The following is a 72,089-nucleotide window of genomic DNA, read 5'->3' on the forward strand; positions in this document are numbered from 1 at the left end:
CAAGGCTTTTCATTTTCACCCCTCCCAGATGACCTTCATGAAGCTCATTTAGCACTCTCTCCCTTAACTTGGGTGGAATCATCACTTTGGATCCACACATCACTGTCCCCTGGCATACTGACAGCTGTTCTCTTCTGGATGAGAATGCTGGCAACAGTGAGTCGCCATGTGTTGGCCATCCCCTCACCGTCAAATCATATAGCCGAGACAGCGTCGGTTCATTGCGGGTCTCCATCTCTATATCGCGTTCGTTACTGGCAATCATTCAATTATTGACGAATAAAATATCTCGATAGAGTCCACTGCTGGTGCTTCCTCCACAGTAGGCAGTGGCAAGCATGATAGCCCATCAGCGTTTCCATGCTGTTTCATGCCATTATATTCTATTTCATATTGATTTGCCCCTAGAAACAAGGACCATCTTTGTAACCATTGTGCAGTCATGACCGGAACGCCCTTCTTTGGATTAAAGATGGAGACAAGTGGTTGGTGGTCAGTCAGCAAGGTGAACTTCTGCCCATGCAGATAGTGGTTGAATTTTTTTACTCCCCATACTAGGCTGAGTGCCTCCCTGTCAATCTGGGCATAGTTGTGCTCGGCTGAGGTTAGTGACCGAGACGCAAAGGATACTGGCCTCTCCAACCTGTCTGGGAATTTGTATGACAGCACCGCTCCAATACCATAGGGTGATGCATCACATGCCAAACGAATTGGTAGTGCTGGGTTGAAATGGGCCAACACCTATTTTGATGTGATCAATTCTTTGCACTTCTGGAAAGCTCATTTACGTTCGTCATTCCACTTCCATGGTACCCCTGTTTGTAGTAGGGTGTTCAGTGGGTGTAATACCGTAGACAAATTTGGTAAGAACTTGTGGTAGTAGTTTACCAGCCCGAGGAACGACCTCAGTTGTGACACATTTTCTGGTGCTGGAGCCTTGACTACTGCCTCAATCTTTTCAGGGGACTTATGTAACCCCACTTCATCGATAACGTGGCCACAATACAAGATCTGTTTCTGGAAAAACTCGCACTTGTGGTGATTAGCTCGTAGCCCATATTACTTTAATCTGGTGAGCACCTTCTCCAAGTTGGCGAGGTGATCACTGTCATTTTCGCCCGTGACCAGGATGTCGTCCAAATAACACTGGGTCCCTGGAATCACTTGCAGGACTTGATCCATCGCCCTTTGCCAATTAGCCGGAGCCGATGCTACCCCGAACACCAGCTGGTTGTATTGGTAGAGACCTTTATGAGTGTTGATCGTGAGGTATTGTTTCGAGGCTTCTTCTACCTCCATTTGCAAGTACGCCTGGGCTAGATCAATTTTGTTGAAGCGTTTACCTCCAGATAGCGAGGCGAAAATATCCTCAATTCGTGGAAGTGGATATTGTACCGTGTGAAGGACTGGGTTCACTGTCACCTTAAAATCCCCACAGATGCAGACCTTCTTTGGTTCCCCAGGCGTATTACTCAACGACCTCTTCATTACAGGAACGATGGGTGTAGCCCACTCGCTCCAGTCTACTTTGAACAGTACTCCTGAACGTTCCAACCCTTCCAGCTCTGCTTCGATGGCTGGTCTGATCGCATAAGGCACTGGTCTGGCCTTAAGAAACTTTGGGCTTGCATTTTCCTCTATTTTAATCGTTGCTGTTATGCCTTTTAGTGTTCCGAGTCCCTCCTGGAACACTTCTTTTGCGTCAGTCAGCATTTTGACAGTCGTCCAGGTGTGACGTCGTCATCCTTTTTGGCCTCAACCTTCAGTGCCTGTATGGAATGCCAATTTAATTGTATCTTCCGGATCCATTCACATCCTAGCAGTGGTGGTCCTCCATCTGGCAATACATATAAGTCCATTTTAGGTATTTCCTGGCCTTTGTATATCACTTTCACCCTTATTTTTCCTTTGGGGTAGAATTTTTGCCCCGTGTACGTCTTCAAGACAATCTCTGTAGCTTTCAAGGGTATATGTGAAAATAGCCGCTTGGAGTCCCTTTGGTTTATGACTGTTAGGGCTGATCCTGTGTCCAATTGCATTTTCACTTGGACTCCGTCTATCTTGAGTGTAACCCAGATAGTCTGGTGATCCTCCATTTTGATTACCTTATGTAGTTTCAGACAACCCAGCTCCTTGCTTCCGGAGTTTGTATCACTTTTCTGTTCGTCTGAACTACTGTCCATCACCTTATGTACCTTTTTGTACTTCTCCTGTGGAGATTTCTTGCTGTTGGTTTTCTTCCCAGACCTGCAGACTCTTGCTATGTGTCCTGCTTTTCCACACTGTCTGCACACTTGGTCCTTGAACCAACAATCCTTCTGGTTTTGTGTTGTTCTGCTGCAGCGATAACACTTCCCTGTTCCATAGGACATTTCATTGGTGCCATATTCTTGCAGTCTCCGTTGTATCTCTGCAGCGCCCCTTGCGGCTGCTTCGTGTGATACTGCCATGCTGAAAGCCTTGTCCAGCGTAAGATCCTTTTCTGATAGAAGCCGTTTCTGGGTTCCTTCACTTTGAAGCCCACACACAAACTTATCCCTTAACATATCTGCTAGTCCCACTCCAAACTGGCAGTGTTTCAATAGCTTGCGCAGTTCCGTTAAGTACTCAGCATTGCTTTTGTCTTTATGTTGGTTCCTTTTATGGAACTTAAATATTTCTGCTATCAGCAGCGGTGTGGGGTTTAAGTGGTCCTGTAGGATTTCTACTATGCTTTCGAAATTCTAATTCACGGGCTTCTCTGGGGTCATTAGGTTTCGCAGTAACTCATAAGTTTTTGCACCCATGGAATTTAACAAAACCAGTGCTTTCTTAGCATCTGGCACTTCATTCACCCTGCAGTACACCTCAATACGTTCCACATATGTCGCCCAGTCTTCGACTTCATTGTCGAACGTAGAGATACTGCCACTCTTCGGCATCCCTGGGTGTGATTTAACTGTCAAAAATAGCGTCTCCCGCACTCTCCCGTCTTCTCCGCTGGCACAAAATGGTGTCTCCCGCGCTTTCCTTTCTTCACGCGCTCGCCCTTCTTCTCCGCTGCGGCTTCCAAAAATGGCGTCTCCCGCACTCTTCCTTCTTCTCCGCGGCTCAATGGCGTCTCCCGTGCTCTCCCTTCTTCTCCCCATGGACACTGTTCAGCCCTTGAGCCCTGGCTGTGCTCTGCGCATTTTTTTCTTTTTCTGTGCGCCTTTCCCGTTTCCGCCGCTCGGTCCTGAACCCGGCTGCTGCTTTACCTTCTCGCTCTCTGTCTTGTTTTTCCTCGACGCCGCTCGGTTTTCAACCCCCGGCTGCACCCTGTGTGCTTCACCCTCTCTCTTACCCCGTCGACGCTGCTCGGCTTTCCCTCTGCCGTCGGTCGGCTCCAGCCGCCGCTGTCCGGGAAGGGTCTGCGCTGTACCTGTCATCAGTCTGTTGCTGATCGTCCTGGCTGGGGAACCAAGCCCGGCATTCCACAGCCTCCCCTGCGATGTTCACTCTCTACTGAACGACTGGGCGGTTGCTCGTGGTCGACGCCCGTGCTTCTGGCCTCGACTTTCTTCCACCGCCCTCCCGGAGCGAATCCTCGAAGGGAAATATAGAGTTGCAGGTAGATTCAAATCGACACTCATCGCCACTGTTAGATCCGTGATTCTGAGAGTATGATGTTTTTCAATAACCACACGGATGCTGTAACTTAACAATCAACAGGTGTTTACTGGAGTAGGGTAGTCTCAAGACTGGGGGTAGAGAGGCATGCTCAAGGTTTATATACAGGTGTGGTCACTGCCGGTACTACAGTAAAGAGGAACTGTAAAAGTAGTTCTCTCTTATAGGTACATACACTAAAGATGGGCTTCATTTGAAGCAGGCTGGGAACAATGTCCTGGCAAATAGAATAACTCGGGCTGCAAATAGGGTGTGATACTAAATAGTGGGGGGGAGGGATATGCTCAGCGGTAATGATAATCAGAGTGTGACAGGAAGGGACAGATTGTGTACAGATAAGAGTGCATCAGAGAGAGGGGTCAGAGTAGGGAAAAATGATAAAAAGACAAAATTAATAGCTCTATTTCTGAACGCATGCAGCATTCATAATAAGATAGATGAGTTGATAGCACAAATAGAAATAAATGGATATGATCTGGTAGCCATTACAGAGACGTGGTTGCAAGGTGACCAATGCTGGGAACTGACTATTCAGGGGTATTTGCCATTTCGTAAGGATAGGCAGAAAGGAAAAAGAGGCGGTGTAGCTCTGTTAATAAGGGATGAGATCAGTGCAGTAATGAGAAATGATATTGGCTTAGAAGATCAAGACATTGAATCAGTTTGGGTGGAGATAAGAAATAATAAGGGTAAGAAGTCACTGGTGAGAAAGCTAGGTCTCAAACTAATGTCCTGAACTTAAACAAAGGTAATTACAAAGGTATGAAGGCAGACTTGGTTAAAGTGGACTGGGAAAATATATTACAGGGTAAGACTGTAGAAAAGCAGTGGCAAACATTTAAGGAGATATTTCATAACTCTCAGTAAAGATATATTCCAGAGAGAAAGAAAAACTCTAAGAGAAGAATGAACCATCCGTGGCTAACTAAGGAAGTAAAGAATGGTAGCAAATTGAAAACAAAAAGCATACAATATTGCAAAGAATAGTGGAAGGCCAGAGGATTGGGAAATATTTAAAAACCAGCAAAGGACGACTAAAAAATGATAAAGAGAGAGAAGACAGCTTATGAGAGTAAGCTAGCAAGAAATAGAAAAACAGACAGTAAGAGCTTCTATATGTATATAAAAAGGAAGAGAGTGGCTAAAATAAACGTTGGTCCCCTAGAGGAAGAGTCTGGGGAATTAATAATGGGAAACAGGGAAATGGCGGAGACTTTGAACAAATATTTTGTATCAGTCTTCATGGTAGAAGACACTAAAAGCATCCCAATAATGGATAATCAATATCACTAGAGAGAACGTGCTAGGCAATCTAATGGGACTAAAGGTGGACAAGTCCCCTGGACCTGATGGCCTGCATCCTAGAGTCGTAAAAGAGGTGGCTGCAGAGATAGTGGATGTATTGGTTGGAATCTACCAAAATTCCCTGGATTCTGGAGAGGTCCCAGCGGACTGGAAAACCGCAAATGTAACGTCCCTATTTAAGAAAGGAAGGAGACAGAAATCAGGCAACTATCGACCAGTTAGCCTAACATCTGTCACTGGGAAAATGCTGGAGTCCATCATTAAGGAAGTGGTAGCAGGACATTTAGAAAATAATAGTATAGTCAAGCAGAGTCAGCATGGTTTTATGAAAGGGAAATCATGTTTGACAAATTTGCTGGAGTTCTTTGAGGATGTAACAAGTAGGGTGGATAAAGGGGAACCAGTAGATGTCATGTATTTGGATTTCCAGAAGGCATTCAATAAGGTGCCACATGAAAGTTTACTACACAAGATAAGAGCTCACGGGGTTGGGGGTAATATATTACCATGGATAGAGAATTGGCCAACTAAAAGAAAACAGAGAGTTGAGATAAATGTGTCATTTTCAGGTTGGCAAACTGTAACTGTGCCGCAGAGATCAGTGCTAGGGCCTCAACTATTTACAATCTATATTAATGACTTGGATGAAGGGACCGAGTGTAATGTAGCCAAATATGCTGATGATACAAAGAGGTGTGAAAGCAAATTGTGTGGAGGACACAAAGAATCTCCAAAGGGATATACAGGAAACTTTTTGGTATCCGGCACCGACGGGACCGGCATGTTGCCGGTTGATCAAAAATTCCGGATGACGGAGAGGGTTATTTACCAAGGCTATTTTTAACAAAGAAAAATAAAATTCAAGAAATGTGCAGTATACAGTAATTGGGTACTCACCTACAGAATGTTGTGTTAAATGGATGGTGGAAGATGCTTGATTAAGTACAGTACTGCTAGTTGAGGGTAATACAATGCAATGACTACCAGCAGCATGGGAGACACACAGTACACCTGTAAAATGGCAGATCAGAAGAGACTACCGGCAGCGCGGGAGAGTCATACTCCTGTTACAGGGGTATTGAGGTGTTCCGACTTCCGACAGCGCCAAGAAGCCAAGTAGTGGTAGTTTGGAGAACTACCCCTGTTAAGTCTGTGTGTTATAGTGAGAATTACTACACAGACCACAAGAGTAAATTCAACAGGTCTTTACTGGTTGGAGGTCGGACTATACTGAATACAATATTATTACACTGTGCTTATATACCGGTGTGGTCACCACCGGTATTACGTATACAGCAGCCAAAGAAAGTAGTACCTTTCTTAAGGTGGACCAGGCTTAAGTTCTCTTAAGGTGGAACAGGTTACATACACCACAATCCTCCCTTTTTAGCTTAACAGTCATATCCCCAAATAAACATAACATATATACATATATAACTTCAAGTATAACAGTTCAAAGGTTCAGTCTCTCAGGAGGCTTTCTGATTCGGCTTGGATAACGCCTTTCAGTGGTCTCTGATTCTTGTTGTTGAGGTGCCTCCTCCAGTTGGTTGACAATGTATTGGGTGTCATCATCATCAAATACATTCTCGGCCGAGGTAGATGCTTCAGGTTCATGAACGTCTTCCACAGCTGTCTCTGTCACAACCATGGGTTCGACCCTTGCTCTCGACTCTACCAGTTGATCCGCATGACGCCTTATCACATTATGACCAATATCTACGGTGTACATCAGAGGTCCTTGTCTGGCCCGGATTGTTCCGGACTGCCATTTTTTGTTTCCATAGCCCCTTGCCATCACTGGTTGTCCTACGTCGAAATTTTGAGTGGTCTTACTGTTAATATGCCGAAACTGTTTGTTTTCCACTTCCCTCCACACATTTGGTTTTAACAAGTCCAACTTGGACTGCAACCTCCTGTTATAAAACATCATAGCAGGACTTTGGTTAGTCACGGCATGATCGGCGTTTCTATATGACATCAGGAACTTATCGACCTTGTGTTGCAGTGGAATCTGATCATCATTCATGGCCTTAATAACCTTTTTGAATGTCTGGACAAATCTTTCAGCCAACCCGTTTGTCGCCGGATGATATGGGGCAGAGGTATAATGTTTAACTCCATTCTTCTTTAAGAATTGTTGGAATTCTTCCGATACAAACTGTGGCCCGTTGTCCGAACAGATCTGTTCTGGCAATCCATTCCTTGCGAATATTGTTCTTAACACCGCAATTGTCTTTTCTGAAGTAGTGGTATTCATCTTGATGACTTCTGGCCATTTGGAATGTGCGTCCACCGCGATTAGGAACATGGAGTCCATGAATGGACCAGCAAAGTCAATGTGTACGCGTTGCCATGGGGCTGAAGGCCATTCCCATGGGTGTAGTGGTGCTATCGGAGGTGCATTTTGCACTTTTTGACAGCCAGCGCAGCTTTTCGTTAACTCCTCAATCTGTTGGTCAATACCCAGCCACCATACGTAAGCCCTAGCAAGACTTTTCATTTTAACTCCCCCCAGATGACCTTCATGTAGTTCTTTTAAAACTCTTTCCCTTAACTTGGGAGGGATAATCACTCTTGTCCCGTACATCAAAGTACCATGGCAGATGGACAGCTGGTCTCGCCTTGCCGAGAATGCCAGTAACAGAGGATCACCCCGTGTTGGCCATCCTTTCACTGTCACCTCATGGACTCTGGACAGTGTCGGGTCGTTCCTGGTTTCTCTTTCAATACTTGCGTTGGTGACAGGTAAACACTCGATAATGGTCGAATGAAATAACTCAACAGGGTCAACTTTCGTCGTGTCTTCATCTTCAGGTAGTGGCAGGCGCGACAGGCCATCAGCATTGCCATGCTGTTTCGTACCTTTGAATTCTATCTGATATTGATGTGCCCCTAAGAAAAGAGACCATCTCTGGAGATGCTGTGCTGTCATCACCGAAACACCCTTCTTAGGGTTAAAAATGGACACCAACGGTTGATGGTCCGTCAGAAGTGTGAATTTTTGGCCCTGTAGGTAATGATTAAACTTCTTCACTCCCCATACAAGGCTAAGGGCCTCCCTATCGATCTGCGCATAGTTGCGCTCAGCGGAGGTCAATGATCTGGATGCAAACGCGACTGGCCTTTCCGTGCCATTTGGCAATTTATGTGAGAGTACTGCCCCAATACCATATGGAGAAGCATCACAAGCCAACCGAATAGGCAGTGTCGGGTTGAAGTGAGCCAACACTTCCTCTGAGGTGATCAATTCTTTGCTTTTGCGAAATGCCTTCTTACAGTTTTTGCCCCAGTCCCATGGGACTCCCTTTCTGTAAAAGAGCGTTCAATGGATGCAGCACCGTGGATAGATTTGGCAGAAATTTATGGTAATAGTTAATTAATCCTAGAAACGACCTCAACTGAGAGACATTCTCCGGAGCGGGAGCCTTTACAACTGCCGCTATCTTGTCAGGAGACTTATGAAGCCCCTCCCGGTCAATGACATGACCACAGTACGAGATCCGCTTCTGGAAGAACTCACATTTCTGCCGATTTACTCTAAGTCCATACACTTTCAGTCTGTTGAGCACCAGTTCCAAGTTAGCGAGATGCTGTTCATCACCATCACCTGTGATCAGAATGTCGTCCAGGTAACATTGTGTGCCTGGAATTCCCTGTAATGCCTGCTCCATGGCCCTCTGCCAAATTACTGGAGCCGATGCCACTCCAAAAACCAGCCTATTGTACCGGTACAACCCTCGATGCGTGTTGATCGTGAGGTATTGGCGTGACTCTTCTTCAACCTCCATCTGCAAATACGCCTGCGCCAGGTCTATCTTGGTGAAGTGTTTCCCGCCAGACAGTGAAGCGAAAATATCCTCAATCCGTGGAAGCGGATACTGCACCATGTGAAGCACCGGATTAACGGTGATTTTGAAATCTCCACAGATGCGAACCTTCCCTGGATCTCCTGGCTTGTTGTTCGCAGGACGTTTCATAACGGGAACAATGGGCATAGCCCACTCACTCCAATCTACTTTAGACAGTACACCTGAACGTTCTAGTGCTTCCAGCTCCGCTTCAACCGCAGGTCGTATTGCATAGGGTACCGGTCTGGCTTTACAAAATTTTGGTTGTGCATGTTCATCAATCTTGATGTTCGCCGTAATTCCTCTCAGTGTTCCCAGTCCCGGCTGGAACACCTCTTTAGCCTCATCCAATATTCTGGACAATCGTTTAGGTTTGACAGCTGTTTCCCCGGAATCTACCGTTAGTGCTTTCAAGGAGTGCCAGTCCATATTCATTTTCCTAATCCACTCCCGTCCTAGTAGTGGTGGTGTGCTGCCTCTCCCTCTAACTTAACCTCACTGTATGTATTTAACTTACTTATATATGTATAACCTACCTGTTGGGGCCGTTGCCCCTTTAACTTACCTTTTAGGGCCATTGCCCCTTTAAGACGCGCCTTAGCGTGCTGACATCACGTCACGTACAACGTAGCGTGCTGACGTCACGGCACGTACGACGTGACGTGCGTGAGGCGGCTGCCGGCCCGACTCGGCCTTCCAGAAAGGCTGCCGGCACAGCCCGGCCTAGCGTCTTTGGCCGCATCTACCAGCCGCCGGGAGCGACGCGATCTTCCGCTCCCGCGGCAAGCATCGGCTCAGCCTGGCCTCCAGCTCCCGCTCCCGACTTCGGCCTCCACGGCCAGAAACGCGACCACGCGCATCACGTGACGCCCCAAGCGCGGACAACGCTACCGAGCGTGATGAGGTCATCACGCTCCCCACAGGACTGCTACGTAGTCCTCGTGGAGTCCTCGCTGGGACACAGACCTACACCACGGTGCTCCTACAGCAGCACAGGCTCCGGGCAGTTGTATTGTCCCCATGCTTGAGTCTTGGAAATTGTTTGTCTGTAAGTATTTTAGAATGCTATGGATGATTAATGTGCACTGTATGTTGTAGAAAATGTTTAGTTGTAACTTTTCTCTGCCTAGCTGATTAACTAGTAGCTGTATTTTCATACACTATGTACAGGGCTAATTTAAAGAGAATGCCTCCCAGTTTACTAAATGTACTGTGTTGCTCAGGCGTACCTAAATCTGTGTATACATATCAGTTATGCGCCTGTATACTAATGTGTGCTTCCATTTCTGTGTTGTATTTCAGTTTTACAATTAGAATCGTTCAGTAAAGTGTTACAAGAAAAGTCAAGCCTTGTGATTTTATTGGAAGATATCGAGTTGTTCGCTATCTGTCTAGCTCTGCATAGAATCGCGTTGCGAGGGCAGAACAGTAAAAAGACAACAGCACAGCGGGCTCAAGCGCAGGAAGATACCACTCAGCTACCATGAGTCTACGCTCAGGAAAACAATATACCCTAGAGGACGTCGACCAGTCAAGCGAGAAGCATGAGCCTCTCCTAGCAAACGATGCCAAGTCACAGCCCTCTAAAGTATCCCCTAGGTCATCTCGGCGGTCCAGCAGACCGTCGTCATCGACAGCTTCTGCAGCCGCCAAAGCACGTGCCAAGGCAAAAGCTGCCCAGGCTCAATTGTCCTTCGCTGAAAAAGAAGCTGACCTTATGAAGCAGAGAGCCGACCTCGAAGCTAGTATGATGAAGCAGAAAGCTGACCTTATGAAGCAGAGAGCCGACCTCGACGCTAATGTGATGAAGCAGAGAGCTGACCTCGACGCTAGTGTGATGAAGCAGACAGCACAGTCCTCTAAAGTATCCACTAGATCATCTCGGCAGTCCAGCAGACCGTCGTCATCGACAGCTTCTGCAGCCACCAAAGCACGTGCCAAGGCAAAAGCTGCCCAGGCTCAATTGGCCCTTGCTGAAAAAGAAGCTAGGGTTATGAAGCAGAGAGCTGACCTCGCTGCCAGTCTCCACATTCTCCAAAGCCAGAGAGCTGCCGCTGCCGCTAAAGCTAAAGCCGCAGCTTATGAAGAAGGTGAGGAGAACGAAGGCGGGGAGCCCAGCCAGGAAACATATGTTCTGGGACAGCCCCTCAGTCCAGTGCAACGTACAAGTGAGTGTGTCCAACAACACTCCAAATTGTTCTCCAAGGAAACATCCAACTATCTCAACGCAGAACCAGCTACTCAACACAGTAGCAAACAGCCTGTTTTTGGAGACACTGAGCTCAAAGGAGAAGAAACAAGCAAGACTTACCTACAGAGACCTCCACAGCACTCGGCCAATCCAGCCAAGCAGTCCTCACCTGAGCCACAGGGTACACAGGACCTCGCTGGGTGCCTTATCCGCCGAGAGTTGTTGAGTTCGGGCCTTCTGGAGTTAGATGGCCGTCCTGAAAGTTGTTGGCCATGGAAAGAGTCCAACCCGAGACTACACAAGGTAGCATCGAACAGTGGACTGGTGATGGAAGCCTTCCCTGCAGAGGACCGTGCCAAGGATCTGAAGGATTTGCACCTTGGAGTGGATCCTCCCCCCCTTCAACGGAGCCTGGGGCTCTCCTGGAACCTGGAAACAGACAGCGTCACATTCCTGGTGTCCCGTGAAGAAAGGCCATTCACACGGAGAGACATCCTGTCCACAGTCAACAGTTTGTACGACCCTTTGGGGTTCGTAGCTCCCATAACAATGCAAGGAAAAGCATTAGTACGGGAACTCTCATCGGATCAGAGTGAGTGGGATGCTCCACTCCTCCCAGAAAAAGAAGCAAAATGGAACCTACAGTTGATCAGAGACAAGATTGACATCGATGTGGGCGCCGTCAAGTTCTTCACGGACAGCAAGATTGTACTTGGTTACATCCACAACTCCACAAGAAGGTTTTACGTGTATGTTTCCAACCGGGTGACTCGTATCAGACGATCCACTCACCCTGACCAGTGGTGCTATGTCTCCACAGACCTGAACCCTGCAGACCATGCTACCAGGTCTATACCAGCAGCACACCTACAGCAAAGCAGTTGGTTCTCGGGCCCCTCTTTCCTGTCTAATGTCAACACAGAGGAGACTCCTGAGTCCAATCCCTTCACCCTTGTGGAGCCTGAAGCTGATACTGAGATTCGGCCTGAAGTTACGACCCTGGTCACCAAAGCCTCAGAATCTCAGTTGGGCTCACAAAGCTTCGAGCGATTCTCAAGCTGGAGAACACTCTGCCGAACCACAGCCCGACTCATTCATGTAGCAGCATCCTTCAAGGGGAATTCGGACAACATAGAACGCAAAGGATGGAAATGTTCTAAAGAAGTATCCAGCACAAGTGAGCCTTCACAAGCCAAAGGTGTGATCATTCGCTCTGTCCAGCATGATGTCTTCAAGGAGGAATTCAAATGTCTTGTAGAGGGACAGACATTCCCCAAGCAAAGAGGAGAGTATTTGTCCACCCTACAGAGCCGTAGGAAATGGACAGAAGACAAGCCAAACGTCAAAGTGAGAGACGTTGTCTTGCTGAAAGACAGCCAAGCACGCAGAAATGAATGGCCAGTGGGCCTGGTTGTCAAAACTCTGCCGACCAGGGACAAGAGGGTCCGCAAGGTGGAGGTGAAGATTGTCAAGGAGGGGCCTATCAAAGTGTTTCTGAGGCCAGTCTCAGAGATCCTCCTTTCTGAAGTAACCTAGAGAACGAACTCTGAGTATGTTGCAGCCAAAGGACGTTTTCTTCAGGTTTATTTTGTATCTGTAGTGGTACAATGGAATTGTACCAAGCGGGGAGTGTGCTGCCTCTCCCTCTAACTTAACCTCACTGTATGTATTTAACTTACTTATATATGTATAACCTACCTGTTGGGGCCGTTGCCCCTTTAACTTACCTTTTAGGGCCATTGCCCCTTTAAGACGCGCCTTAGCGTGCTGACGTCACGTCACGTACAACGTAGCGTGCTGACGTCACGGCACGTACGACGTGACGTGCGTGAGACGGCTGCCGGCCCGACTCGGCCTTCCAGAAAGGCTGCCGGCACAGCCCGGCCTAGCGTCTTTGGCCGCATCTACCAGCCGCCGGGAGCGACGCGATCTTCCGCTCCCGCGGCAAGCATCGGCTCAGCCTGGCCTCCAGCTCCCGCTCCCGACTTCGGCCTCCACGGCCAGAAACGCGACCACGCGCATCACGTGACGCCCCAAGCGCGGACAACGCTACCGAGCGTGATGAGGTCATCACGCTCCCCACAGGACTGCTACGTAGTCCTCGTGGAGTCCTCGCTGGGACACAGACCTACACCACGGTGCTCCTACAGCAGCACAGGCTCCGGGCAGTTGTATTGTCCCCATGCTTGAGTCTTGGAAATTGTTTGTCTGTAAGTATTTTAGAATGCTATGGATGATTAATGTGCACTGTATGTTGTAGAAAATGTTTAGTTGTAACTTTTCTCTGCCTAGCTGATTAACTAGTAGCTGTATTTTCATACACTATGTACAGGGCTAATTTAAAGAGAATGCCTCCCAGTTTACTAAATGTACTGTGTTGCTCAGGCGTACCTAAATCTGTGTATACATATCAGTTATGCGCCTGTATACTAATGTGTGCTTCCATTTCTGTGTTGTATTTCAGTTTTACAATTAGAATCGTTCAGTAAAGTGTTACAAGAAAAGTCAAGCCTTGTGATTTTATTGGAAGATATCGAGTTGTTCGCTATCTGTCTAGCTCTGCATAGAATCGCGTTGCGAGGGCAGAACAGGTGGACCTCCTTCAGGTAGCACATATAAGTCCATTACTTGGCTTCCTTCGCCCTTGTGGACCACTTCTACCTCTATTTTTCCGATGGGGTACACTCTTTGCCCCGTGTACGTTTTCAATATAATCTCCGTATCCTGTAAGGGAATATGTTGGAATAACCTTCTGTAATTTTTCTTATTCATGACCGTCAATGCCGATTCAGTGTCCAATTCCATTTTTACTTGGACTCCTGCTATCTTAAGAGTGACCCAAATTGTCTGGAGGTCTGTATCCTTACCAACGTTGTGTATTCTTAAGCTATCCAGTTCATTACTGCTAGCGTCTGAATCTGACTTCTGTTCGGTCAAACTGTTCTTTGTCACCTTGTGTACCTTTGCATATTTTCCTTGCGGTGACTTTTTGTTGCTGGTCTTCTTTCCTGACCGGCATACTTTAGCTATGTGGCCAAGCCTGCCACACGTTCTGCATTCTTGGTTTTTAAACCAACACTGGTTCTGATCGTGCGTTGTCTTTCCACAACGATAACATTTGACAGAACTCAAACCCAATTTGTTTGTACCGAGTTCTGGTGGCCGTAGCTGCATTACTGCCGTGCCTCTCGCTGCGGCCTCGTGTGCTGCTGCCATAGTGACCGCCTTCTCGAGAGACAGCTCATTCTCCTCGAGCAGTCGCCTTTGTGTATCCTGTTTAAATAAACCACACACAAATCTATCTCGAAGTGCCTCTGTCAGTCCCGTTCCAAACTGGCAATATTTTGCTAGCTTACGTAATTCCATCAAATATTCAGCATTGCTTTCATTTTGCAGCTGCCTTCTATCGTAAAATTTCAATCGTTCCGCTAGCATCAGCGGCGTGGGGTTAAGATGATTTTTTAGGACAGTAACAATCTGTTTGAACGTCTTATCCGCCGGTTCATCTGGTGATAACAGGTGTTTCAATTGCCCGTATGTCTTCGCACCCATTAAGTTTAGTAATGTTAGTGCTTTATCTGCCTCAGGAATTTTATTTGCCTTACAATAGTTTTGTATGCGTTCTACATACATAGCCCAGTCTTCTATATCACTGTCGAAGGCATTAATGTTCCCATGTTTAGGCATCGTAGCAATTTATCGTATTTTTAATGTTATCACAGAATCACAGAAACCTCACAGTGCAGATAGAGGCCATTTCGGCCCACCGAGCCTGCACCGACAGATATCCCACCCCCGATCCCCGTAACCCCTACACCAACACATATCCCACCCTATCCCCGTAACCCCACGTATTTAATCCCCCTAACACTAAGGGTCAATTTTATCATAGCCAATCAACCTAACCTGCACATCTTTGGACTGTGGGAGGAAACCGGAGCACCCGGAGGAAACCCACGCAAACACGGGGAGAATGTGCAAACTCCACACAGACAGTCACCCGAGGCCAGATTCGAACCCGGGTCCCTGGAGCTGTGAGGCAACAGTGCTAACCACTATGCCACCGTGCTGCCCTTATCTAAGATGGCGGCTTCCCGCTCTTACCGTCATCCTCTGCCCACAAAATGACGGTTTTCCCGCGCTTGGCGGTCTTCACCCGTCCCCCGATGCTGTCTCCGCTTCACCGCGGCTCTCGCGCCTTCAGTTTCCCCAGACGCTGCGCCTTTAGCCCGAATGCGGCCCTTATCTCCGGTCGCGATCGATGTCCCGCGCTGCGCCTCTCGCTCGAAAGCGGCCCGGCCCTTATCTCTGGTTGCGATCGACCTCACCACCCTTATTCCTCCATCTTCCCAGCCCCGTCTGTACAGCCAACGCGGTTGACTTTCTGTCGCATCGCTGCCCGGCTTACCCACCACGAGGTAGTAGAAGAAGCTGACAGTCGCTGATGGAGGCTTCGAGGTCAGGATGTCTTCTGCACTCCGGTTGCTCGATGCCTGCTGCTCAACGTGTCTTCCCGTAGGTGATGAGGGTGGAAACCTCTCTTCGACGTCCTGTCTGTGGACGAAGTCGCCGTGGAAATTACTGCAGCAGGGTAAGAATCGGACTCGTCACCACTGTTAAGTCTGTGTGTTATAGCGAGAATTACTACACAGACCACAAGAGTAAATTCAACAGGTCTTTACTGGTTGGAGGTCGGACTATACTGAATACAATATTATTACACTGTGCTTATATACCGGTGTGGTCACCACCGGTATTACGTATACAGCAGCCAAAGAAAGTAGTACCTTTCTTAAGGTGGACCAGGCTTAAGCTCTCTTAAGGTGGAACAGGTTACATACACCACAACCCCCACTGAATGACTCGGCCACTGCGGGAAACTCGGACTCGGACTCAGCAACATTGCCGGTTATTGAGGTGCTGTTTTCAGAGTGAGAATTTTGCCGGTTAATACATAATTCCGGATATTTATGTGCCGTTTAAACGAGAGTTTCCTGTAGATAGGCTAAGTGAGTGGGCAGGAATCTGGGAGATGGAGTATAATGTCGGAAAATGCGAGATTATCCACCTTGGTAGGAAAAATAAAAAAGCAAATTATTATTTAAATGGGGAGAGATTACCAAATGCTGAAGTACAGAGGGATCTGGGGGTCCTTGTACATGAATCACATAAAGTTAACATGCAGGTGATATACCTATCAATTCATTCCATGAAAAGCGACGAGTTAAGATTGTAACTATAGGTTTTTATTGGCTAAATAACAGAGCCCAGCCTCGTGGGTGATCGGTTCCAACAAGGAGGAATACCAGCCAGTCGATCACCTTTATACCTGGGCAAGCAGGCGGAGCCATGGGCGGAGTCAGCTGAGGTCAGCCCAGGTATAACAGCGTGGCAAGAGGTAACCTTGTGTAGTGATACAACAGTGTAAACAGTGATAACCATAGTGTAACGATATAAACAGTGATAACCATAGTGTAACGATAGTGAACGATAACAGTGGTTTACCACATTCACCCCTTGCTTAAATTTGAGTCCGGCGGGGTGAAGTGTACTACCAGTTCTGGTATGTCAGTCTATCCGGAGGCCTCATAAGCCTTTCTGATCGGCGCAGCTGCGGCGGCGGAGGTGCAGTATTCGAAGTTAAGGCTGGTGTCTGCGTGGTCGGCAAAGGCTCATGGGGTTCCGGCATGCCGTCTACCGGGGCTGTATTTGGGGGAGTGGTGGGGGGTAACGGTGGTGTCTCAGGGGTGCCCGAGGGTGCGAGGTCTCGCAAGGAGACTGTGCCCTCCCGCCCGTCTGGGTATGCCACATAGGCGTACTGGGGGTTGGCGTGCAGGAGGTCCACCCTCTCGACCAGGGGGTCCATTTTATGGGTCCTCACGTGCTTCCGCAGCAGGACGGGCCACGGAGAAGTCAGCCATGTTGGTAGCGAAGTTCCCGTAGTCGACCTCCTGGGGAAAACAAACATTTGCTCATGGGGGGTGACGTTAATGGCAGTGCAAAGCAGTGACCAGATGGAATGCAGCGCTGCCGGGAGGACTTCCTGCCAGCGAGAGGTTGGGAGGCCCTTAGACTTTAAGGCTAAGAGAACGGCCTTCCAGACTGTCGCGTTCTCTCTTTCTACCTGGCCGTTCCCTCGGGGGTTGTAGCTGGTGGTCCTGCTTGCAGCAATACCTCTCGCTAGTAGGAACTGGTGAAGTTCCTCGCTCATGAAGGATGAGCCCCGGTCACTATGTATATAGTTCGGGAACACGAACAAGGCGAAGAGGTCGTTCAGGCATTTGATGACCGTGGTACTGGTCATGTCTGGGCAGGGGAAGGCAAAGGGGAAACGGGAGTACTCGTCAATAATGTTGAGGAAGTACACATTACGGTCAGAGGACGGGAGGGGCCCCTTAAAATCGATGCTCAAGCGCTCGAAGGGGCGGGTGGCCTTGATCAGGCTTGCTCTGTCCGGCCTATAGAAATGCGGTTTGCATTCGGCACAGGTTTGGCAGTTCCTGGTCATGGTCCTGACCTCCTCGATGGAGTAGGGCAGGTTGCGGGCCTTAATGAAGTGGTAAAGTCTGGTGACCCCGGGGTGGCAGAGGTCGTTGTGGAGGGTCTGCAGTCTATCAACTTGCGCGTTGGCGCATGTACTTCGTGATAGAGCATCTGGGGGTTCGTTCAGTTTACCAGGCTGGTACAAGATATCGTAATCGTAGGTGGAGAGCTCAATTCTCCACCTCAAGATCTTGTCGTTCTTGATTTTGCCCCTCAGCTTGTTATTAAACATAAAAGCGACCGAATGCTGGTCGGTGAGGAGGGTAAATCGTTTGCCTGCCAGGTAATGCCTCCAGCGTCGTACTGCCTCCACGATCGCCTGGGCCTCCTTCTCGACAGAAGAGTGTCGGATCTCAGGGCCCTGGAGGGTCCTTGAGAAGAAGGCCACAGGTCTCCCTGCCTGGTTAAGGGTTGCAGCTAGGGCAAAGTCGGATGCATCGCTCTCCACTTGGAAAGGGATAGACTCATCCACCGCGTGCATTGTGGCCTTAGCAATGTCTCCTTTTATGAGGGAGAAGGCTGCGCATGCTTCTGCTGTCAGGGGGAAGGAGGTGGACTTCATGAGGGGTCTGGCTTTGTCCACATAATTGGGCACCCATTGGGCATAGTAAGCGAAGAGCCCCAGGGTTCTCTTCAGTGCCTTTTGACAGAGGGGAAGGGGAAGCTCCATGAGGGGGTGCATTCTTTCGGGGTCGGGGCCGATGACTCCGTTCTCTACTACGCAGCCGAGGATGGCAAGGCGCGGGGTGTTAAACACACATTTCTCCTTATTGTAGGTGAGATTCAGCCGTTGGGCCGTACGGAGGAATTTCTCCAGATTAACATCATGGTCCTGCTGGTCGTGGCCGCAGATGGTGACGTTATCTAGATAAGGGAACATGGCATGCAGCGCGTTCTGGTCAACCATCCAGTCCATCTCCCTTTGGAAGACCGAAACCCCGTTGGTGACGCCGAAGGGAACCCTAAGGAAGTGGTAGAGGCGGCCATTCACCTCGAAGGCGGTATACTGGCGGTCCTCAGGGCGGATAGGGAGTTGGTGATAGGCAGACTTAAGGTCGATGGTAGAGAATACCCGGTACTGTGCAATCTGATTGACCATATCAGATATGCGGGGAAGTGGGTATGCGTCCAGCTGGGTGTACCGGTTTATGGTTTGGCTGTAGTCGATGACTAGGCAGTGTTTATCGCCGGTCTTAACGACTACGACCTGGGCACGCCAGGGGCTGTTGCTCCTCTCGATGATGCCCTCCATCAGGAGTCGCTGCACCTCGGAGCTAATAAAAGCTCTGTCCCCGGCGCTGTACCGCCTGCTCTTGGTAGCGACGGGTTTACAGTCGCGGGTGAGGTTAGCGAACAAGGAGGGGGGCGGGACTTTGAGAGTGGAGAGGCTGCAGGTGGTATGCGGCGGGCGGTTTAAAACCTGCTGGTTGTAGACTGTGAGTGGGGGGAGGGGTCCACCGTATGCCAGGGTGACACTTTGGAGGTGGCATTGGAAATCCAGCCCTAGTAGGATGGCAGCGCAGAGCTGGGGCAGGACGAGAAGTTTAAAGTTTTTATATTCCGTGCCCCTAACCGACAGGGTCACCACACAGTAGCCGCTGGCGTCAGTTGAATGTGACTTCGACGCCATCGAGATCCGCTGGCGCGTTGGCCGGACAGTGAGGGAGTAGTAGCTCACCGTGTCTGGGTGAATAAAACTCTCCGTGCTTCCGCTGTCGAACAGGCAGGTCGTGGCATGGCCGTTTACTCCGATGTCCATCATAGACTTGGACAGATGATGCGGGAGGGCTTGGTCAAGCGTGACGGAGGCCAGTGTATGGCTGAGCGAGCTGCTGTAGTCTGCGGGCGGGGCGGTGGTCGGGTCTGGAGACAAGGTGGCGGTCGAGTGCGGTGAACAAAATGGCGGCGCCCACGAAGTTGAACAAAATGGCGGAGAAGATGGCCGCCCCCACAACTCACATGAGGCGATGCTGGCATCTGTTGCCTTGATTAAAGATGGCCGCCCCCACAACTCGCATGAGGCACTGCTGGCGTCAGTGGGTTTCCCCCTGCAGGCCTTCGCGAAGTGGCCTTTCTTTTGGCAGTCGGAGCAGGTCGCGTTCCTTGCAGGGCAGCGCGCCCTCGGGTGTTTCGCCTGGCCACAGAAGAAGCAGCAGGCGGCCCGATCGCGGGGCTCCGCTGCCGCAGCCGGTCCCGGGGGTGGCGGTCCCGATCGATTCCGGGACACCGACGCTGTGGTAGGTCCCAGGGGCGGCGGTGCGAGGGGTATTGCGGCCGGAGTTGGGCCCGAGTCCCAGGGTCGCGCAGCACTGTACCTGGAGTACGCCTCGAGGTCCTGATGGGCCACTTCCAAGGAGCGAGCGAGGATAGCAGCTGTTTTCAGGTCGAGGTCCTTTGATTCCAGCAGTCTTTGCCGTGAGTAGTCTGACCGAAGGCCTTTCACGAAGGCATTATGGATATTTCCATCGGTATGTTCTGCAGCTGTTACGGCTTTAAAGTCACAGTCCCTGCCGAGTATTTGTAGCGCCCATAAGAAATCATCAACCGACTTTCCTGGCTGTTGCGAGCGGGATCTTAGGAGATGTCTGGCATACATAGAATTTACAGGGCTCCGGTACTGCTCTTTCAGCAGGTTGAGGGCGTCCTCGTATGTAGCAAGGTCCCGGATGAATGCAAATACTTTAGGGCTCACCTGGGCGGTCAGAACTCTTAGTTTGGATCCCGGAGGCACGCCGGATTCTCCCAGGTAGGATTCGAAACAGCTCAGCCAGTGTTCGAAGTCGAGGACTGAGTTCGCTGCCTGTGGGTTTAGATCCAGGTACGGCGGTCGGAGGGCTCGCAGCCAGGCCGGCTGCTGTGGCTGTTGTAGCTGGCCGTTTGGCTGGTCGTTTGGCTGCTCCGATCCACTCATTTCAAAATTTAGCCAATAAAATTGATATACCTATCAATTCATTCCATGAAAAGCGACGAGTTAAGATTGTAACTATAGGTTTTTATTGGCTAAATAACAGAGCCCACCCTCGTGGGTGATCGGTTCCAACAAGGAGGAATACCAGCCAGTCGATCACCTTTATACCTGGGCAAGCAGGCGGAGCCATGGGCGGAGTCAGCTGAGGTCAGCCCAGGTATAACAGCGTGGCAAGAGGTAACCTTGTGTAGTGATACAACAGTGTAAACAGTGATAACCATAGTGTAACGATATAAACAGTGATAACCATAGTGTAACGATAGTGAACGATAACAGTGGTTTACCACAGCAGGTACAGCAAGTAATTAGTAAGGCAAATGGAGTGTTGGCCTTTATTGCAAAGGGACTGGAATATAAAAGTAAGAAAGTCCTGTTACAACTGTACAGGGCGTTGGTGAGACCACACCTGGAGTACTGCATACAGTTTTTGTCTCCTTATTCAAGGATAAACTTGCATTGGAGGCAGTTCAGAGAAGGTTCACGAGGTTGATTCCGGAGATGAAAGGGTTGTCTTATGAAGAAAGATTGATCTGCAAAACACGTAGGCCCCGATTTTCGGGCAGCTGTCGGGCGGCTTTTCATGCGGCCGTGGTCCAAAAATCGTGGAAAAAGCAGGTCGTGACCCCCCGCCTGATTCCCCGCCCCGTCCGACTTTAGGAATGCCGTTTCCACGCGCCCCGCTTCAGTCCCGCCCGCCGCTGGCGGGACTGCTTGTCGGAGCACTAATCACCAATGATCACCTTGTTAAGGACGATTTTCCCGTGCCGTTGCAACTTTGGGGCTTTCCCCACCTGAAACCCGCCTGCGGGGAACCCCGCCGATGAGAGCTGGCATGAAAACAGCTGGCTTGCTTGCTTGCAGCAGGTCGCTGAGGGCTGAAGAGATTTAAAGAGGCAGCATTTGCAGGCTGCAGGACCTTGTTGATCAAGGCTTGGGGGAACTATTTGAAGCCTTAGGAGCAGCTGCAGAAAGTTGGAGCCTCACACACTTCTTCAGTGTGAGCTCCTGAGAAGCCCCTCTCACCACCCTAACTCAGGACCTCCTCAACCGAGGCATCTGCTAGAAGCATGGGAGGCCTTTGGCACCTTCCCTTCTTGGCATTAGAGGATTTCCAACAGCAGAGGTGGCAGTAGGAGAACCAGGAACAGCAGGATGATTACCAGGAGCACCAGGCTGCTGCTCACGCCAGAAGGGGCCAGCGCTTGGAAGTGGCTTGAGAGCACCTTGCTGCGCTTTAGGAGGCCAGTGGGACCCGTTTCTGCACTGGCAGTCCTACTCAGAAGGACTTCCATGAAGATCTGGTTTCTCTGTTCAACAGATGGCCAACGCCCCTCAAGAGATTTCATTCTCTTATGAGCACTCACCATGTTTTCCGTACCCTGGCGAGTTATCTCCTCCATGGAGGTTGCCAACTTTTCCATGGTGCTGCGTTCATGCACCAATGACTCCACAAAGGCTCTGCTCATGGTCGCTATGGACTCCTCCATTCGCTCCACACTCGCAGCGACCCTGGAGACAAAACCTGCCAGAGACTCCTGCATCTGTGCATGGAGATCCATCACCTCTTCTCTTGCGGTTGGACCCAGAGGCAGAGGGTTGAGATGCAGCGCAGCTGAGCTGAGCTGGCAGAGCCCTGCGCCCTCCGACGAGGACTCTCCACTGCTGTCCCTGTCTCCAGAATCTGCTGAGGCTCACTTGTCAGCTGTGAAACACCAGGTGACAACACTACTCTATGTCCCGAAGGTCCCCCCGAGGTGTGAGTGTCTGCGCTGGTGCTGGGTGCACTTACTTCTACTGACGTTGCGCCCTCAGAGGTTGGAGCTTCCTCTGAGGAGTCTGGCTGCACAGCCTCTTCCTCCTCCACAGTGAGGACGGGGGCTCTGGATGGTACTGTGGGGGAGTAAAGGAAGGAGTTACAGGTGTAATGCCAAGGTTCCTCTGGTGACTCCCAGCGAGTTGGCATCTGCTGACACCTGCATCCATGCAGCATTGGTCTCAGTGGGAGGCCTCTTCCTCCCTGACCTAGGGAAGAGGACCTCCCTGTGGGCCCTAACCCCATCCAATAATGTCTGCAGTGAAGCCTCGTCGAATTTGAAGGCAGCTCGGGGTCTGGCACTGTCCACAGCTGCTGCAGGCTCCTCTGCCATCCTGTATGGTTCATTTGGAAGCATTCAGAGGATGCAGTGCTTGCCATGGACCTTGAAAGCACCACGAATGATGACATCATACTGTGGGGATTTCTGACTCGATTTAGACAATTAGCAAGGCTTCCCACATGCTGGGAATTAATTGGCCAATTGAGGGAAAATTGCGTGGGGCTGGCTGACACTTTTTTATGTGTGTCAGAAACCCCACATTCGGGGAAATCCGACCATTCCCCACACAAGCCGAAAATCGGGGCCGTAGAGTGCATATAAATGTCCATGTTGATTTTAGGATTGAGTTAGTTTACCATGGTCATGGATCATTGGTAAAAACCTTTAACAAAAGGAGATTGTTTCAGGAATATTTGCAAATCAATTGTTAATTAATCTTGCTCTTCGTGGCACATCTACTTACCCATAATGCACTTTGTCTAAGGTCTATACAAGCATTCAGGTTATATAGAGTAAAAAGGGCTGAATTTAACTTTCAGTGGTGGCAGTTTATACGGCCCGCCTGATTTTCCTTTCCAGTAAAGTCAATGTTATATAAGGGGTGCCCGTTCCATTAGCATAAGGTCCTGCACAAGCTGCTTCGAGCAGCACCCAAGAAAGCAAGGGCACCCCACCAATACAAGCACAGGGGCTTTGTGGCTTTGACGAAGGCACACTAGGGACATTCAGCATTCCATTCAGTGGGCACAAGGGTAATTCTGCATGCTCTCTGATTTTCATTTTATTTTTATTAACTCATTTTTGGTCACTTACACTTTCTGGTTTATCCTATATGATTTTCTATTTTTCCAATTTATTCAGCTAAATCTTGCCCTTAAGCCATGGAAGCCTGTAGATTGTATTTAGAACAAAAAAGATCATATTATGCTACAGAGCAGAGACTATTGGGTCCAATTAGTTCCCAACCAGTCATTTTTAAATTGAAGCAAAAAGATGTAATAAACTTATAACCAGAGAAAAAAAATGTCGGTCCCCACCAAATTGCATGAGAATTATTGCATTAAGATTTCTATAGGAACAAAAATTGGAGCTAACTCTATCTTGTATTGACAAAATCTAACTGAGTTCTGACCCAGACAATTCAAAGCCTTTGTATTGTTTAATAATTTCCTGTTAATACAGAATCATAGAATCATAGAATCTTACGGCACAGAAGGGGGCCATTCGGCCTGCCGTGCCAGTGTCGGATCTTTGAAAGAGCTGTCTAACTTAGTCCCGCATCCCAGTTTCTAAATCCTAAAATTAGTTCTCTTCAAGTACATGTCCAATTACCATTTTAAAGTTCCAATGGAACCTGATTCCCCCACAATTTCATGTAGTGCGTTCCAGATCATAACAACCTACTGTGTGAAATAATTTCTCCTCATTTGCAGTCTAGTTCTTTTACAAATTACTTTAAACCTATGACCTCTGGTTAACCAACCCACTTGCCAAAGGCAAGCTACTTGCTCTATCAAAACCCCTCATAATTTTGAATACCTCTATTCAGTTTCCCCTTAACTTTCTCTGCTCTAATGAGAACAATCCCAGCTTCTCCAAACTCTCCACATAACTGAAGTCCCTCATTCCTGGTATCATCCTGGTAAAGCTCCTCTGTATCCTCTCCAATGTCTTGAACATCCCTCCTAATATGTGGTGTCCAGAATTGTACACAATACTCCAGCTGAGACCTAATCAGTGATTTTCAAAGTTTTATTTTTATTCACCTATGGGATGTGGGCGTCGCTGGCAAGGCCAGCATTTATTGCCCATCCCTAATTGCCCTTGAGAAGGTGGTGGTGAGCCGCCTTCTTGAACCGCTGCAGTCCGTGTGGTGAAGGTACTCCCACAGTGCTGTTAGGGAGGGAGTTCCAGGATTTTGACCCAGTGATGATGAAGGGTCGGCGATATACTTCTAAGTCAGGATGGTGTGTGACTTGGAGGGGAACTTGGAGGTGGTGGTGTTCCCATGCGCCTGCTGCCCTTGTCCTTCTAGGTGGAAGAGGTCGCGGGTTTTGGAGATGCTGTCAAAGAATCCTTGGCGAGTTGCTGCAGTGCATCTTGTAGAAGGTGCACATTGCAGCCACGGTACGCCGGTGGTGGAGGGAGTGAAGGTTTAAGGTGGTGGATGGGGTGCCAATCAAACGGGCTGCTTTGCCGTGGATGGTGTCAAGCTTCTTGAGTGTTGTTGCAGCTGCACTCATCCAGGCAAGTGGAGAGTACCATTACACTCCTTACTTGTGCCTTGTAGATGGTGGAAAGGATTTGGGGAGTCAGGAGGTGAGACACTCACCGCAGAATACTTAGCGTCTCACCAGCTCTTGTTGCCACAGTATTTATGTGGCTGGTCCAGTTAAGTTTCTGGTCAATGGTGATGCCCAGGATGTTGATGGTTGGGGATTCGGTGATGGTAATGCCTTGAATGTCAAGGGGAGGTTGTTAGACTCTCGCTTGTTGGAGATAGTCATAATGTGCCTGGCACTTCTGTGATGTGAATGTTACCTGCCATTTCTCAGGACAAGCCTGAACATCATCCGGGTCTTGTTGCATGCGGGCATGGACTGCTTCATTATCTGAAGAGTTGTGAATGGCATTGAACACTGTGCAGTCGTCAGGGAACACCCCCATTTCTGACCTTATGTTGGAGGGAAGGTCATTGATGAAGAAGATGAAGATGGTTGGGCCTAGGACACTGCCCTGAGCAACTCCTGCAGCCATGTCCTGGGGCTGTGATGATTGACATTTAACCACCAAAACCATCTTCCTTTGTGATAGGTATGACTCAAACCAGTGGAGAGTTGTCCCCCCGAATCCCATTGACTTCAGTTTTACTAGGGCTCCTTGATGCCACACTCGGCCAAATGCTGCCTTGATGTCAAGGGCATTTACTCTCCCCTCACCTCTGTAATTCAGCTCCTTTGTCCATGTTTGGACCAAGGCTGTAATGACGTCAGGACCGGAGTGGTCTTGGTGGAACCCAAACTGGGCATCAGTGAGCAGGTTATTGGTGAGCAAGTGCCGTTTGACAGCACTGTCAATGACACCTTCCATCAATTTGCTGATGATTGAGAGTAGACTGATGGGGCGTTAATTGGCTTGGTTGAATTTGTCCTGCTTTTTGTGAATGGTACATACCTGGGCAGTTTTCCACATTGTCGGATAGATGCCAGTGTTGTAGCTGAATGGAACAGCTTGGCTAGAGGCACGGCTAGTTCTGGAGCACAAGTCTTCAGCACGATAGCCGGGATGTTGTCGGGGCCCATAGCCTTTGCTGTATCCAGTGCGCTCAGCCGTTTCTTGATATCACGTGGAGTGAATCGAATTGGCTGAAGACGGTTTCTGTGATGGTGGGGACCTCGGGAGTAGGCTGATTTGGATCATCCACTCGGCACTTTTAGCTGAAGATGGTTGCAAACGCTTCAGCCTTGTTTCTTGCACTCAGGTTCTGGGCTCCACCATCATTGAGGATGGGGATAATCATGGAGCCTCCTCCTCCCGTTAGTTGTGTAATGGTCCACCACCATTCACGACTGGATGTGGCAGAACTTTGATCTGATCTGTTGATTGTGGGATCGCTTAGCCCTCTCTACAGCATGCTACTTCCACTTTTTAGCATGCAGGTAGTCCTGTGTGTTGCAGCTTCCCCAGGTTGGCACCTCATTTTTAGATACACCTGGTGCAGCTCCCGGCATGCTCTTCTACACTCCTTATTGAATCAGGGTTGGTCCCCTGGCTTGGTGGTAATACTAGAGTGAGGTATATGCCGAGCCATGAGGTTACAGATTGTGGTGGAATACAATTCTGCTGCTGCTGATGTCCCACAGCACCTCATGGATGGCCAGTTTTGAGCTGCTAGACCTGTTCTGAATTTATCCCATTTAGCACGTTGGCAGTGCCACACAACACGATGGTGTCCTCAGTGTGAAGACGGGACTTCTTCTCCACAATGACTGTGCGGTGGTCACTGCTACCAATGCTGTCATGGACAGATGCATCTCTGACAGGTAGATTGGTAAGGACGACGTCAAGTAGGTTTTTCCCTCGTGTTGGTTCTCTCACCACACTGGCAGTTGTGTCCTTCAGGACTCGGCCAGCAGTGGTGCTACCGAGCCACTCTTGGTGAGGTCATTGGTGTCCCCCACACAGAGTACATTCTGTGCCCTTGCTACTCTCAGTGCTTCTTCAAAGTGATGTTCAACATAGAGGAGTACTGATTCATCAGCTGAGGAAGGTTGGTAGGCAGCAATCAGCAGGAAGTTTCCTTGCCCATGCTTGACCTGAAGCCATGAGACTTAATGGGGTCCAGAGTCAATATTGAGTACTCCCAGGGCCACTCCTTCCTGACTGTATACCACTGTGCCACCATCCCTGGGTATGTCCTGTCCCACTGGTGATGGAGGAGTTTGGGACATTGGCTGAAATGTATGATTCTGTGAGTATGAATATGTCAGGCTGTTGCTTGACTAGTCTGTGGGACAGCTCTCCCAATTTTGGCACAAGTCCCCAAATGTTGGTGAGGAGGATTTTGCAGGGTTGACTACGGTGGGTGTGCCGTTGCCGTGCCCGTAGCCAGTGCTGAAGTCGATGCTGGGTGGTCCATCCGGTTTCATTCTTATATTTTGTAGCATTCAGTTACAACTGAGTGACTTGCTAAGCCATTTAAGAGGGCAGTTAAGAGTCAACCACAGGTAAGGACAGCAGATTTCCCTTCCCTAAAGAAGATTAGTGAACCAGATGGGTTTTTACGACAATCCAATAGTGTCATGGTTACCATTACTGCTTTTTATTAGCCGATTTATTTAATTAACTGAATTTAAATTCCCCAGCTGCCGTGGTGGGATTTAAACTCACATCTCTGGATCATTAGTCCAGACCTCTGGATTACTAGCCCAGTGACATTACCACTATGTTACCATTCCCCTAGGTTTGAGCACAATTTCCTTGTTTTGGTACTCAATGCTCCTATTTACAAAGCCAAGTATCCCATAAAACTGCCTTATTAACTTGCCCTGCTATGATATCTTGTGACACAGCATATATATAAAACAGCACAACATGCCTTCCAGTAAGAACTGCATTGCATATGGCTTAATTATTAGATACATCAGTAGTCCTCCAGGCGGCTCTATTATATTTCTCCCTACTTATTGAAAAAGTTAATCATAGCAAATAATCATTGTACATGACTTGCATGGTATACACAAATCTTGGTATACATTTCTCAAATGGAACCCATTTTATGTTTCCAAATTCTACTATAGAATTCTGTACCACTGTAGGATTCGCAAAATTTCCACATTTCCCCAAAGGTTACTATTAGTAAAAGGGACCCTGTGTGGACATTTTAAAAACCCAAAGATGGCGTCCGCACCTCATGGCCAAAAGCCTGCAAGATTTAAAAGCTTGGACTCTGTGGCACAAGCAGCTTTTGGGGAAATCGAAACCTAAAATGCAGTTTCCGTGAAGAAGGACTTTTGTATTTTGAAAAGCAGACACAGGACTTTGAATATGCATTAAGCCAAATCGGATACAGATCAAAACGAGTTAGGCCTATAATTGAGGCCATCAAGCAGTTTGCATAAATAATCGGAAACAGCTTAATGAAGCCATCGAGGCTGGGCAGGCCGATTAAGATGCGTTAATAACAATACAGCTCAGACATCAGGCCAGTAGGTGCGATTACCAGCCAACTAAAAACAGTTAGTTTAGATTGCTACCATTATTTAAAGTAGCCCACCAAGATTGGGACAAGGAACTAACCTGATTTGGCGCGCAGATAAGATCCATCCGAAGGAGTATAACTGAAGGCCCCGGGTAGCAATCTCTCTCTGGTTCTCGCTCTTTTCTTCTTGCCCCTCGCCCTCATGGCTACTGCTCTTCCCCCATCCTGCGCTTGCCGCCTGGCCACCACCCTTGCCTTTCCCATCCCATCAGGAATGCCCGGCATTGCACCAGGCGGACATGGACAAACCAGACGAGTTAATGGCACAAATAACTACATATGGGTATGATCTTGTGGCCATTACAGAAACATGGCTGCAGGGTGACAATGCCTGGGAATTAAACATACCAGGTTATTTAACGATCAGGAAGGACAGGCAGGAAGGAAGGGGAGGTGGGGTGGCTATGTTAATAAAGGAAGGAATCACTGTAATACAGAGAAATGATATTGGGTCAAAAGATCAGGATAATGAAACAATTTGGGTGGAGGTAAGGAATAATAAGGGGAAAAAAACACTAGTGGGCGTAGTCTATAGGCCTCCGAACAGCGGCAACTCTGTTGGACGGAGTATCAATCAGGAAATAGTTGAGGCTTGTAATAAGGGAACATCTATAATTATGGGGGATTTTAACTATCATATTAAGTGGACAAATCAAATTGGGCAGGGCTGCCTTGAGGATGAGTTCATTGAGTGTATTAGGGATGGGTTTCTTGAGCAGTGTGTAACTGAACCGACCAGGGGGCAAGCAACCTTAGATCTGGTCCTGTGTAACGAGACAGGATTAATTAAAAATGTCCTAGTAAAGGATCCCCTTGGAATGAGTGACCATAACATGGTTGAATTCCATATTCAATTAGAGGGTGAGAAGGTTGGATCTCAAACAAGCGTGCTAAGCTTGAATAAAGGAGACTATGAATGTATGAGAGCGGAATTGAGTAGAGTGGATTGGGAAAATAGATTAAAGGGTAAGGCGATACATGATCAGTGGTGTACATTTAAGGAGTTATTTTACAACTTCCAAAAAAAATATAGCCCACTGAGAAGAAAAGGGTGTAAAAGAAAAGACAGCCATCCGTGGCTAAGTAAAGAAATTAAGGATAGTACTCAACTAAAAACAAGGGCATATAAGGTAGCCAAATCTAGTGGGAGGATAGAGGATTGGGAAAACTTTAAAAGACAGCAAAAAATAACAGAAAGATTGGTTAAGAAAGGGAAGATAGATTATGAAAGTAAGTTAGCAAAAGATATAAAACCAGATAGTAAGAGTTTTTATAGTTGTATAAAAAGAAAAAGGGTGGCTAAAGTAAATGTTGGTCCCTTAGAGGATGAGACCGGGAAATTAATGGTGGGAAATATGGAGATGGCAAAAACACTGAATGAATATTTTGTATCAGTCTTTACAGTAGAGGACACTAAGAATATCCCAACACTGGACAAACAGGGGGCTAAATGGGGGGAGGAGCTAAACACGATCAAAATCACTAAGGAAGTGGTACTTGGTAAAATAATGGGACTCCAGGTGGATAAATCACCTGGACCTGATGGCTTACATCCTAGGGTCTTGAGGGAAGAGGCAGTAGGGATTGTGGATGCATTGGTAATAATTTTCCAAAACTCCCTGGACTCGGCAATGGTCCCGGCAGACTGGAAAACTGCTAATGTAACACCCTTATTTAAAAAGGGCAGTAGACAGAAGGCTGGAAATTATAGTCCGGTTAGCCTAACATCTGTGGTAGGTAAAATTTTGGAGTCCATTATTAAGGAGACATTAACAGGACATTTGGATAATCATAATTTAATAGGACAAAGTCAGCATGGTTTTATGAAGGGGAAGTCATGTTTGACAAATTTGCTGGAGTTCTTTGAGGAAGTAACATATAGGGTGGATAAAGGGGAACCAGTGGACGTAGTGTATTTAGGCTTCCAAAAGGCATTTGACAAGGTGCCACACAAAAGATTATTGCTTAAGATAAAAAATCACGGGATTGGGGGTAATATTCTGGCATGGATAGAGGATTGGCTATCTAACAGAAGGCAGAGAGTTGGGATAAATGGTTCATTCTCAGACTGGCAATCAGTAACTAGTGGTGTTCCGCAGGGGTCAGTGCTGGGTCCCCAACTCTTTACAATCTATATTAACAATTTGGAGGAGGGGACCGAGTGTAACATATCAAAGTTTGCAGATGATACTAAGATGGGAGGGAAAGTAGTGAGTGAGGAGGACATAAAAAACCTGCAAGGGGACACAGACAGGCTAAGTAAGTGGGCAGAGATTTGGCAGATGGAATACAATACTGGAAAGTGTGAGGTTATGCACTTTGGCAGGAAAAATCGTAGAGCAAGTTATTATCTTAATGGCAAGAAACTGGAAAGTACTGAAGTACAAAGGGTTCTGGGGGTCCTGGTGCACGAAACTCAAAAGGTTAGTATGCAGGTGCAGCAAGTGATTAAGAAGGCCAATGGAATGTTGGCTTTCATTGCTAGGGGGATAGAATATAAAAATAGGGAGGTATTGCTTCAGCTGTACAAGGTATTGGTGAGACCGCACCTGGAATACTGCATACAGTTTTGGTGTCCATACTTAAGAAAGGACATACTTGCTCTCGAGTCAGTACAAAGAAGGTTCACTCGGTTAATCCCGGGGATGAGGGGATGGACATATGAGGAGAGGTTGAGTAGATTGGGACTCTACTCATTGGAGTTCAGAAGAATGAGAGGCGATCTTATTGAAACATATAAGATTGTGAAGGGGTTGGATCGGGTGGATGCGGGGAGGATGTTCCCGATGATGGGTGAAACTAGAACTAGGGGGCATAGTCTTAGAATAAGGGGCTGCTCTTTCAAAACTGAGATGAGGAGGAACTACTTCACTCAGAGGGTGGTAGGTCCATGGAACATGTTGCCCCAAAAAGCTGTAGAAGCTACATCATTACATAAATTTAAAACAGAAATAGACAGTTTCCTAGAAGTAAAGGGAATTAAGGGTTACGGGGAGCGGGCAGGAATTTGGACATGAGTCTAGGTTCGGATCGGTCATGGCCCTGTGGGTAGCGGAGTGGGCCCAGGGGCCGTGTAGACTGATCCTGCTCCTATTTCGTGTGTCTAATTCTGTTAGATTCAGGAGATGGTTCTGTGATAGTGGATTGGTGGTTAGAATCAGATCAGCCATGATCTTATTGAATGGCGGAGCAGGCTCGAGGGGCCGATTGGCCTACTCCTGCTCCTATTTCTTATGTTCTTATGTTCTAACCAGGCCAGGTGATGCGGGACAAGACAACGCGAGGTGGTGAGGCGAGACAAGTCGGGAGAGGATTGAAGAATGCTTCGAATGATCGGGCCTTCAATTCAGCTGACCTGTGACTGTCTTCATGCAAACGCCAACTGCCGCCCGAGGAAGAGGAACCATCATCCCTGCGAGGTAAAGTACCCAAGCAAAGACTTTAACCTTGGGGTAGTTGTACCTGGATGATGCCCTTGCAGCGCCCCAAGACCACATGATGACGGCAGACCCCAGAGAGCACAAAGAGCGAACCCCAAGCCCCACCGCTGTTTGAACTCAGCAGATTTTGGATTGGTGAGCATGAATTCTGGCCCTTCAAAGCTTAATCTAGTTAGGTATAGCGGGTGGGATAAGGATAAGGGGATTGTTAAGATAGTTGTTTTCCCTTGATGGGCCGTGTGTTCCCCATTCCCTGTATAAGTATAGTTATTTTGTATTTGCCTGTAATTTTATACTAGTAACTTCTCATAAGACTGTGTTAATTTTCTATTTCAATAAAATCTTGGTTTTGCTTACATCCAAACCCCCTGTCTACTCGAGTCTTTTCTGTATCGCCGCCTGTACCTAAGTCCGGTGTCTAGAACCCAGGGGCGTGGGAGCGATTCGAACCGCTCACAAACAGTCAGGGGCATAACTGACTGGGCGCACCTGCCAACCCCACCGCACCCTACAGAAATGGTGACCACGGCAGGACACCGGCAACAGGGTTGCAATACAGTAGACAATGGTTCGGATGAGCAAACCATGATGGAGGAAAGGATTTCTGATTTTGTGTTTAGCAAGGTGTATATCACTAAGAAGTGGAACACCACTCTGTTAAAGGCTGGGCATCTGGTAGATGCAGCAGCTAAGTGGACAGAGGGAAAGGAACACAGGAAGTCCTTAGAGAAGGCAGTTTGGCTGATGTGTTTTAAAAAGCAGGTCCAGCTGTTGGACAGGCTCATTGCAGCACAGGCAGTCGAGTTAAGGGAGTCAGCCCTGGAGATCCAGGATAAGGCTCTCGCAGGGGAGAAGCTATTCGTGGCTTTGCAGGCTTTGAATCAGGAGAGAGTGCATTTAATGGGAGAACACAAGGCCCAGTTGGAATACCTACGGTGCCAAGTACCGAGGCCAAGGGAAATGAGTTAAGGTTGCGGTAGAAAAACGCCCGCTCGGCAAGGCAGATTGGGGAACAGGAAGAGAAAGTGCAGGAGGTAAAAGACGCTTACAAGCTAGCGAGTGAACAGGGTTTTGAGGAGACAGACCATGGCCCCTGTAAAGAGAGGATAGAAAATCTGAGCCGGGCCCTCCAGAAGGGAAAAGGCATGGTATGCCTCATAAGCCCAAAGGCAGGCCAGGCAGATTTTATGGGGAACGAGGGGAGGACATTTCCAACATCACCGGTAGTGCTCAGGGATGACCCGGTTGAGAGAGAGGCAACCTCACGACCACCACCCGTAGCGCCAAGTTTCAGCAAGGTTTGGCAGCAAGGGGGCGTGGAACCAGGAGTGGAGCCAGAGGTGGAGGCGGAGGTAGAGCAACCCCCGCCTGAGAGGTTGGAACCGGGAGCGATGTGCCCAGCACGGCATTGGAGGTTCGGCCCACCCACCAATGGCGACAATGAGGGACCCCTCCAAAACCAGTTTGTATTACCCTTTAACACCCAACTGCTTAGGGCTATGGTCAACCATATCCCGAGGCTCTCCGAAAAGGGAGACCGCTCGATCCACTTCAAGGAAGTAGAGCAGGAACCAGCATCAACGACTGCGATGATGCTGAGAAGGACAAGATGCTGCTATTCTCCCTGGAGAGTAATCTCCTCCAACCCCTCTCTGATGAGTGTAAAAGGGGGCAGAGCGGGTACGAGGAGCTTAGAGATGCAGTTCTGGAGGCCATGGGGATGAATGAGAGAAGTCCTTTCTCCCGTGTGGAGAAGACGATCCAGCTCCCAAGGGAAACCCCGCAGGCTTTTGCAGACCGGCTTTGGCCGGTGTACTGGAGGGCCTGTCCGGGGATGCTGGACCAAGTGTTCCTGAATGGGGATCTCCTGGCCCATTGGCTCCAGTGCCTGGTGGCGAACAGCTTGCCACAGGTCCGGGCCAAGGCAGAAGCCTGGTTCGACTCCAAAAATCCCCAGACCACCGAACTTACGGTGATTAGGCACCTCAACCTGGCCTATAAAAATGGTAGGGGAGCCGATGCACACCCAGCCAAGGGAAAGGTGCATGAGGTAAAACCCGGACCGGGTAGGAAAGAGTGGCACCAGGAAGGGAGTAACCCCCCCAACACAAAGGTGAATTGTTACGAGTGCGGGAAGGATGGTCACTGGCGGAAGGAGTGCAAAAACCCTTGGAAAGATAACAAGGGAAAGAATTCCACAGCCCCAGCCCAAAAGGCGGGGAGGGGAATCCCTCCCGTAGAGGTCGAGTCATTTTTGGACACCGTAAAGTCCTTATTGACTGGCCAGGGGAGAGTAGCAGCCGCTACCGGTGCTCTGACCCCCGTCAGCCCCATCCAACCCACAGCCCTGACTAGAACCAGTGCAGCCTGTCGACCTGTGTCCATTTGAAAACAACGAGGGGAACAGGCCCTGTGTTAAGATGCGGGTGAAGACGTTGCAGGGGAAATATTCAGTGGACACTGGAGCTTCCAGCACGGTGGTCCATTCGGAAGACCCGACCGATCCACCCCGGTCTAACAAGGTCCCATTTAGCTTAATGGGATCTACAGGGAACGAGCAGGCTGGGGAAATGGCCAAACCCTTGGCCATAGATTTGGGATCCCTCCCTACCACGTGGGAGGGTAACCAAAGGACCAACGAGGTGGCTGAGCAAAGGGCTAGGGAAGGAGACTTATGGGGCCCCTGCAGAGCAGGCCCAGTAACCACAGTCGGGACACAGGGGGTAGCTTTGGCCCCGGACCTAAAGCAGGACCAAGCCCGAGATCCCGTCTGTGAGGCCGTCCCGGTAACGGAAGAGAACGGTGAGTCCCTAGAAGGCCCGTTCAGGGCAGCAGATGAGGTTTTAAAACAGGCTGCTGGTTATATTAACCAGTGCAAACTGTTTAGACCGATGTCCTAGGGGGAATGTTTGCTAGTGCTCTGGGGGAGGGTTTAAACTCAAATGGCAGGGGGTTGGGAACCTGAGCAGGGGGACAGAGGAAAGGGAAACAAGGATAAAAGCAAAAGATAGGAAGGAGAAAAACAAAAGTGGCAGTCAAAGAAATCAATGGTTTAAATCAAACATGGCCACAGTAAATAATAATTCTAATAGGTCTAAGAGCATTAAAAAAACAAGCCTGAAGGCTTTGTGTCTTAATGCGAGGAGCATTCGTAAAAAGGTGGATGAATTAGCTGCACAAATAGAGGTAAATGAATATGATTTGATTGGGATTACGGAAACATGGCTCCAGGGCGGCGAAGGCTGGGAACTCAACATCAAGGGGTATTCAATATTCAGGAAAGATAGGCAAAAAGGAAAGGGAGGTGCGGTAACATTACTGGTTAAAGAAGGGATTAACACAATTGTAAGGAAGGATATTAGCTCTGATGATGTGGAATCTGTATGGGTAGAACTGAGAAATACCAAGGGGCAGAAAATGTTAGTGGGAGTGGTATATAGACCGCCAAACAGTAATGCAGAGGTTGGGGATGGCATTAAAAGGGAAATTAGAGAAGCATGTAAAAAGGGCACGGCAGTCATCATGGGCGACTTTAATCTACATATAGATTGGGCTAACCAAATTAGTAACAATACTATGGAGGAGGAATTCCTGGAGTGTATACGGGATGGTTTCCTGGACCAATATGTCGAGGAACCAACCAGAGATCAGGCCACCTTAGACTGGGTATTATGTAAAGAGAAAGGATTAATTAGCAATCTTGTTGTACGAGGCCCCTTGGGTCGGAGCGATCATAATATGATCGAATTCTTCATTAAGATGGAGAGTGAAGTAGTTGACTCAGAGACTAGGGTCCTGAATTTAAATAAAGGAAACTACAATGGTCTGAGGTGCGAATTGGGTAGGCTTGATTGGGGAATGTCACTCAAAGGGTTAATGGTGGATAGGCAATGGCAAACCTTCAAAGATCGCATGGATGAACTACAGAATTTGTTCATCCCAGTTTGGCATAAAAATAAAACAAAAAAGGTGACTCAACCGTGGCTAACGAGGGAAATTAGGGATAGCATCAGATCCAAGGAGAGGACATATAAATTGGCCAAAAAAAGCAGTAATCCAGAGGATTGGGAGTAGTTTAAGATTCAACAAAGGAGGACAAATGGATTCATTAAGAAAGGGATAATAGAATATGAGAGTAAGATTCCAGGGAACATAAAAACTGACTGTAAAAGCTTTTATAGATATGTAAAGAGAAAAAGATTGGTGAAGTCAAGCGTAGGTCCCTTGCAGTCAGAATCAGGGGAATTTATAATGGGGAACAAAGAAATGGCAGACCAATTAAATACATGTTTTGGTTCTGTCTGCACAAAGGAGGACACAAATAACCTCCCGGAAATGTCGGGGAATATAGGGTCTGATGAAAGGGAGGAACTGAAAGAAATCAGTATTTTTAGGGAAATGGCGTTAGGGAAATTGATGGGACTGAAGGCCGATAAATCCCCAGGGCCTGATAATCAAAATCCTAGGGTACTAAGGAAGTGGCCCTAGAAATAGTAGATGCATTGCTGACCATCTTCCAGCATTCGATGGAATCTGGAACAGTACCAATGGATTGGAGGGTGTCGAAATCTCGACTCCGAGAAAGACTCTAACACACAAGCAGTACCGTCAGATTGTTAGTTTATTTTACTTGCACACAAGGGGAGAGTGTCTAGTCACGGGCTAGGCGAGCAACTCTGAAAATCAGCAGTAATCGCAGCATATTTATACACTTAAGTAAACAAGTTCCATAGAAATCACGTGTAACGGTTCCTTCTTAATGCGGTTTTGTAATAGTACAGCTTCCTCAGTGATGTTATTCTTATCTAATTTCTCCACTTTAACAGTGTTATCAAATCAACACTCGCCTTTGCCTAATAACAGCTACCATCTTCTTATAGGGACTAGTCTTTTCTCGTCCCTTACTCATTGTTGTGTCCGGTTTCGGTTATCACATCCTCATTGTTGTTACAACTACTGACAGCTTGTCTGGTATTAGTTGCTGAAGTAAGCTCCATTTCTAAGTTGACCGAATATAATATCCCAACAAGCCTTGCAATCTATAGTTGCCCCTTTTTCTATATTTCCACATTCCCCCCTATTGTCCTTCGAAGGACAATAACTTTAGTCTAACTGAATTTTACAGAGTTTTTCCATCTTCATGGTTGTACTGCACTTGCGCACTAACAATGACAATAAAGTTGATTATTATTATTCTCTGATGTTTCTGGGGTTGTTGCTATCATCATAGTGGCCGCCCCCTCTGGTACGGCTGCAGCCCCTAGTCATGCACAACAGCATTTTATCAGGACAAATACCAAATATAGGGCAAAGATAATGATCAGGAATATGATCAGCCCTTGTACTAAGGACTGACCTATAGGCCCTAACCATCCGCCTGCCCAATCAAATATGCCCCAAGAACCTGATTCTTTTAACTTTTCAACTTCTTTCTGGATGTGGTCCGCTAAGTCACCTATTTCCTCAGAATTGTCAGGAATGTATGTGCAACACTCAGATCCTATCAGGGCACATGTTCCACCCTTCTCTGCTAGTAGATAGTCTAGAGCCATTCTATTCTGTAGGGCAACTGTGCGTATTGCCACCATCTCGGTGTTGATTTTACTCAGTGACTCAGCCGTGTCATTGGCTACTTCCTCAAGAATCGAGGCTACAAGCCGAATTTCTTTTATTGCCCTGGCCACTCCATACCCAGGGAATAGGATAGCGAAGAACCGTTCTGTTTCTGTAATAGCTCTTTTGGATCGATAATGGTGATGATTCGCTAGAGAGGGCAAGTGATGAATGTATGGCACCACATATGCCAGGTAACATGATCCTGTCCGGCCACTTGGCAACCAGGGGTATGCCTTGTGGCCACAAATAAAGTATGTCCCATTGTACGAGGTGGTTTTATCAACATCAAACCCTGCGGATACCAGGGAGTAGTTGAAAGTACCTGTCTGGTTGGCATATGGGACTTTCAGTGTACAACCATAATACTGAGAGGACGTACAAAGGGGGAACCTGTCAGCAGTACCAGTTACTGTAAAATTATACTTGCACCGAATAGTGCCTACGAATATTCCCCTAGCCAAGTTCCTTACTAAACATATTGTCCCCGGTAGCCTTCCCATACCTGTGGCCTTGGTGAGGCTGAGGAAGGGAGGCTGTTGGGAGCGGTCATACATTGGTTGGTACCACCCTTCGAAGGTGTTCAGATAATATCCCCCCGCTTTCCAGGACTCTGCAGATATGAGGTAAAATGACAAACTAGAGGATGCCTCTCTCTTCCCGTCTGTTACCACAGACGCAACTCTTATCATCCTAGGGGATTGGCGTGTGCCGTTCTGGTATATATACCATTCTACTACTTCTGACAGATTACGTGGGACAGGTCTAAGAGGAATCCCTCCCTTAGAGTGGATAGGGATTTGGGTACATAACCAACAACCTCCTTCCTTATTGTTTTCCGTAGCATATTTGTGGGACATATACAAGAAGGTGTTTACATGCAATCCGGGCATTGCAGGTATTTTAAGTGTCACAAGGAAACATAGTCCTAATGTCCACTTTCATTTACTGATGGGGTTGGTGATTCCTTTTCCTTGTGTTCTGGAGCTCTTTTGCAGTGCGAGGCGTGGATCCATGTTGGTCTCTCTTTCACCTTGACAGCAGTATTGGTGGTTAACAGGATCTGGAACGGACCCTCAAATCTTGGGTGAAGGCTACTCTTTCTCTTGAACACCTTTACGTAAACGAACTCGCCAGTCTCCAAGCTATGGCATCTTCCTTCGGCAGGGTCAACTTGGGCTTCTTTTACCTGCGAATGGAAACTAGAAATACATTTTGTTAGAGCAATGCAATAGTTTAGCATATTTTCTTCCATTTTGTGAATGTCCATTTTGTGGTGTATGTAACCTGTTCCACCTTAAGAGAACTACCTTAAGAGATGTACTACTTTCTCTTGGCTGCTGTATACTGTAATACCGGTGGTGACCACACCGGTATATAAGTGTTGTGTAGGGATTTGCTGGGCAGTTCAGCCCTGACCTCCGAATAGTAAAGACCTGTTAAAAGTTATTCTTGTTGTCTGTGTCCAGTGATTGATCATAAGCATAACTGGGACACATAGACTCAACAGTGGCGATGAGTCCGATCTTACCCTGCGGCAGTTTTACATCCAAGGCAGCTTCATCCTCAGAATGGGCGTCGAGAAGAGGCATCCGCCCTCATCATCCTGCTGAGCACCATCGCACGGGAGGCATCGAGAATCCGGGTTAAAAAGAAAAATTCTGACCACGAAGCCTTCCATCAGCAACAGGCAGTGATCATCCCTTCTACCATGGTGGTGGGTAAGCCGATCAGAGACACGAGCAGAAAGTCGGCCGCATTGGCTGTGGAGTAGGGGAGGGAAAACGGAGGAATAAGGGCGGAGAACTCGACCACGGCCGGTAAAAAGGGCCGGGCTGCAATCGAGGCCGAGAGGCACAGTGACTGGGGCAGCTTAAGGCACGAGAGCCGCGGAGAACTCAAACGCAGCCAGTGTAAAGGACCGGGCTACAAGCGGGGCTGTGAGGCAAAGCAGTGTCGGGGAATTGAGAACCGCTGGGGAGGCGAGAACGGCAGCAGCACGGCAATCGCCATTGCAGCCAGCGGGGGAAGAAGGCAAACGCGGGAATCCGCCATTGTAGTCGGTGGGGGAAGAAGACGAGCACGGGAAAGACCGCCAAGCGCGGGAAGCCGCCATTTTAGTAGGCGGGGGAAGAAGACAAGCGCGGGAAGCAGCCATTTTGAGAAAAAGAAAAAAAAAAATTAAAAACTTGCAAGGATGCCTAAACATGGGAACATTAATACCTTTGATAGCGATATCGAAGATTGGACCACGTATGTAGAACGCATGGAAGTTTATTGCAAAGCAAATAAGGTACCAGATGATGAGAAAGCACTAACCTTATTAAGCTCAATGGGTGCGAAGACATACGGGCTATTGAAGCACCTTCTATCACCAGATAAACCAGCGGATCAGACTTTCGCGAATATTGTTACTGTCCTGAAAAATCATTTAAACCCCACACCGCTGATGATAGCGGAACGATTTAAATTTTACAGAAGAACGCAGCTGAAAGACGAAAGCAACGCTGAATTTTTAATTGAACTGCGTAAGCTACCAAAGTACTGTCAGTTTGGAACAGGGCTAGCAGATGCGCTGAGAGATAAATTTGTGTGTGGATTGTTAAAAGAAGGAACACAAAAGCGACTGCTTGAGGAGAATGATCTTACGCTTGATAAAGCTGTCACTATTGCAGCATCACATGAAGCCGCAGCGAGAGGCACGGCGGAAATGCAGCTATGGTCACCGGAACTCAGCACCAATCAAATGGTCTTGGGTACAGTAAAATGTTATCATTGTGGAAAGACAATGCACGATCAGAACCAGTGCTGGTTCAAAAATCAGGAATGCAGAAAATGTGGCAGGCTTGGTCACATAGCTAAAGTATGCCGGTCAGGAAAGAAGACCAGCAACAAAAAGTCACCGCAGGAAAAGCACAGAAAGGTACACAAGGTGACAGAGAACAGTTCGAACGAACAGAAGTCAGATTCAGACTCCATCAGTAATGAACTGGGTAGTCTAAGAGTACACAATGTTGGTAAGGAAGCAGACCTCCAAACAATTTGGGTCACACTTCATATAGCAGGAGTCCAAGTGAAGATGGAATTGGACACTGGATCGGCATTGATGGTCATGAATAAGCAAGATTACAAAAGGTTATTCCCACATATTCCCCTACGGGATACGGAGATTGTATTGAAAACATACACGGGGCAAAGAGTATACCCCATCGGGAAGATAGAGGTAAAGGTGGTCCTCAAGGGCAAAGAGAGCCGAGGAATGGACTTATATGTGCTACCTGAGGGAGGTCCACCACTACTGGGACGGGAGTGGATTAGGAAAATAAATATGGACTGGCATTCCTTAAAAGCACTAACAGTAGATTCTGGTAAAAAAGATGTCAAACCTAAACGATTGTCCAGAATATTGGACGATGCTAAAGAGGTGTTCCAACAGGGACTGGGAACACTGAGAGGAATTACGGCAAACATCAAAGTTGAAGAACATGCAAACTCAAAATTTTTCAAAGCCTTATGCAATACGACCTGCTATGGAAGCTGAGCTGGAAGGGCTAGAACGTTCAGGAGTACTGTCTAAGGTTCCCATCATGAAGCGTTCATCGAGCAACAAGCCGGGGGAACCGGGGAAGGTTCGCATCTGTGGAGATTTCAAGATCACTGTTAATCCGGTGCTTCACACGGTGCAGTATCCGCTTCCGCGGATTGAGGATATCTTCGCTTCGTTGTCTGGCGGGAAACACTTCACCAAGATAGACCTGGCGCAGGCGTACTTACAGATGGAAGTTGAGGAAGAGTCACGCCAGTATCTCACGATCAACACGCATAGAGGCTTGTACCAGTATAATAGGCTGATTTTTGGAGTGGCATCGGCTCCAGCAATTTGGCAGAGGGCCATGGAGCAGGTATTACAGGGAATTCCAGGCACACAATGTTACCTGGACGATATTCTGATTACAGGAGATGATGATGAGGAACACCTTGCAAATTTGGAACTGGTGCTCACCAGATTGAAAGAATATGGACTTCGAGTTAATCGCCAGAAATGTGAGTTCTTTCAGAAGCGGATCTCGTACTGTGGTCATGTCATTGACCAGGAGGGGCTTCATAAGTCTCCTGACAAGATCGAAGCTGTTGTGAAGGCTCCCGCTCCGGATAATGTATCCCAGTTGAGGTCGTTCCTAGGGTTGATTAACTATTACCATAAGTTTCTGCCAAATTTATCCACGGTGCTGCACCCGCTGAACGCTCTTTTGCAGAAGGGAGTACCATGGAAGTGGAGCAAGGACTGTAAGAGGGCCTTTTGCAAAAGCAAGGCATTGATCACCTCAGAGGAAGTGTTGGCTCACTTCAACCCAACGCTGCCTATTTGTTTGGCTTGTGATGCTTCTCCATATGGTATTGGGGCAGTACTCTCACACAAGTTGCCAAATGGCCTGGAGAGGCCAGTCGCGTTCGCATCCAGATCATTGAACTCCGCTGAGCGCAACTATGCTCAGATAGATAGGGAGGCTCTCAGCCTTGTGTGGGGAGTAAAGAAGTTTAATCATTACCTGCAGGGCCAAAAGTTTACGCTTCTGACAGACCACCAGCCGTTGGTATCCATTTTTAACCCTAAGAAGGGTGTTTCGGTGATGACAGCACAGAGACTCCAGAGATGGTCCCTTTTCCTAGGGGCACATCAATACCAGATTGAATTCAAAGGTGCAAAGCAGCATGGTAATGCTGATGGGCTGTCGCGCCTGCCACTACCTACAGAGGAGGAGGCACCGACGGTTGACCCTGTTGAGTTATTTCACTCGACCATCATCGAATGTTTACCAGTCACCAATGCAAGTATTGAAAGAGAAACCAGGAACGACCCGACACTGTCCCGGGTCTACGAAGTGACAGTGAAGGGATGGCCAGCACATGGTGATCCACTGTTACCGGCATTCTCAGCAAGACGAGAACAGCTGTCTGTCTGTCAAGGAACATTGATGTATGGAACAAGGGTGATTATTCCTCCTAAGTTAAGAGAGAGAGTTCTAAAGGAACTGCATGAAGGTCATCTGGGGGGAGTCAAGATGAAAAGCCTTGCTAGGGCTTATGTGTGGTGGCCGGGTATCGACCAACAGATAGAGGATCTGACGAAAAGCTGCTCAGGGTGCCAAAAAGTACAAAATGCACCTCCGATTGCACCGCTGCATCCATGGGAATGGCCTTCAACCCCATGGCAACGTGTACATATTGACTTTGCTGGTCCATTCATGGACTCCATGTTTTTAATTGCGGTGGATGCACATTCTAAATGGCCAGAAGTGATTAAGGTGACTACCACTACCTCGGAAAAGACGATCGCGGTGCTAAGAACGATATTTGCAAGAAATGGATTGCCAGAACAAACATGTTCAGACAACGGACCGCAGTTCGTGTCAGAAGAATTCCAGAAATTCATGAAGAAGAATGGGGTGAAACATTATACCTCTGCCCCATATCATCCGGCTACAAACGGGTTGGCCGAGAGATTTGTACAAACGTTCAAAAAAGCAATAAAAGCCATGAGCGAAGATCAGATTCCACTACAACACAAGGTGGACAAATTCCTACTGGCATATCGAAACGCCACTCATGCAGTGACAAACCAAAGTCCTGCCATGATGTTCTATAACAGGAGGTTGCGGTCCAGGTTGGACTTGTTAAAACCAAATGTGCGGAGGGAAGTTGAAAACAAACAGTTTCAGCATATAAATAACAAGACCACTCGGAGTTTTGAAATAGGACAACCAGTGTTAGCCCGGGACTATAAAAACGAGAAATGGCAATCTGGAACAATTCGGGCCAGACAAGGACCCCTGATGTACACGGTAGATATTGGTGAAAATGTAATACGGTGTCATGCTGACCAACTGGTAGAATCGAGAACAAGGGTCGAACCCATGGTTACGGCAGAGACAACCGTGGAAGAAGTTAGTGAACCTGAAGCATCTACCTCAGAAGTGAATGTACCTGATGATGATGTCCAATCCATAAGAGACCAGCTAGATGAGTCACCCCAGCAACGAGAATCAGAGACCCCTGAAAGGCATTATCCAACTCGAATCAGGAGGCCTCCTCAGAGACTGAATCTTTGAACTGTTTTGCATGAAGTTGTACATATATATATATTATGTTATGTTAAATGGGGATGTAACTGTTAAGCTAAAAAGGGAGGATTGTGGTGTATGTAACCTGTTCCACCTTAAGAGAACTACCTTAAGAGATGTACTACTTTCTCTTGGCTGCTGTATACTGTAATACCGGTGGTGACCACACCGGTATATAAGTGTTGTGTAAGGAATTGCTGGGCAGTTCAGCCCTAACCTCCGAATAGTAAAGACCTGTTAAAAGTTATTCTTGTTGCCTGTGTCCAGTGATTGATCATAAGCATAACTGGGACACATAGACTCAACACATTTGTTTAGCAGTAAACGGTGCAGAAAAAGGCAAACATTGGGGACGTCCCATGATGATTTCATGCGGTGATAATCCTGTTGTTCTATTTGTTGCTGACCGCATTACCGTCAATGCCAGGGGTAACAGTTCGACCCATTTGAGTCCAGTCTCATCACATAACTTAGCTAACTTATTTTTCAACACTCCATTATATCGCTCCACCAACCCGGCTGACTGTGGGTGATAGCTGCAGTGAAAATGCTGATTGATTTGCAAAGCCTTACACATCTCTCGCATAATTGTCCCAGTGAAATGTGACCCATTGTCACTCGAGAGTTGTACAGGTATACCAAATCGTGGTACAATTTCCTTTAACAAATATTTAGCGACAGTAACAGCGTCATTCTTTTTACATGGAAAAGCTTCAATCCATTTCGAAAACACATCTATAATAACCAATACATACTTAAAACCCATACATGCGGGTAATTCAATAAAATCCATTTGCAAATTTACAAAAGGTCCTGTTGGATTTGGGTGGGAGGCAGACTGTACTTTCTCCGTTTTTCCCGGATTCATCGTCTGACAGGTAGTACACTTTTCACTAATTTGTTTTGCAATTGCCAAAATACCCGGTGTGTACCATGTCTGTGTGATATAGTCTGCCATCCCCCCTTTGCCTGCATGTGTGAAAGTATGAACACAGCGGGCAATCCACGGGAGCAAAGATCTGGGCGCCACCACGCGGCCGTCATGGTGAACCCACACTCTCTCAGGTGTTTTAATGCATTGATCTTGTGCCAAGGTTAACACCTTCTCAGTATTGGCCTGTGACTGAAAGGCCAGCACATCATCAATTGTGGGTGGCAAATCAAAGGGGTTTGTGCGTCTGAGCACATAGGCGGACACCTGTATGCCTGTGTCTGACAGGGCAGCATTTTGTGCAGCCCTGTCAGCCCTATCATTGCCCAGTGCAACCCCATCCTGATGGCCCGTGTGTGCTTGACGCTTAATAATTGCAACTCTACGTGGGCACTGTACAGCACGTAAAAGGTTGTCAACTTGCTCTGCATTTTTAATTGTTGAGCCTGTGGAGGTCAGATAGCCTCTAAATCTCCAAATTTGTCCATAGTCATGGGCGACCCCAAACACATATCGTGAGTCCGTATAAATGTTGACAGTCATTTCCTTTGCCAATATACATGCGCGTGTGAGGGCAAATAACTCTGCTTGTTGTGCTGAAAATGTATTTGGTAAGGCTGCCGCTTCCACAGTGGAATGATACGATGTAATGGCGTAACCAGCACGATATTGGCCAGATTCATCTCTCAAAGCCGATCCGTCGACAAAATAAACTAATTCCGGATTATCTAAGGGTGTCTCGCTACGGTCAACTCGTGGCTTAGTGACCAACTGAGTTACTGTCTCACAACAATGGGGTGTGCCATCCTCAATAGTCGGGAGGAGCGTAACCGGATTTAGAGTTGTACAACGCTTAATAGTCAAGTTTGCATTGGACAGCAATTCCACCTCATACTTAATTGTACGGGCTGATGTTAGGTATTGAGTAGCGCATTTGGTCAGCAGTATCTCCACGGAGTGCGGAACATGTAATACAGTATAATGATTTAGGGTGACCATCTGGGCTTGTTGCACGGCATAGTAAGCTGTGGCGAGTGCTGGTAGACATCCCGGCAAACTCCGTGCTACTGGGTCCAATTGTGTGCTAAAATATGCGATGGGCCGCTGATTGTCTCCGTGTATTTGAGTAAGAACGGACTGGGCAAAGCCTGACTTATGGTGGACGAATATATGGAAGGGCTTTGCGTAATCTGGGAGTCCTAATGCCGGCGCGGTAATAAGAGACTGTTTAAGTGATGTAAAAGCAGCCTCTGCATTTTGATTCCAAACTAAAGTCTCAGGCTGAAAAGGCATCGAAATGTCCAAGAGTGGGCGCACCAACTCCGCATAGTTAACAATCCATTGCCTGCAATATCCCGACATGCCCAGAAAGTGTTTCATCTCCCTCTTAGTAACCGGTAATGGGGCTGAGCATATCGCTTTGACTCTATCTTGTGACAACTGGCGGGTATCGTGGAACAATTCATGGCCTAAATAGCGAACCTTCTCAGACACAAATTGCAATTTAGCTTTAGGCACTTTATGGCCCTTGCGAGCCAGAGCTTGTAACAATATCAGTGAGTCAGTTTTGCAGGCTTGTTATCAGGTGATGCAAGTAGCAGGTCATCCACATATTGAACAGGGGCTGAGCTGGCAGGCAACACTACGTCTTCTAAGTCCCTTTTTAGGCATTGGGAGAAAATTGTTGGACTTTCAGTATATCCCTGCAGGAGTCTCGTCGATGTATATTGAGTCCCTCGATACGTGAAAGCAAAAAGGAACTGTGAGTCCACATGTATCGGGATGGAGAAAAATGCTGAACATAGGTCGATGACTGTGTAGTAAAGTGACCCCACGGGAATGCTTGTAAGAATGGTTGCTGGGTTTGGCACGACTGGGTAGATGGGAAAGACGGACTCATTTACTGCCCGAAGATCCTGCACGAATCGCCATTTGTCACTATTGGCTTTTTGGACGGGGACGATAGGCGTGTTGCAAGGACTTCTTGTTGGTATTATAACGCCCTGGTCTAGTAATGATTTGATTACCGGCGCGATTCCCTGGTCTGCTGCTTGGGAGAGGGGATACTGTGCCTTCCTTGGGAGTGGCATTGCAGGATTGAGGGTGACTTTATAGGATTGTGCTGTTAACATCTTCCCCACCTCATTGGGGTGACTAGACCATAATTGTGTGGGGACTTGACTCAGGAGTTTCTCCACTTCTTGTGGAAGTGGAAAGTCACCTGTCTCCATTATTCGCCTTTCGAACACTCCATCAAAGTGCACCGCTGTTTGCAATATCTCTCCATACCCTTGCTCTTCCACATATTGTACCAGGGTGCCCTCAGGCATTTGCCATTCCCTCTCTATTCCCAATTGTTCCATTCTTTTAACCATTGGTCCTAAGCCTTGCGGTGTATAGTCCTGTGAAACTGCTAGAGTACAGTGGGGTTGACTATTTACCTCATTGAACAACCCCTGCACTTGTGTAGGTAAAAGGACAGTGGCTGCTATACCCTCAGGGCCAATAAGAATTTTTCGGATTTTCAACAAGTACTTGCGTTGCAAAAATGGCTTGTAATACGTTCGTTTTTCCGAGTCTGCCCCCGTTCTGTCATAAAAGGCCATACAATGTATCTTCGTGTGCCAGTGGCCTAAATGTAGACCCTTCTGATATTCTGAAACTGCTCTTAGGACAAATTGTAAAGAGCCTATAATGCCCGCCAGTATTTTGCTAAGACCGCATTTGTAGTTCTGCCATGCATACAGGATTGGGGATAGTTCAATTTGTAATGGATACATGCCGCATCTGTCCGTTGGCACTTGAACTTCAATCCCTTTTTTGGAACAGATAATAGTGGCATTCATTTTGCACAATAAGTCCCTCCCACATAGATTTACTGGAACTTCTTGGGACAATAGAAATGTGTGTTGATTGCCAAAGTCATCTACTTGGACGTCAAGGGGTTCTGAAAATGCCATTGTCCGGGGAGTTCCTGACAAGCCATGTACAGTGATGCGGGCAGTTGAGTTAGGAAGTCCTTCCGCATATTTCTTTGTTAATACTGAATAAATAGCTCCTGTGTCTACCAAAAAAGGAATTTATTTTCCATCCACATTTATTATGACCGTAGGCTCACCTATCGTATTGGTTGACACAACGGGTAATTGTTTTGGGGCGTCTTGTGGGCTAGAATCCAGGTGTCATGAGGTATAGGGATAATTTGATTGTTGGCCATATTGATTCTGGGTCGCATTTTGTGCTTCCCATGGATTGTGAACTGAAAAATTCGCTTGCGGGCGGGTGTGAACCTGTGCTTGTGCAAGATCATTCCCATGGCCCTGATGTTGTTGTGGTTGCCAGGTTTGGGGTTGTTGTTGGTGTGGCGGACAAGGACAATTTTTAGCCCAATGTCCCATCTGTCCACAATTGTAGCAGCCTCCTTTATTTCCTTGTCCACCTCGCCCCATATTTCCTCTATTTCTGCCTCCGAAACCTCTCCTGTTTCCGCGTCCCCTTCCCCTATTTTGTTGGGGATACTGTGGATTTTGGAAATACGCCACTGGCTGTTGGACTGCTATTAAAGATTCTGTGGGTTGTTCTACGAAGACGGTGACCTTATTCTTTGATTCTCTATTTCTATCCTGTAAGTTCTTTAATATGGAGATTAACCGGGGAAGGGTCTCCTGTCTCCACCCAAGGCAGACAAATTTTAGGGGTTCTTTTAAATCTGGCCTAAGGCCATTTACCAATGCGCTGACCATGGGTGCTTGATAATCATCCTTTTCCATCCCCGAATATTGAGCCATAATTTCCTCCATTCTCTCCACAAAATCTTCTACATCCTCATCCTTTTTCTGGGTTGTTTCCATAAACTTTGCCCAATTTGTCTTTTTCGGGAATGCGTTATGCAATCCAGTCCAACACCTGTTCCAGAAATCACCTTGTGGTCTTGTGGTAGAACCTGCAGCTTGATCCTGGCGATGGTTTAAGAAATGTAAGATCCGCAAAATTAATATTGTACTATAAGGGTCCTTTGGCAGAAGAGGCCCTGTTTTAAAAGACTGTTTTAAAAGAAGCCCAGAAAAAGGGGCATATAAAATGGCCACCAGACCCCATGACCGACTTATTGGGACATTTTAAAATGGTTCCTGCAGTCCCCAGACAGCCTTTGTGGATTCAACCCACAGTAAGCTCTGGAAGCCGTTCCTGAGAAAACAAAACCAGACATTAACACATACATAAAGATTGGATGCAGATCCAGTCAGATCGGCCTGTAGATAAAGGCCATCTAAATGTTTACCCAGACAAAGGGAAACAGTTTCTTATTCATAAGGGGAGCATCAATGACACATTAAAGACATTAAGAAGACATTCACAACAATGTAGGGTCATTCCAGACCAGAGATGCCCATCACCGGCCATCCCGAAAGCAGTTTAAATATAATAACTACCCCGCTGTGCAACAAGCCCGCCAAAAGTTAAACAAAGACTAACCTTGATTTGGCGGGAGATAAAGGCCTCATCTGAGAAGTATAATTGGAGGCACCCGGGATAGCCATCGAGACCAGGGGAGCCATCAGCAGCGATTAGCCATCAGCAGAGAGCTCAACGATTAACCATTGAAGAAGACGAAGCAGCCATCAAGAAGGCAATTCGAGCCTGCGTCCCGCCCCGGGGTAACCATCGGGAGATCGTCGACAAACCCCGGGCCATTGACGAGACAAGAGGGCAGCAGCCCTACAGAGAAAACCTATGTGAAAATGTTAACTGGCTAGAAGAGACCTCTTGAAAGTGGTCAAACAGTTGACCTTCCCTCATATCGACGTCCAGGCCTGCTGAGATCCAGCCTGTCCGTGACCTTCACCTCGAGGAAGAGAAAGCGTGCCGCAGCTCGCAGCCCGCAGCGTCAACCATGAGGAGACAGGATGCCTGAAAGGATCAAAACGCAGACCTGTTTCAAAACCTTACAATTCCTAGCTGGATTGGTGAACATGTTTCTGGCCCTTCATAATCGGATCTAGATAGGTTTAAGGGGATGGGCATTTTGGGTATAATTAACATGTGTTGTTGTCCCTCAATGTTCCGTGTGTTTCCCCATTTCATGATGACTTTTGTAAAGTATGGCATGCCTGTATCTATTTTAGCTAGTACTGTATTGTTATGATTTGTTTTTCTCTCCCATGTACCCTCTTATTTGCTTGCATTTGATTTGTTTTTCCTTATGCAATAAAATTTCATTTTGTTTCATTAAACTTGGTCTATAAGAGTATTCTCTGCATTGTAGTTCCTGCACCTAATCCAGTGTCTAGAACCTAAGGGGTGTGTGGGTCGAACCACTCAAGGTTTTACTGTGCAAAAGAAAGAGAGAGGCCTCTGGCGAGAGAAACCTCTGCGACCTCTAGAGAGAGAAAACCCCTTACAGAAAATGGCGACCGCAGCAGGACACTGGCAGCAGGATTGCAATGTATTAGACCCAGGTTTGAATGGCCGAAATGCAATGGATGAGAGGATAGCGGATTATGTTTTTGGTAAGGTTAATCTCACTAAGCAGTGGATTTCCAATCTCTTACTGGATGGGCGTCCGGTAGATGCAGCCATCAGGTGGACAGAGAGCAAAGAGCATAAGAAGTCAGTGGAAAAGGCAGTGTGGCTGATGTGCTACAAGAAACAAGTTCAGATTTTGGACCGGGTCGTTGCAGCACAGGCAGCCAAGATCACTGCCCAGGCAGCAGAGATAGAGGAAAAGGCCATGGGTGGGGAAAAAGTCATCACATCACTTCACGCGCTGAATCAGGAACGCCAAGTTGCAGCCAGCCAACATCAGGCTAGAATAGAGTATCTGGAATGCCAGGTTACTGAGGCAAAGACCCATGAAGCGAGAATACGGGAGAAAAACGCCTGCCTCGCACAACAGCTAAGAGCGCAGGAGGAGAGAGTAGTGGAAGTTAAGGCAGCTTACAAGCTGGCTCTCGAGCATGGTTTTGAGAGCGCAGACCATGGCCCCTGCCAAAAGACCATAGAGGACCTGAGAATGGACCTGGTTAAGGCACAAGGCATGGTATGCCTCGTAAGCCCAAAAGCAAGTCACATTGACTTTTTGCAGGAATCCAAACATCCGATTCCTTGCGAAGTAGTTGCAGCACCAGCCACTGAACCCTCAGCACCACCGAGCTATAGTCAGGCTTGGCCCGAAAAGGGGGTGGTGGAAGAAAGGGTAGCCGAGGTGGTACAGGAGGAGGAACAACCCCTGGTAGTGAAGCCGGAGCCGGCACCAATGTGTCCGACTCAGCACCAGAGGCTCGGTCCCAATGCCGCAGATGGCATGGACGGACCCCACGTGATCCAGCTCGTGGTGCCCTACACTGCCCAACAACTGAGATCCATGGTGAGCCACCTCCCAAGACTCACAGTAAAGGGAGATCCCTCAGTTCATTTCAGGGAGATAGAGGAGACAGCCGCCATCAATGATTGTGATGATCTTGAACAGGCGAAGATGCTGCTCTTCTCCCTGGATAGCACAATCCTTCAGTGCCTCTCAGACGGGAGTAAGAGGGGACGGAAAGGGTATACGGATCTCAGGGATGAGGTCTTGGAAGTTACGGGAGTAGACGATGGTAATCCGTTCCAACGGGTGGAAGGGACTGTGCAGCTAACTGGAGAACCCCGACGGGTTTTCGCAGAAAGGCTGTGGCCAGTATATCGACGCAGTTGTCCGGGCATGCCTGAATGGGTTGCAATGAGCGCTGAACAGCGGGTTCATTGGCTCCGTTGCTCGGTTGCCAACAGCTTGCCACAGATACAGGCCTTAGCCAGGTCCTGGTTTGACCCCCAAGGTCCCGGTGTCATGGAGGAAACGGTGCTCCGCCAGCTCACCATTGCCTACAAGAATTGTAGAAGTCAGGAGGTACCTCCCTCTAAGGGAAAGGTGCATGAGGCAAAACCTGCAGCCCCAAGTAAGAAGGAGTGGTGTCAGGAGGGGAATCGCCCTGCCCAAGCCAAGCTCAATTGCTACGGTTATGGGAAGGATGGACATTGGCGCAAGGACTGTAAAAATCCGTGGAAGGATAATAAGGGAAAATCTCCCGCAGCCCAAGCCCAAGCCCAGACCGCCGCCCCAGCACTAGCCCAAACACAAGCCGCAGCTCCTGTCCCAGAAAAGGGAGCCGGTGCAGCTATGGATCCCGCTGCGATAGAATCAATTCTAGAGACAATGCGGTTTCTTATGATCTCGCAGGGGAAGATAGCAGCCACCACCGATCCCGTTGTTCCTGCAGCCCCAACTGCTGCACCCAAATGACTAGAGCCGGCGCAGCCCATTTACTTGTGTGCGCTGCGATATGATGTATGGAGGCGACCCCTCGTGGAGATGGAGGTGGAGGAGGTAAAAGGGATCTATCTGTTGGATACGGGGGCATCGTGCACCGTGATCCACGCAGATGACCCTACCACCTCACCTCTGTCCACCGGGGTTCCATATATTCTGTCGGGCTTCACAGGCAAGGAACAGGCTGGCGCATTTTCCATTCCCCTCTCAGTTCAATTAGGACCACTCCGCACCAAGTGGAAGTGTATACTGATGAAGTGGGAGGTGGAGGGTGGAAAGGGGATCCTCGGATCCGATTTCTTGGCAGAACACGGGATCCTCGTGGATCTAAGAAATCATTGTCTTTGGGGAGCGGGCAAGAGTAAACAGGGCAAAGTAGTCATCATCCCAGGGAAAGGAGAAAGAGGGACCCTGAGCACCGTGAAGCCAAAAGAGGGCTACGACCTCGAGCTCATGGTTGCAGACGTCCCACAAGATCTGCAGGCATTTGTGTCAGACCACTTGACTACGTTTGCCACTCACAAACACGATTGCGGGAGGGTCACCGGGTTTGAGGTCAGAGTAGACAGAGAACCCATGGCCCGACACCAAAAACAGTACAACTTCCCCAGGGAAGCAGAGCCTGACATGGAGACAGCAATGTCTTCATTGGTGCAGCAGGGCATGTTGAGACCGATAGTCACCCATGTAAACTCTCCTTTGTGGCCGGTGAGGAAGCCGGATGATTCCTGAAGAGCCACGATGGACTACAGAGTCCTCAATAGCAACATCCCAGCCTGCGCGCCGACGGTAGCAGCAGTTGCCGACCTGATAGGGAGTATTCCAGCCTCCGTGACCACGTTCACGGTGCTGGATATTTCCAACGGGTTTTGGTCCATCCCTTTAAGGAGGGAGGATCAGTACAAGTTTGCCTTTACCTTTAAGGGGCAACAGTACACCTGGAACTGCTTGCCACAGGGTTTCCACAACAGCCCCAGCATTTTCCATCAATGCATGGCAGGGAGTTTAAAAGAGTGCAGCCAGCCCAATCAGCTAGTGCAGTATGTGGATGACCTGCTCCTGTTCACAGATTCCAGAGAGGAGCATGGCCCACTATTGGCTGAGTTATTGGAGCTGTTAGGCAGAAAGGGTTTCAAAGTGAACCCAAAGAAGGCACGGATCGGCCAGCAGGAAGTAAAATTCCTGGGTCTTGTTAAGTCCGTGAATGATTGAGACACGGACTAGCAGGAGAGAAACAAACAAGTCTTTACTGGTGAAAGGCATAAACAAAACTAACCAACAGAGGCTCTCTAGCGCCTTTTATACAGGGGTGGTCACTGCCGGTATTGCAGTCTGAGACCAGTTATTCTCTTAAAGGTACATACACAACAATTCCTCCCCTTTTAGATAAACAGTACATAACATTCATTTAACACTAATGATAATGAATTACAATCACAATTACTGTTGCTAGATACATTGGTTAAGTTTAAACAATTATAAGTTCAGTCTTTGAGGAGGCTTCCTGATTCTGTCTGGATAACGCCTCTTTGGAGTATCAGGTTCTTCTGGCAATGTTGAGTCGAAATCAATGTCGTTGTTTGGTTCATCTGCTTCCAATATTACCGGTTCTGCGGTAGCTGCAATTGGAACGTCGATTTCATTACCAGGTGTATCAGATCGTGGTGTGGAGTTGACGTTTTCCAGTGACTCTAGAATCTGGTCAGCATGGCGTCTTACAATGCTCTCCCCAACGTCCACGGTATACATGAGAGGTCCTTGTCGTGTACAAATCGTTCCTGGCTGCCATTTCTCAGTGCGGTAGTCCCGGGCCAAAACTGGTTGACCTATCTTAAAACTCCTGGTCGGCCTTTCATTCATATTCTGAAACTGCCTGTTCTCCACATCTCTTCGGACGTTTGGCTTAACCAAATCCAAGCGGCATCGTAGTCTTCGATTGAAGAACATCATGGCTGGAGTTTGGTTGGTAACCGCATGTGTCGCATTCTGGTAGGCAAACAAGAAGTTGTCCACCTTGTGTTGTAGGGGTATATCTTCATTTCACATTGCCTTGATAGCCTTCTTGAATGTTTGGACAAACCTCTCGGCCAATCCATTAGTGGCTGGATGATATGGGGCAGATGTGTAATGCTTAACACCATTGTTCTTTAAGAACCTCCGGAACTCTTCAGACACAAACTGTGGTCCATTGTCAGAGCAAATCTGTTCAGGCAGCCCATTCCTGGCGAATATGGTTCGTAAAACTGCGATAGTTTTTTCCGTGGTGGATGAGGACATTTTTATTACCTCTGGCCACTTTGAATGTGCATCCACCGCAATTAAAAACATCGAGTCCATGAAGGGACCAGCAAAATCAATGTGCACCCTTTGCCATGGAGATGAGGGCCACTCCCATGGATGCAGAGGAGCTTGTGTTGGGGTGTTTTGGACCTTCTGGCATCCTGCACAGCTCTTGGTCATCTCTTCGATTTCTCTATCGATTCCCGGCCACCACACAAACGCTCTGGCTAAGCTCTTCATTTTTACCCCACCCAGATGACCCTCATGAAGCTCATTGAGCACTCTATCCGTCAACTTAGGTGGAATTACTACTCTGGATCCACACATCAAGGTTCCTCTGCACACTGACAGCTGTTCTCTTCTTGACGAAAATGCTGGCAGCAGTGGTTCGCCATGTGCTGGCCATCCCTTCACCGTTAAATCATAGACCCGTGATAGTGTCGGGTCATTCCGTGTTTCCTTTTCTATGTTTGCATTCGTCACAGGGAGACATTCGACTATGGTCGAGTGGAATAACTCCATTGGATCCACTGCAAGGTCTTCTTCTTCCACCGTCGGCAACGGTAGACGTGACAATCCATCTGCATTTCCATGCTGTTTAGTTCCCCTGTACTCAATGTCATATTGGTGTGCCCCTAGGAAAAGGGACCATCTCTGCAGCCGTTGCACTGTCATTATCGGTACGCCCTTCTGAGGGTTGAAAATGGAGACAAGAGGTTGATGATCGGTTAGTAGAGTAAATTTTTGACCGTGCAAATAGTGATTGAAGTTCTTCACCCCCCCACACTAGGCTGAGGGCCTCTCTGTCAATCTGGGCGTAGTTATGCTCGGCAGAAGTTAACGAGCGTGACGCAAAAGGATCGGCCTCTCTGAACCATTAAGGAATTTATGTGACAGTACCGCCCCAATGCCGTAGGGAGACGCATCACACGCCAGCCTGATTGGCAGTGCTGGGTTGTAGTGAGCCAATACTTCCTTCGAAGTGATTAAGTCCTTACTCCTCTGAAAAGCACGTTTACAATCATCGCTCCATTTCCATGCTACCCCCGTTCGTAGCAGGGCGTTCAGTGGATGCAGAATTGTCGACAAATTCGGCAAAAACTTATGATAGTAATTCACCAACCCGAGGAATGACCTCAGTTGCGACAGATTTTTAGGCGCTGGGGCCTTAACAACCGCTTCAATTTTGTCAGGGGACTTATGTAACCCCTCTTCATCAATCACATGGCCACAATACGATATCTGTTTCTTAAAAAATTCGCACTTGGGGCGGTTGGCTCGCAGCCCATGTTCCCGTAGTCTAGTGAGCACCTGTTCTAGGTTGTTAAGGTGTTCTCTGTCATCTTCACCTGTTACAAGGATGTCGTCCAAGTAACACTGAGTCCCCGGAATCCCTTGCAGGACTTGTTCCATCGCTCTTTGCCATTTCGCCGGAGCCGATGCTACTCCGAATACCAATCGATGATATTGGTAAAGACCTTTGTGAGTGTTTATCGTGAGATAATTCCTAGAGGACTCTTCAACCTCCATCTCCAAATATGCTTGTGCTAGGTCAATTTTTGTAAAACGCTTCCCTCCAGACAGTGAGGCGAAGATGTCTTCTATCCTTGGAAGAGGATATTGTACTGTGTGAAGGACAGGGTTCACCGTCACCTTGAAATCCCCACAGATGCGAATCTTCCTTGGCTCTCCGGACTTATTGCTTAACGTTTTTTTCATGACAGGAATGATGGGTGTCGCCCACTCGCTCCGGTCGACCTTAGACAACTCGCCCGCCTTCTCCAGATTCTCCAGCTCTGCCTCGACGGCTGGACGAATTGCATATGGTACCGGTCTCGCTTTGAAAAACCTGGGAACTGCATTCTCTTCTATTTTTAACGAGGCGGTTACGCCTTTAAGCGTGCCCAGTTCTTGTTGAAATACCTCTTTGGCGTTAGCTAAGATTGTTGACAATCGTCCAGGAGTGACGTCTTCACCTTTTTTACTGTCCACCGTCATTGCATGAATGGAATGCCAATTTAAGTTTATCTTCCTGATCCATTCCCGTCCCAATAACAGTGGTCCACCATTTGGCAGTATGTAGAGATACAATTTCCGTATTTTCTTGCCATTGTATTCGACAGGCACCCTTATTTTTCCTCTGTGTTATACTTTTTGCCCCGTATACATCGTCAAGACGATGGATGTCTCTCTCAAGGGTATGTGTGAAAATAGCCGCTCATAGTCTTGTCGATTCATGACGGTTAGCGCTGATCCTGTATCCAATTCCATTTTAACTTGGGACCCTGCTATCGTGAGGGTGACCCAAATGGTTCGGTGATCCTCTTTTGCGATTACATTGTGAAGTTTGAGACAGCTTAATCTCCTGTTCTCGGATTCACTATCGCTCATCTGGTCTTCGGAACTACTGTCCGTCATCTTTTGTACTTTCTTGTATGGTTCCTTAGTAGCCTTTTTGTTGTCGCTGGTCTTCTTCCCAGACCTACAAACTCGTGCAATGTGTCCAATCTTCCCGCATTGTCTGCATATTTTGTCTTTGGACCAGCAGTCCTTCTGGTCATGGTTAGTTCTGCCGCAGCGATTACATTTTGCAAATCCCCATGTCATTTCGTGGGTGCTGTATTCCTGTGGTTTTTGTTGAATTTCTGCAGCTCCCCTGGCTGCTGCTTCATATGATACTGCCACGCTGAAAGCCTTATCTAGCATCAGCTCTTTTTCTGCGAGTAACTTCTTCTGTGTTCCTTCACTCAGGAGTCCACAGACAAATTTGTCCCGTAGGGTATCTGCCAGTCCTGCTCCGAACTGGCAGTGCTTTGATAGCTTGCATAGTTCCGTAAGATACTCAGCATTGCTCTCATCTTTGTGCTGAGTTCTCCTGTGGAATTTAAATCTTTCTGCTATCAACAGTGGTGCAGGGTTTAAGTGCTCCTGTAGAACAGCAACAATTTTGTTAAAACTCTTCGCCCTCGGTTTGGCTGGAGTAATCAGATCCCGCAATAGGCCGTACGTTCTAGCGCCCATTACGTTTCGCAATATTGATGCCTTTTTCCCCTCCGCTATTTCATTTGCCTCAAAATATACCTCGACTCTTTCCACATACGTGGTCCAGTCCTCTAATGTATTATCAAAAGCAGTGATACAGCCAGTCTTCGGCATCTTGCAATTCTAAAATGGCGCCTCCCGTGCTTTGCCTTCTTCTCTGATTTAACAAAATGGCGCCTCCCGCGCTTTTCCTTCTTCCCCGCTGTTGTTAGCGCTGCTTTCCACGGTTTCTTGCGCGTATTCTTTTTCTTTTATTATTTTCCCGTCGTGGAGCGGACCCTCTGGAACACTTCCCTCCCTCTTCTGAGGTCCGAACGCTGCCCAGCTTCGAAACACCGGTCGCGCCCTGTATGCTCCACCCTCTCTCTCTCCTTGCTTCCCGACTCGCTGCCCGGCCCCGTTGCAGCCCAGGAAGGATCAGAGCACTACCTGCCACCAGCCCGATTAGCTGGGAAACCACGGACTGAGGAACCCAGCCTGGCTCTGGAAAGTCGCTCCTGCAAAGCCTTGAACCCGATGATTGACAGTCGACGCCCGTTCCTCGAGTTTCAATGGACTCTATTTTTTTTTTTTTTTCTTCTTCCGACCTTTAACGTCGTCGGAGCTGCTGCTGAGTTGCAGGTAAGTTCTTTCTAACTCGTCGCCAGTGTTAAGTCCGTGAATGATTGAGACACGGACTAGCAGGAGAGAAACAAACAAGTCTTTACTGGTGAAAGGCATAAACGAAACTAACCAGCAGAGGCTCTCTAGCGCCTTTTATACAGGGGTGGTCACTGCCGGTATTGCAGTCTGAGACCAGTTATTCTCTTAAAGGTACATACACAACAGGTCTGACCATCCGCGCCAGTGAAAGATCTGTAGACAAGGCCAGACGAGAATTGGTACAAGATCTACCGATCGCCGCCACCGTAATGGGTGTGAGGTCCTTTCTGGGACTGACCGGGTACTGCAGGGACTTCATTGAGGACTATGCAGCCACAGCAGCCCCGCTGCTCCGACTCCTACACAAGGGAGTGGAGTGGTCCTGGGATGAGGGTTGCCAGGCAGCATTTGAAAAATTGAATTTCATACAAGTGCTTAATGTGACTGTATGAAATCTGCTATTTTAACGGAGGCGTTAATATGTTAATTTTAGATTGGGTTGGAGGACATAAAACTTCATGCATGTGACAGTATCCTGACCTAGATTTTCCACAGGTTCCAAGGCAGTACAATATGCAGGCCTTCATTCCATTGGCCCACCAAGGCCCCAAAAGAAACCAGCAGCAAAAGGAAAAGCAGGGAGAGGGTGCATCATGGGTTATGGTATAGTGGTTAGGGTACTGGACTAGTAAGCCTGGATGAAGCTGGATTAATAGATCTGGAGATATGAGTTCAAATCCCACCATGGCAGCTGGGGAATTTAAATTCAGATACATTAAATGAATTTGGAATAAAAAGCTAGTATCCGTAATGGTAACTATGAAACTACGAGATTGTTGTAAAAACCCATTTGGTTCACTAATGTCCTTACCCAGTCTGGCCTATATGTGGTTGACTCTTAACTGCTCCCCTGCCATTCAATTGTATGAATAAACAAAAATCATAGATTACAGGTCTCCAGTTAAGAGCAAATCTCCCTGTGCTCTACCAACATAATAAAAGCAACTTTACAGTTTGAAGTTTAAAAAAAAAATGTAACCAATATCTTTTTAAATAGTTTACTTGAATGCTAAATTCTACACAAAAGGAGACAGTGACATTTTTTTTAAAAACCTTTGCATGGAAGATGGGTCAATGAATTTTTTTTTTAAACAGGATTACTAAATAGGAGGTGTGCCTGGGAAACAGGAAATTCCAGAAATAATTCAAAAGCAAAATACTGTGGACGCTGGAAATCTGAAATAGAAGCAGAAAATGCTGGGTATGCTCAGCAGGTCGGGCAGTATCTGTGGAGAGGGAAACAGAGTCAGTTCTGATGAAGGGTCATCGACCTGTAAATGTCAACTCTGTTTCTCGCTCCACAGATGCTGCCCGACCTGCTGAGTATTTCCAGCACTTTGCTTTTATTCCAGAAATTATTGCTGAGTAACATAATCTGAAAAATTAAGACAATTTTCCACATCAGAAAACATGGCAGTCTCATCCTTCAACCAAAATAGCCAACTGAAAATACATCCAATGCTGCTTAGAAATAATTTTTATTAAAAAAAATTAAGATGGAAAAGGAGAGAAGACTAAATTGACAAACAAATTTTGCCAAAAAAGACAAAGATAATTATGAACTGGTAATCTTGTTTTGATGAATCACAGCTTGAAGTACTTTGATTGACGTAACGTGTGACGTTCTTGCCATGGAAGGAGTGCAGCGAAGATTCACCAGGCTGATACCTGGGATGGCAGGAATGATGTATGAGGAGAGATTGCGTCGATTGGGCTTATACTCACTGGAGTTTAGAAGATTGAGAGGGGATCTCATCGAAACCTATAAAATTCTGTCAGGCCTGGACTGACTAGATGCAGGAAGGATGTTTCTGATGGCCGGGGAGTCCAGAACCAGGGGTCATAGTCTAAGGATAAGGGGTAAGCCATTTAGGACTGAAATGAGGAGGAATTTCTTCACCCAGAGAGTGGTGAACCTGTGGAATTCTCTACCACAGAGGGTGGTGGAGGCCAATTCATTAAATATATTCAAGAAAGAGTTGGATATATTTCTTAAGGCTAAAGGGATCAAGGGATATGGGAAGAAGGCAGGGACAGGGTACTGAATTTGGATGATCAGCCATGATCTCATTGAATGGCAGAGCAGGCTCGAAGGGCCGAATGGCCTACTCCTGCTCCTATCTTCTATGTTTCTATGTAACTCAAAAGGGACTTGCAGACCGCGCCAGCTCTGGGGGCCATAGATGGGGGGGTGGAGTTCTTCCTGGAGGTAGCGGCTAGCAGGAATAGCTTGAGCACTGTACTGCTTCAAGAGCGACATGGCAAGTTAAGGCCGGTGGTTTACTCCTCCAGAGTACTCACAGATGTGGAAAGGAGATTTTCCAATTGCGAGCGGCATCTTTTGGCCACGCATTGGGCTGTGAAAAGGTCTTTGATCTTCACAGGCACCTCTCCCATCACTCTCCTCACCCAACACACACCCACCCGGATGCTTCTGGATGAAAGGATTAAGGATGGGACAGTAAGCAGTGCCCACATTGCACGCTGGACCCTCCTCCTTTCACAGATGGAGCTGAAGGTAAAGGGTCTCTGCGAGCCCAAGCTCGCGGCCAACATGGTATATCCCGGAACAGCCCATCGGTGTTCTGTAGAGGGGGTATGGGAAGTGAACGTAGGAATACGGGCTGCGATACATCCCACGGGCCGCAAAATCTACGTAGACGGTTCCAGCACGGTATCCGCTGGCGAGTGACTCATGGGGTGTGCAGTTTATGACCCCACGGCAGACATTGCCCTGGCGATTAAGCTCCCCAGCACTATGAGCGCCCAGCAGGCTGAACTGTCCACGGTAGTATACGTCGTTACACACCCCAAAATCTTCCCCACCCCATACACGATTTGCTCGGACAGCATGTTCACATGCAACTCGTGTACGGAGTACCTAGCCATCTGGTCCCGCCGCGGATGTACCTCTGCGGATGGGCGACCCTTGACCGTAAAGCCCCTTTTAGAAAAGATCCTGGCCGCAGTGGGGGAGGAAGGGGAAGTCTTTATCCACAAGGTAAAGGCCCATTCCTCCACGGAACCCCGCAACCAGGGTAATCAGCAAGCGGATGCGCTAGCCAGAGAGGGTGCCTGAACTGGCATTTTCTGGGATCTCTATGGGTCCAAACCCATGGCAGTCATCCAAGGCAGGGATGGGACTCAGGGGACCACAGGGGTAACACTGCCCCCAGACCTCAAGACCATCCAAACCCTAGATCCCGCCCTAAAAACAGTCCTCAATGCCATCACTGAGGGCAAGGAAGTAGAGGGTCCATACGGTACAGCAGCCCTCTCCATCAAGGAAGGCATGCTGTTCCGAGGGGAACAGTGGGTTGTGCCACAGCAGCACCAGAGGGAATTCCTTCAACTGGCCCATGAAGGTCCAGGAGCAGGACACCCTGGGCCTGAGGTTACCTGGCAACGGGTAGAACAGGCAGGATGGAGGCCGGGACTTCGGGACGATGTCCGCGAGTTCTGCGCTAATTGTCTTGTGTGCGCTGCAAACAACCCAGACCCCCAGAAAAGGAAGGTGCCCATGGGGCACATCAGGAGAGTAGAGGGACCATGGCAGTCGATACAGGTCGACTACATCGGGGCCCTGCCCACCACCCAGGGAGGCTATAAGTATTGCCTTGTCCTGGTGGATGTGTTCACCAAGTGGGTAGAAGCCTTCCCATGTAGAACATCCACGGCACTTAGCACTGCCAGGATCTTGGTCCGGGAGGTGTTCTCGCGGTGGGGGCTACCACGATTCGTGGAGTCCGACCGAGGGAGTCATTTCACCGGCCAAGTAATGCAGGACACCCTCATGCTCTTAGGCATCGAAGGGATGTGGCACGTGGCCCACAATCCTCAGTCATCCGGGATTGTGGAATGCATGAACCGCACCTTAAAAGAAAAGTTGAGGAAAGAGACGATGGGCTCGCCCCAGAAATGGGCGGAAGCCTTGCCTCTGGTCCTCATGGGGATCCGGGCTAGCCAGTCGAAAAGTACGGGGTACTCCCCGCATGAATTAATGACTGGGAGAGTCATGCGAACCCCCACCCATGTACTCGCCCCGGTGCTCACCGAGGGCCAGCTCCGAGAGGTAAATCGGGACAAGTTTGCCCGGACCCTTTTGGAGCACCTGAAACAGGTTTATGGGCAAGCGGCTGGGAACATGGGAAAGCAGCATCAGGGCAACCAACTGCTGCTCGAACCCCGTAAGACACAGGAGTGGGAAATTGGAGATCAGGTCATGGTAAGAAACTATGCCCGAGTGGAGAGTTTAGAACCACTGTACATGGGGCCCTACAGTATTGTAGACAAAGCCAGCCCCATGGTTTACGCAGTGAAGTTGCCCCGGCACACTAAATGGTTTCACATCAATCAGTGCAAACTGTTTAAGCCGGGTGCAAAAGAATCAACAACTGAGGCCAGGTCTGAGGGCAAAAATCCTCAGCCTGAGGCGTGCAACAAGTCACAGACCACACAGGCTGGAACCGCAGCCTGTTTGGAGGGAGAAGCTGTCCCGCCCACCTGGGAGGTTTCCCCACTGGCCTGGGACTCGGACGAGGAGGAGCCCAAAGACCAAGGCCCTCCTCCTGATCCGAACGCCATCGGGGGGGAGCCCGAACAGCTAGGCCCAGCCCTTGACATGATTCTGGAGGAGGTGGAGTCGGAGGACGGAGATCCCGCCCTCGACTCAAGCTTAGGGAAGGTAGAAATTGGGTGCAGAGATCCTCCATCTGTAGGGACAGGTGAGGAGGAGTCATCTGCCACAGCCCCAAATCCCAAAGGAGCTGAGCCTGAGGGAAGGGAGCCGAAGCCGGCAGCCGCGGAGGTGCCACGGGCTGTGAGGGCTAAAGTCCCAACCGAAAGTCCACTCGCTAAGGGAGCCATGCCCAAAGTACTTCTTCGCAGGTCGGCTCGAATGCGTCAGCCGGTAAAACCTTGGCCCGATTCCCCCGATTTCAGTAAATGCCGACTTGGGAAATCCCTGGCAAAACGCAGTCCCCAATTGACAGCAAAAGGCTGCGGGGGACCCAAGCCACAGGTCAGTGCAGCCCTGCCACAAGGAGCGGCGAGCTGCAGTCCAATCAGGGATTAGGTAAGCCGCCCGGGGACGGGCGGCGCTGTACATAAGTTAAGTTTAAGTTTAATTAAGTTTAAGGTGTGTAAATATTAAAGTGATTAGTGTTATAAGTAGTTTTGGAATCTGCCCAGCATGTGTGTTGTTTGGGATCGAGGTCGAAAGACCCGATCATGCCTCCACCTAGGCCAGAATCTCTCGGGAGCCTGGCTGTATCGTTTAATTTGTTACAGGAACCAAAGAGATGATGAGAGGAATTCTCGTCGCGTTCGCGTTGATCGGGGGTAGCGGGGCCTATCTGGGCCGCACCAAGGACCCCACGATTTACGGGTGCTCTGCTGACACAGCCCTCATCGCGACCGATGGGTCGGGCACGCGGGGCGTTGAGGAGACAGCCACCTATTTCCACGAAGGGAGGTGGCCAGGATGGCTGGGTCGAACTCTACGGAATACTCCAGCCAGTTCGGTTTTAAGTACAAAGAGACTTCGCTAATGTGTCCCCGAGTGAGGGTCATCACACCCAGAGTCAGCGTCACCGTTGGGAAAAGGATTTGTTTGCATTGCACAGGGCATGTTCCTTTGGAGCGATGGTGGTGGCTGCGCAAGTTGAGCAAAACCATGAAGAACTCCAAGGTCGAGTGGGAAAGACTGGGTAACAATACCCATCGGACTATTACGGGGACTCATGGGGGGTTGAGTGTCTGTTGGGGCAAATGGTGGGAACCAGATGAGGGGATTTACATCTGTATGTGGGGTTCAGAACGCGCCTGCCCCACAGGCGTCTCCATCTTTTTCCAAAGGCAGTGGCTGGATGCTGGAAAAGGGATGAGGTGGGACGTCAGCACACGGGCGTGTGGAGTCCCATACTCTCAGATCCCAGTAAACGCCACTGAGCTCATCACCCGCCCCCGCAAGCCCCTGCCCACGATTCCAGTAGCCAAAGCCCGCAAGGAAGGGTGCCCCACCACTACCAAGGGACCCGGGAACGGTTTGGTATTAGTGCCCACAGGTCAGGTGCTGTACCAAGGGGTGCACTACGCGGTGGCCTCGGTGATTTTAAACCTCACCGAGGTACGATTGCCAGAGTGGTGCCCCAAGGAAATGGAGCAATTGTACAAGGTCCTGTTAACAAACATGTTCAGACAGTTTTATGAATTCGACTTTGCTGATGTAGACAGAGCCGGATTGTACACCACACCACATGAGGTTTTGGACAGGGTAGGGAGACAAAGAAGGGGTACAGTAAATGATATTTATACAGCTTTTAACACAGGGACTTCCGTCATCAACAGTCTGGATGACATGGAGCTGCAGACCCAGATCAATGGTTTGAAAACACAGTTAAGAAAGATACTGACGGGTGAGAATAAGGTAGTGGGTTCTGAGTTACATGAGGACCAGGCCATGGCACTTCACTTAAAAGAAATCATTGCTGAGCTGGAAAAACACGCTAAAATGGTAAATGCTGTCATCAGAGAGGATCAGAATGCATCCGATCAGGCTGCGCGGAACGAAGCTTGCGTGCTGTACGGGGCGTGGTTACTGGGCGAGGGCCGCAGTAATCTGAAGGATTTAAAACAAGGTTTAGTCCCCTCCTGGATCAGCAACAAGCACCTCGTAGCCCTCCACCCTTTTGAGAATGCATTGAATCCGTGCCAGCTCAGACTAGCTTCAGAGGCCTACCCAGTCCCAGTGGACTGTGGATGGTCTAATCATACCATTATGGGTATAGTGGTAAGAATGCCGGTGATGGGAAAGACAGCTAAACCCGCCCCGGTATACAGGGTGGGGAACATTGGAGTCATTCAAGGGGGTGCACACATTCGCTACACAGCGGTCCCACCGTACGTCATTCGATGGGAGTATGCAATGACGGGTACCGACCTCTCGGGGTGCCGGAGCCGGGGAGCACACATCATCCTGTGTCCCCAGCACTTGAATGCCTATTCAAAACCACAGTGCGGGTTCAGAACTGCTAGCACGAAGCCTATAAATTGCACCATGGAGGCAATGGCACAAGGCCACATGCCCCCGCAGGTGGCATGTATAGGAGGTGGGACATATTGTGTCACCACTGCAGCGCCCCACTACCAACATGGACAGCACGGCTGGTGTCCGGTGAGTGACAGCAGTTTCTGCTTCAAGCCCAAGGCAGAAGTTCAAGTGGCCCAAGTACGAATTGACCCCATTCCTGAACCTTCCACTGTTCACATCACTGTGAAAGAGAATTTCACTGATTTAAACGATTTGTTGCACATTTTCGATATATCATTCCCCCTCTCCCTGAAAACCTCACCAAGATATTAAAAGCCGTTGTCGTTTCACAGAAACATTTTTACACGCTGGAGCAGAAGAAGTTAGAAATAGGGGCAAACATATTAGATATAGTAACCCCACCGTGGTGGGATCTGTTCACTAATATAGAAGTCCCTTCCTGGATTAGGATAGCCTCTCACATCCTTGTAGTGTGTCAGGTTTTTATTGTGATTTATTTACTGTTTGTGCACTGTAAAAAGGTCAGACATTCGCAGAAGTATGAGAACAGTGGAGAATGGAGAGAGCATTATGTGCGGGTAGAAGAGGAGAGACCCGTTTAGATTTTTGCTGCTATGTATAAAGTTAAAGTTTTCCTCCCTCCTCTATGTTTGATGTTTGTTCATGTGTAATTTTGTGTGTACTGTATTTTTATTATTGAAATCCATTAAGTGAGTTGTGGTTAATAAAAGATAATGTGTATGAACCTGGTGGTGTAGGGGTATTAAGCCGCCCTCCATGCCTGGAAATGATTGTGTCAGATTTTAAGTCCAATGTTTGGCCATCTATAGATGCTTAATGTACACTGTAGGTTTTCTGAAATGGGAAATGCATGTGTCGTGGGGTCATAGATATGTAAATACAGGGGATGGTTTAATTATGGAGAGTCAGAAAATTTTGCTCACCCAGAATTATGATACTTCAAGCAAGTTATAGTATCATCAGGGGGGACTGTAAGATCTGCAAAATTAATATTGTACTATAAGGGTCCTTTTGCAGAAAAGGCCCTGTTTTAAAAGACTGTTTTAAAAGAAGCCCAGAAAAAGGGGCATATAAAATGGTCACCAGACCCCGTGACCGACTTATTGGGACATTTTAAAATGGTTCCTGCAGTCCCCAGACAGCCTTTGTGGATTCAACCCACAGTAAGTTCTGGAACCCGTTTCTGAGAAAACGAAACCAGACATTGACACATACATAAAGATTGGATGCAGATCCAGTCAGATCGGCATGCAGATAAAGGCCATCTAAATGTTTACCCAGACAAAGGGAAACAGTTTCTTATTCATAAGGGGGGCATCAAAGACCCATTAAAGACATTAAGAAGACATTCACAACAATGTAGGGTCATTCCAGACCAGAGATGCCCATCACCGACCATCCCGAAAGCAGTTTAAATATAATAACTACCCCGCTGTGCAACAAGCCTGCCAAAAGTTAAACAAAGACTAACCATGGTTTGGCGGGAGATAAAGGCCTCATCTGAGAAGTATAATTGGAGGCACCCGGGATAGCCATCGAGACCAGGGGAGCCATCAGCATCGATTAGCCATCAGCAGAGAGATCAGCGATTAACCATTGAAGAAGACGAAGCAGCCATCAAGAAGGCAATTCGAGTCTGCGTCCCGCCCCAGGGTAACCATCGGGAGATCATCGACAAACCCCGGGCCGTTAACGAGACAAGAGGGCAGCAGCCCTACAGAGAAAACCTATGTGAAAATGATAACTGGCTAGAAGAGACCTCTTGAAAGTGGTCAAACAGTTGACCTTCCCTCATATCGACGTCCAGGCCCGCTGAGATCCAGCCTGTCCGTGACCTTCACCTCGAGGAAGAGAAGGCGTGTCGCAACTCGCAGACCGCAGCGTCGACCACGAGGAGACAGGATGCCTGAAAGGATCAAAATGCAGACCTGTTTCAAAACCTTACAATTCCTAGCTGGATTGGTGAGCATGTTTCTGGCCCTTCATAATCGGATCTAGATAGGTTTAAGGGGATGGGCATTTTGGGTATAATTAACATGAGTTGTTGTCCCTCGATGTTCCATGTGTTTCCCCATTTCATGATGACTTTTGTAAAGTATGGTATGCCTGTATCTATTTTAGCTAGTACTGTATTGTTATGATTTGTTTTTCCCTCCCATGTACCCTCTTATTTGCTTGCATTTGATTTGTTTTTCCTTATGCAATAAAATTTCATTTTGTTTCATTAAACTTGGTCCATAAGAGTATTCTCTGCATTGTAGTTCCTGCACCTAAGTCCAGTGTCGAGAACCTAAGGGGTGAGTGGGTCGAACCACTCAAGGTTTTACTGTGCAAAAGAGAGAGAGAGGCCTCTGGCAAGAGAAACCTCTGTGACCTCTAGAGAGGAGAACCCCTTACAGAAACCATCAAAATGCTGCTCTAACATTCTAAACTTATCTCCTTTAACCATGCTTTCATCAATATTTCCCCATCCAAAATACTTGGTTCATGGCAAAGGGCAATTGTTTTTAACTGTTGCAGAGCCTTTTCTAATTCTAATCTTGGGTCTGGAAGCCCATCCACCATAGTTCTTAATTCACTTGGGGTCCAAGGTCGGTGGACCGCCACTGGTGGCCCTCCCGCTTGTTGGGTATTCGGGAAATATCTGAGCGGGAACTTTCCAGGTGGGCCAGGATCCGATGTCAGTACGGCCAGTATTGGTGTTACTGACCCAGTTGCCTGGCCGTCATGTCCCGCCGCTCCCTGTCCTTCCAATTCCTGTCTTTGTTGTCCTAGTGACTGTGCCTGCTTTTCTTGCTGCTGTTGTTGCCTCAGATGTTCCTGAGCCCTAGTATTATTTGTGGGTGCGCCTGGCCCACCTAATTGCGCTGCGGCGCCGTGACCATCCCCATTACGGTTGTTGCCTGGTTGTTGAACCGGGGCAGGAGGATTGTTTACTGGACCCTGATTTTGCCCACCTGGATTTTGGACTGGTTGGGGTTGGTATGGTGGCGGTGGATAGGGATTATATATTTCTTCCTCTACTTCTTCCTCCTCCTTGTCAGTCCAACGAGGGGTAGTTGGTCTATTTCTTCGTGTCCCCCTTAATATCATTAGTTTATGAATTCCTACATCCCCTTTACCTTCCTCGACTTGCTTTTTCTTTCTACGGCCTGCATTACTAGCCTCGATACTTCGCTCACGTCTTTTTTCAGCTTCTCGTTTCCAGTCCCCAAATGCTGACCAGTTCACTTTCTTCTTACCACTCCTTCCTGGGTCCCTATCTAAGAGGCACTCCTCGAGACACGTTATCCTGTCGAGGTTAAATGTACCATCTGGTGGAAACGGCTTATTTCCCTTTTTGGTCCATTTTACCCATTTTGGTAAGTCATTTATTGATGTCTGACCACAATTCTGGAGCATATAACAGGCTGGTGTGCCTTTTTCTGGTATTTTACTTGCTCTGGCACCCATTCTTAATGGTTGAGGTTATCACAGGTATTCGGTATCACAATTCTTCCGTTCCAACCGAGTTTTCTACGCCCAGTTCACCTGGTCGTCACATGACCCATTTGGGCTCTTAATTTGGGCTCAGTCTGAGTGTGTGAGATACTGTTGGACACGGACCACTGGTGTGTCGATCAACCGATCACTGTTTACTCTCCACCAATTTAAGTGTTTCTGAGACATAACCTCCCTTATTGAGTTCCCTGTTATGTCTTCCTACGAGCTCACAGACAATTGACGCACAAAAATACGCACATAATATTACGAAGATAATAAAAATTGCGAAAACCCAAAGGGGTATACAGATCATAATCCTTATGCGCTAACTAAACATATAGTTAATTCTCAGTCTGCGTTGTACGCCCCTACAGACTGAGTCCTTAACCTAGTCATTTAATAATTCTAAGATCCTATCCAACAAGGATTGGTCCGATCACACACGGACTCTGTCCCTTTTCACCTTTACCCTATCACACAAGGGTACTTATCCTATCACAGAAGGATAGTTGTTTCTATCACACAAGAAACAGGGGCCTTCTTAACCTGACGACGTCTTTCTTACCTTCCCCTTATACAATCTGCCCGGCCTGCTTCAGGGTTCAAGTTTTCAGAATCTGTCTCCTTTTCACTGTCAAGCTGAAAGAGGAAGTGATTGCAAAAATTTCAACTCAACCCTGAAATGAGTCTTACAGATCGCAGTACTTCCGCCGAGACAAACAGACTACACTCGCGCACCGTCCAAGGAAGGGCCCCTTTAGTGACTAAAATATCACCGATAACATCCAGTTAGGGTCCTTCCATAGAGAGTCACCGGCCTAGAAATTGAGTAGCCTTAGCGCCGCATTTGAGGCGCTAGAGGGCCTAGCGCCGGAGTTATGGCCAGTTGGGAAATTGAGTGGGGCCCTTCCGTCGGCGTTAAGCCGGTAGCGCTGCGCCGGCACCGATGACGTCATCGGTGTGCGCAGCGTCCCGGTTGCCATGCCGACGGGCCCCAGCGCCGAAATTCAGTTGCGGCCGCCTCGCCCGTGGCAGCCGCAACTAAGACTCTGGCAACCGAGTCTTACACAAGTTAGCGCCGGCGCATTAAGGTCGCGCGGCGGCCGGCCGCTTTCCCGCCGGCCGCCTGCCCTCACCTCCCTCCCCGGACTCCTCCACCGCCCCCCCCGCGGAACAGATGCGTCTGGCCTGCAAGCCCGGCACTTGTCCGAGGTGCCGGGCTCATTTTTGAAAAAATCAAACGGCCAGCGATCGGGTGAAGGCAGCGCCTCCTTAACGGGAGGAGGAGGCCTGCACTTCCCCAGCCTGCCGCACCGTATCGGGTGCCGCAGCGCCGGATTAGCGCCGCAATGCGGCACTCAGCGCCCATTGGGAGGCACTCACGCCCGCCAGTAGCGCCGGCAGCCGCCTGGGCGCGGCGCTACTGAATTTTTGGCGCGCGCAAGGGAATTAGCGCCGGCGCTAAATTTCTGGCGCTAAAGCCCTGGCGCGGCGTCAACTCAATTTCTAGGCCACCGTGTTTTTGTTCGTTTATTCACCGGCAAGTAGTAAGCGATCTCGGTGGAACCTCCAAGTAATACTGTCGAAATCACGACTCCGAGAAAGACTCTAACACAAAAGCAGTACCGTCAGATTGTTAGTTTATTTTACTTGCACACAAGGGGAGAGTGCCTAGTCAAGGGCTAGGCTAGCAACTCTGAAAATCATCAGTAATCGCAGCATATTTATACACTTAAGTAAACAAGTTCCATAGAATTCACGTGTAACGGTTCCTTCTTAATGCGGTTTTATAATAGTACAGATTCGTCAGTGATGTTATTCTTATCTAATTTCTCCACTTTAACAGTGTTATCAAATCAACACTCATCTTTGCCTAGTAACAGCCATCATCTCCTTATAGGGACTAGCCTTTTCTCATCCCTTACACATTGTTGTGTCTGGTTTCGGTTATCACATCTTCATTGTTGTTACAACTGCTGACAGCGTGTCTGGTATTAGTTGCTGAAGTAAGCTCTAATTCTAAGTTGACCGAATATAATATCCCAGCAAGCCTTGTAATCTATAGTTGCCCCTTTTTCTATATTTCCACAAGGGTAGCTAATGTTACTCTGATATTCATAAAAGGTGGTAGAGAGAAAACGGGGAATTACAGACCGGCAAGCCTGACATCGGTAGTGGGGAAAATGCTAGAGTCCATTATAAAAGATGCAATAGCAGAGCACTTGGAAAACAGTGACAGGATTGGACAAAGTCAACATGGATTTACAAAAGGTAAATCGTGCTTGACTAATCTACTGGAATTTTTTGAGGATGTAACCAGTAAAATAGATAAGGGAGAACCAGTGAATGTGGTGTATTTGGACTTCCAGAAGGCTTTCGATAAGGTCCCACATAAGAGATTAGCGTGTAAAGTTAAGGCACATGGGATTGGGGGCAAGGTATTGACTTGGATAGAGAACTGGTTGGCAGATAGAAAGAAAAGAGTTGGGATAAATGGGTCTTTTTCCAAGTGGCAGGCAGTGACTAGTGGGGTACCGCAGAGATCGGTCATTGGACCCCAGCTATTCACAATATATATTAATGATCTAGACAAGGGAACTAGATGTAATATCTCCAAATTTGCAGACAACACAAAGCTGGGTGGGCGTGTGTGCTGTGAGGAGAAACTACAGGGTGATTTGGACAGGTTGGGTGATTGGGCAGAAGCATGGCAGATGCAATATAACGTGGATAAATGTGAGGTTATCCACTTTGGTGTCAAAAACAGGAAGGCAGATTATTATCTGAATGGCAATAGATTGGGAGAAGGGGAAGTGCAATGAGGCCTGGGTGTCCTTGTGCACCAGTCGCTGAAGGTAAGCATGCAGGTGCAGCAGGCAGATAAGAAGGCAAATGGTATGTTGGCCTTCATAGCGAGAGGGTTTGAGTACAAGAACAAGGGTGTCTTGCTGCCCCTAGAAATTAATGGTGGGAAATATGGAGATGGCAAAAACACTGAATGAATATTTTGTATCAGTCTTTACAGTAGAAGACACTAAGAATATCCCAACACTGGACAAACAGGGGGCTATAGGGGGGGTAGGAGCTAAACAGGATCAAAATCACTAAGGAAGTGGTACTCGGTAAAATAATGGGACTCAAGGTGGATAAATCACCTGGACCTGATGGCTTACATCCTAGGGTCTTGAGGGAAGTGGCGGTAGGGATTGTGGATGCATTAGTAATAATTTTCCAAAACTCCCTAGACTCAGCAAAGGTCTCGGCAGACTGGAAAACTGCTAATGTAACACACTTATTCAAAAAGGGCAGTAGACAGAAGGCTGGAAACTATAGACCAGTTAGCCTAACATCTCTGGTAGGTAAAATTTTGGAGTCCATTATTAAGGAGACAGTAACAGGACATTTGGATAATCATAATTTAATAGGACAAAGTCAGCATGGTTTTATGAAGGGGAAGTCATGTTTGACAAATTTGCTGGAGTTCTTTGAGGAAGTAACATATAGGGTGGATAAAGGGGAACCAGTGGACGTAGTGCATTTAGACTTCCAAAAGGCATTTGACAAGGTGCCACACAAAAGATTATTGCTTAAGATAAAAAATCACAGGATTGGGGGTAATATTCTGGCATGGATAGAGGATTGGCTCTCTAACAGAAGGCAGAGAGTTGGGATAAATGGTTCATTCTCAGATTGGCAATCAGTAACTTGTGGTGTTCCGCAGGGGTCAGTGCTAGG

Source organism: Somniosus microcephalus, chromosome 2, assembly GCF_052327205.1.
Source record: "Somniosus microcephalus isolate GS21.2 chromosome 2, FLI_Smic_1.0, whole genome shotgun sequence".
Taxonomy (NCBI): Eukaryota; Metazoa; Chordata; class Chondrichthyes; order Squaliformes; family Somniosidae; genus Somniosus; species Somniosus microcephalus.